The sequence below is a fragment of the Amblyomma maculatum genome, chromosome 1 (assembly GCF_055883805.1).
Source record: "Amblyomma maculatum isolate TAMU_Amacu chromosome 1, ASM5588380v1, whole genome shotgun sequence".
In the NCBI taxonomy this organism is placed as follows: Eukaryota; Metazoa; Arthropoda; class Arachnida; order Ixodida; family Ixodidae; genus Amblyomma; species Amblyomma maculatum.
Genome location: NC_139344.1, coordinates 60,109,366 through 60,170,313, shown reverse-complemented (window position 1 = coordinate 60,170,313; position 60,948 = coordinate 60,109,366). Strand labels below are relative to the sequence as shown.

Below are 60,948 nucleotides of genomic sequence, written 5' to 3'. Positions count from 1 at the left end.
AAAGACTAGGCTAACGACGACGGAGGCAGAACGATGCTATGATAAGGTGGTTAAAGATGCCGTAACATTTCAGTTAACGTTAAACTTGACAGTAGAAATCCATGTCAAGTAAAGTTGGCTGAACAGTTACGGTGTCCATTTTTCTGCCTTATCCGAGCATCGTTCTGCCTCCGTCGTTGTCGGCCTTGTTTTTCGTTCATAAGTAAAAAGACAATCAAATTCCCCGCCAAAAGTACGTTACTGTGACGTCACAAGCAACGTCACGTGTTTGTTGTGCCTCACAGTTCGCAGGGGGCACTGGGAAACTAAAGCCTCGCTCAGAGTCGACACGCAGGCTTCTATGGGAGTTACGCTACCATTTGTTCTTCTACCATGAAACTGAGTTAACAAATATTGTAGGCAAAGGCTCATGACACAATATGGGACGGGAGCGGCTAAAACTCGCCATGAATAATGCCAGTGTTGCCTGGATTTTTGCTGGACAGCCGCCCTGAATCCCTAGCAATCCCTAGGTCGGATTGTCCCTAGTTGGGGGCACGGCGTGCCGGCGGGCCACCGCTCATCGCCCGCCACCCACCCTGCTTGGGGATGCCGCCGGTGCCGCGGCGGCGGTTTGGTGCCGTGGCTTTTGTTGTAGTAAACGAGACTGTGCCTGTTGCACGGACGGGTGCGATCGAACTGACTGGCGTGCGCGCCATGAACAACCCTGGCACATCTGCTGCGGCTTCGGTACAGAAAGGTTAGTGCCCGGTCTGTGAAAAGATTTTAGTTGTGGACAAAGCATGCCAATGAAGGTGCCGCCATGTTCAAATTTTAGCTGCCCGTTTTGCGTGCAATGTTCGTGGTTATATGCTGTCCGCTTACCGTTCTTATTTGTCACATACTGCAGGGATTTGTGCCAAGGTATGCACTTGCAGCACGCGCCAATTTAGCACTGTTGAAGGCGAGCACTGCACTGTCTTATGATGCTGCTAACTGGCGCTTGATGCTTTGTCTTCTATCAACCAGATACTCACGGCACTCGTCAGTGATTAGCTGCTTAGGGCGACGAAGCTCATTTTATGCTTTTTACGTTCTTGGCCCCGATTCTCCATACGCTGTTCGTTTTGATCACATCCTGGTAAAGTACTTGCCCATGATATCGCTCGAGCATCACTAGCTTGAAACTAGTGATACATATTGAGCACCAAAAGCTCGAAACTAGCACTGAACCTTTCACAGCTAAAAGCGGCAGCTATATGGATGATATTCTGTGTACCCTTGATGAAATTTTGCCTAGTTTGCGTCGGGTACGACAAAAGGATAAGCTCTGTTGAGACAACAGAAATGGTAACGTAAATACCGTTTAGACAACTCCATTGTAGCACGGAGACCACGTAGCGGTGCTTCGAAGTAATGAACTCGCTACTGAGCTCCCCTTTTGTGTGTGTGATTTTTTTTTTCCTGTACCTTTAGTTTCTTACACTCCTCACTAGAGCCCTGCACGGGTTGGATTTTCCAGCCCCTTCCCTGGCCCACGTTTGAAGACCATCCCGGATCCATGGTTCCAAGCCCATCGGCAATGATTACATGGCCCGGACCCGGCCTGCGCTTCCACGACAGGGCCTGTGCCAAACCTGCAAAGTAAGTCTGAACAGACGCCTTAAAAATGTATTGCTTAACTAGCACATAACAGTAAATCAAGATGAGAGACAAACCTTGCAAAATATTCTTGGTAGAGAAGGGCACAGCTAAAGCACCGACAGAAGCAAAGGCATGGTGAAGAATATTTTGACAAGACATTTTATGTAAAGCTATCTAGCACAATGTACATTTAAAAGGTATGGATTACGGGCATTTTAACTATGACTCCTTATAAGCAATTGGCTCTTGGTGCAAGTTCTTTGCTTAATCACCTACAAAAAGACTGCCCCTGGCAACTTTGCCCCAGGAACATGAGTGGGCAAGGGCAGAAAAAACCAAAATTTACATATTCATTGAAGAAATCACAGCCACATTGTCACATCTCTGTGGAGACGAAAAGCGGTAGTGTCTGTTCATCTGTTCATTGTGCATGTATATGTTATTGGATATGTAAAGATTCCTAAAGCAATAAGCTGTTATCCTACAGCATTTATTATAGCGTAGAGACATTCTTTGGGGGGGGGGGGGGGGGGGCAAAGCAGACAGTCAGAATTTTTATGAACAGATGGCTGCCTGCCGAGCAGTCAATTGAAGGTCCTTGTCCAGGGGCTGTTATGAGGCTTCAAATGTCCAGCCGTTAGCGGTAACACAAAGGTTAGAAGCTACCCTCTTGCTCACTGATTGCTGAGAAATCCTAAGCTGATGGTGTTGAGTACTTCAGTAGGCACGTGCTTATGCAAACGGGCTGTGTCATGCATGAAGCGGGAAACGCATGTGAGCGAAAAAGTGAGCGAAGCGACAAGGCGGCGCAGCGTAAGCGATCATGGTTCGCTCCGTCGCCTACTGGGGAAGACACATGCACGCGACAGCGCGAACCGAGCGAAACGGCGACAACGCTCTGTGTAGGTTGTGTGGCTGGCATTTGGCTGGCATAGTGGCTTAGTGCACCATCAAAACTATTGCCAAATCCAACAACGGTCATAACGATTGCAAGAATTAACGTTATTTTGCGACAACATGGCAAAGTAAAATGTATTTACAGCAAACAGTATCGAATGTGTGTAACTTGCACTGCTTGCACTGTAATCGGCACGAATAGTCACGTGACCCCTTGTTTCTATTGTTGTTTCGGTTGCGATTAGACGTTCTTTGAATCCTTGGCTATCCACCATTGTTCGTACAAAGCGAAATGTTTACGCGGTAATGCACAGTCACAATGCAACACAGCAAAATAAAGAAAGCATGCGAAATGAACGGCAGTGACGTACGCTCACTTCCGGGCGAACGAGCGAAATTTTTATTTCGGCAGATCCGAGCGACGAGCCAAGCGACACATGCATTTCTGTTCGCGCGAAGGCTTCGCGCGACGCGTGCCGCCGTCGCGTTCGCGTGAGTTTTCGCGTGCATGCGATTCAGCCTTGACAGGTTACAGCACTTCATAACACCTCCATTGTAGTACAGTTCGCTATCGAGTTTTGAGCCTTTCCTTTTTAACTTTTTTCACTTGTGTCATTGAATGCAGCCCGGCATGTTCGTACTAAATTACTTGGACAAAACACCGAGTGTCACTGATTAAACTCTGTTTACAAATGAGCTTTCTCTCATTCTCTGTCAACATATGTACTAGTAGTGGTTTATTCATAAACCACCGGAATGATTTTAGTGCTGGAATTCCATCTCCAAAAGAAGCCATACACAGCTTTACCCAGCCTGGCCTCGTTCCGCCACTGCTAGCTGCAAGCCCAGGCCTGCATGTCAAGGCCGAGCCAGGTCCTGACCCATAAAAACGGCAATTTTCCAGCCCGGCCCAAGTTTTCGGGCTGCCCGAATTCATGCTCTGCTCCATACACTGTTGAAATTATTTGCCGAGAATAAGTTCTCAGCAGGCAGTACTTTGGTAATCTTTGTTAGGAAGAAATTACATGCCATAATTTTTTTGCCCTGGAAACTTGCTTACACGACTACCTCAAAAATATCACCCAGACGTGTCCCTTGCCTGCAGTCGCTTGCTGTACAAACAGCATTGCAATTTATTTGCTGACACTATGGCGCATGTAGTATGAAACAAAAGGAGGTCATTATTTGCTAGAAGATGATTGTGAAAGTATGAAAAATTTCAGTCACTGCTATTTTCATGGGAAAATGTCGCATGGCCTTGTATAGCCAATTAGGGCCAATTGATGAGAAATTTTTGCTCAAGATTTCTGCCAGCAGAGTAGGCACTGCTGTCATTTCTAATAGCTATTTCGTTGTTCATTCATTTGCAGCGGCACCAACATGTTCTGTTGTCTGTGTTTTGTGTGCCCATATTCTGTTCGTTGCTTTAAAACATTTCTGGGTAAGTGCAGTCGAGACCGCGAGCATAGTGTTGGGTGAATTCACCAGGCGGCATGACAAAAGGAGGCAGTGTGGTGTAGAGGAATCCACTTGCGCCAAAGACAGAGACTGCAACCATGCCAGACAGGTTGCCAAGACATCGAACGAGAAGCCAGACTAGCCTATTGCCGAGAAGCTTACCAAAAGCGGAATCAAGCCAAGACTGAAGCGGCAGCTACAAATGCGGCACCGGCCGATGGCTAATGCTTTTGACTTGGTTCAAAGAGAGCTGAACCTCTGCAATATTTAATATTTCATAACAAAGGCTTCAAGGATTTGCCTCAAGTGATTCCAGGTAGCCCTGCATGCACAAACCTTTGTCACGGATACACCTGCAAGAAACAAATAGTGGTGCGTAATTGCTCCAAGCGATGTTCTCTTTGTTTTCCTTTTTAACTTGATACCATAAAAAGCACCCTGTGTGGCAGCACCTGCTGACTTGGTCATGTCATGTGGCCTTGTGATGTCACACAACCTGGCGGACAGTCATTGCAGTGCTGCGTCACCTTCCTGCCACTTGCCAGATACATGCCCATAATTTTTCATGGATGCCAGATTTTCTGCAGTATGGGACCCATCACAATATTTTTTGTTGCCAGATTTCAGTAGTGCAGTGTTTCGTGACTTTTTTGTCACTTGTCCGGCAGCAAGACACATTTATTGCCGAGATATTTCGATTTGAAGTTGAAGAGGTCTGTTTTCCTTCCAAGGGATTTAGACTTGGGAAAATGATGCAAACGATGGTGTAAACATAGACTCCGTGATTCTTGATGCATAGCGAGCAGTGCAATCTAGCAGCAGCTGAAATTAAAGCTACAGTTCGCCAAAGCCGTCTATTTGTTTGCACCAGATCCTGAGCTTGACTGCAAAGTTCTCGCAGTGAATCTTGACCTTTGCACCCACAGAGCATGCGGTGCTTTTTAGAGTTGAGGTCACTTGACTAACAGGATAGAATGTACGAATGCCGGCGTGGCGGCAAAGTTTGTAGCTAGCGAAGCTATGGATGCGGCCACTAACATTGCCGAGCTACCATCACGAGTGACGAGTAAAGACTGCTACAGATGGTCTTTTTTGAATAGCAGCAAGGCGTGAACAATGCATTGTGGCAGAAAGTTAAAAGAAAGAAGGGGTACACAGGGCCTGTTTTGCTCAATTTATTTCGTTTCCTTCACTATTGTATTTCTTAATATGAACCAACTTAGCTCCCTTTCGTTCAATGCTTCCTTGGGTGTCTGCACCTTATGTGGTGTACTCTAACGTCGCTGCCCTGCAGATGGCAAACTGATGTGCCAGTAAGGTCTGTGCATGCACGCTGGGACAGCAGAAAATAGAGAAACAGAAATATTACGAGATAGTTTGGCAAACTCCTATGCTTATCATAGATATGAGACATCGGTGACACTATTAACAGCCAGCAAAAGCATTCAGCACACTTGGGATGCAATTGCACTACACAAGTAATGTAATGCGAGAGGTCTCAGCTGTTCGTGTGGCGCAATGGCTAAGACATTCAGTTAAAACTCCAAAGGACTTAGGATTAAATCCTGTTCGAGGTCGTTTTTTTTTTTTTTTTTTTTTTCATTTTTTTTCGCTTTTTTTTTTTTTTCCCCTTAAGCACCCATGCAATTTAAATCTTACTTTTTCTAGCCTTTCTTTTCTTTCCCAGCTCCACTCGGGTCTGTGCAGGTTTATTCTGCCCAGTAAGTTGTAACTTAATCCTTTGTGCATTTCATACCAGATTTTTCAATAGAGAAGCGCTTACTGAGGCATGAACTTCATCAGAGGAAAACTCTGATGCTCCGCACTTGTAAACCAAAGCATGTATATCAAAAATGAAACCATGTGGTGATGCCAAATGCATAGCTGTGACTTCAAAGAACCAAAACACCAAAACGAAACTGACTGCCTGTGGCACTGCCAAGCGCAAATTTATTTTTGGCTCCCATTATTTAGCCTGTCTTTTTGCCATTTTTGAAACAAAAGTTAACAATTCAAACATGCAACCATAATACATGTTAGGCAGCCTCCGGGATCCCTTACATGTCATTGTGCATGCATTTGTGATTTCTGTATTTCTGCAATGCCTGCATTTCTGTTCTCTTTTTTCTACCTTATAAGAGTTTTGTTTTCAGTGAAAGTGGTGTTTTTGTGATTAGGAGCCAGTATACCATCGCTGCAAGCCTACTTTTTCTTTCAGTGTTCCTTTAGCACTACTTGCAGGTCTACTGCAGGTCTTTCGTATTGCACTCTGAACAATTTTTTACCCATGCTTTTCATTAAGATTTTCGAAGCATGATGGGTTGTAGCGAATGGATTTGATTGCACCTGAAAACTTCAAACACAAATTGAGAGCGTGTAATTTCTCTCTCTTTTTTTTTTTTTGCTCACTGCGTGTTCTTTGCGAATGATGAATTTGACCACTTGCTTCACGAGGGAGGGCTCGAGGACGTTGAAGCTACTTTGATTGCCCGTCACTAGGCACAGTTATAGCAGTCTCGTAGCTCACTGGGTGCATGAGGTATTTGAGGTTACTACTCCTTATCGCCATAGACACCAGCAGGCTCAGCATATGTATCTAGGCATGCGGCTTCTTGTTGGTTGACCCCTATCATTTATACTGCGCAGTTTGTTGAAAAATGGAAGCGTACAAGTTGACACAGGAAATGAAACGCCATGCAGTCCTCATCGCACTGGCCGTGCGCCACAGCGACTTGGAAATTGCCAACTTTCTAAATGTTGCGAAGCCTTTCGTTAACAAAGTGCGGACAGAACTAGTGTGCTGTGACGGTGACGTGGCATCTGTGGCGAAAAGGAAAAAGCACAGTCAGCGGTCAGACGTCGTCAGAACACCTGATTTTCTTCAGAGGCTGCAAGTCATCGTGAGTGACAACCCAGAGAAGTCAATGTGGGACATTGCAAAGGAGCTCGATGTCGTAGAGTCAGCTGCCAGGCTTGCTGTGCACGAGGACGTGAGGTACCATTTCTGTGTCATGAGGAGGCCGCAATTCTTTTCTGGTAAAGCTCGGGAGAATCGTCTGCTCTGGTCCAAGCGCTTGCTAGGCAAGCTGAAGAGCCTGGAATGCTTTTTTTTTTCTTTCAGATGAAAAGAACTTCGATCAAGACCAAAAAGCTAATTGCCATAATGAAAGATGGCTTTACGGAAGCGCTAATGAGGTGCCGACAGCATTGCAGACAAAATTTCTGTCTGTGATGGTGTCAGCAGCCGTCGGCAACAAGGGTGATGTCATGCTGCCACACTGTTTTGCAGAAGGACTCCGCGTTAATGCTGCCGAGTACGCAGAGGTGCTTGCCACCGTTGTGAAGCCCTGGACTGATACTGTTTCGAAAGGAAAACCTTGTGTCTTTCAGCAACATTCGGCTCTCGCCCACACCGTCTGAGTCACCCACGAGTGGCTGGCCAACAACTTCCAATAACCACATCACTCCCAACTTGTGGCCTCCTAGTTGTCCAGATTTGAATACACTCGGCGTCGTTGAGAGAGAAGCCGACAAAAGGCCACATAACACAAAAAACTCTTAAGGTCGCCACTGCGAACTCAATGGGCAGTACCTCTAAGAACCACCTGATCCGTGCATGCAGCCATTTCCGAAGCCGAATTGAATTGGTTATTGCTGCAAGTGGCGAATTCATTGAGTAATGTGAAAATAAACAGTAAGAGAAATATCTCCTAAAGTTTGGTGAAAATATATATTGTAAAGAAGACAAGGAACGGAAAACGCTGCGGCATCGCCATCACCATCGCTTGGCTCCGGCGCCCATCTCTCGTGCTTGAAGCTGTGCCCTGCTGCTGACAATTCGACCCTGCTGTGTCCGAATTACTGGCAGCGCTAGACGTTCAAACGAACTATTAAATCCACATTTCAATATATATTTGCTGGAGATATTCTCTGCCTGAAGCCAACATTGCATCCTCAAATGCCTCGTGCACCCGGTATATTGCAAGATATGTGGCTCGAAAGTTCAGGCACAAATCAAAATGTAGTACTTATTCTGTATCTAATTTTGAGCAAATTATGTGTGCAAAAAAAAAAAAAAATTCATCTCAAATTTTGACCACCGAGGTCTTCTTTATACGTCTGCAGAGCTTGCAAAGCTCGTAAACACGCTGGAAAATTCGATTTCTTTAAATTATTTATTTCATTTCAATAATTGAGATTAAGACAAGCAGCATTCATAATTTTGCGATGTTTTTGAAAAGCCCAGAGGTTCCCGAGCCTGGACAGAAAAATTGAAAATGACAGAAAAATTACTCTTCGCATAGAGAAGTTCTACGTCCAGATGAGGTTCTGTTTTTATGTGAAGTCACTAAACTAAGAGCAGAGCTCTAAACCAGAGCAGATAATGCACCTGAAGGTGAGGAGATGGAAAAAATTATATTCTAGGGCTCTGTTTAATGACTCTGCCCGCGTCTTGTGTATTTTCAAATTTAGCAGCTTAATTCATTCACGTGCTCGTAGTTCAGTGACATTTTCATATAATTCTGTAGTGTTTCTTATGTTGGTACCATATGCTTGAACTATTTATATTCACTTAAAGGGGTCATGACAGCTAAAATTTGAGCATAAACTGATTATTGCATTTCACTCCATTCACGTTAATTATAAATCCTCCAAATTTGAGATTTCAGTGCAGTAGATAGTTTATAATGATTTTTTATTATTAATAGCGAAAGCAGCTTTATGGTTTGGCAACCTTGGGCGCTGACGTCACACGATATCATCCCCATGTTTTCTGCTATTCATGGTGACTGCGGCACTCTTGCATGCATGCCGTGGATTGTGGTCACTGAGAGCCTTTTTCTTTCTTCAGCAAAAATATTTCATTCGCATATTTTTTTTTACTTTGGCAAGCCTTCACTATAGTGCGCAACCTTAGCGATCCTTGGACTTGTTTTGGGCTTCGTCTAGAGATTGTCGAGAAGGCCAAAATAGATGTGCTCATGCTGTATTATTTAAGCATACAATCTGAAGCACATTATTCTTACGTTTTGAGAGTTAGCTTGTTTAGCAACAAGCGCTCCCATATATAAAAAGGTACATGTCCAACGTTTCCTTCCTGGTCTTAAATCTGTAACCAATCAGCAACACAGTTGATATGAATCGAAGTTCGGTTTACATCCGGCTTCTGTTTTGGTGAGCAGTCAAGGTCGACAAGTCTCGTTCTGAATGAGGCCAATTTGGGAAAGCGACCCACGGTTTGCCTTTGCAAGTGTGAACATCGGTCAGTCTGAGCGGTTCCTTAATCGCACACCCTTTGCAATCCTCAATCGTGAATGGGCCTTTAAACTGCACGCTGGTCACATGTTGGTTACAGTCAGTCTGCAGTAAAACATCTTCAGAACACAGCGGGCCTGTTTGTAAGCAGCACAATTTCTGCTGCCAAGAAGGGTAGAAAGGCCTTTATGGCTTATTGGAGATTTAATTGACCACATGCTCTGAAGTTTCTTCAAAAAGCCGATATTTCTGCTATAAAACATTAACATTTCTGCCTCCATAGCTGTTTCAGAACGTCTGTCCTGCTTTCTGCTCCATTTAGCTGCTCCAAAAAGCATATTTGCTTGCTCCAAGAGCTGCTCTAAACACCTATTTTGGCCACGCACACATGGTACTGCTTTTCACGAGCCCCTGTCCAAAAGTGCTGGAAGAAGACAATAACGATGCTATTTTGGGGCGTACTTCACGCAACTTCAGCACTCAGACTTCGACTACCTTGAAGGAAAGTCATCCTTGCCACTTAAGAGTGTTCAAACGTGGACTAGCCTCCCTTGCGCTTTATAATGGCGTTCGCACCCTGACCGCCTACTTACTTGTCCCTGTGGGCCTTCTCGATGAAATCCTACAGGCACTTCATGATGAGCCCACAGCTGGGCGTCTAAACTTTATTTTACTCTGAGTCGCATTCAGGTTAAATAATATTGGCCCATATTGGCCTCGTCTATCTGCTAATGTCACGCACTATGTCAGGAGTTACTGCGACTGCTAACGCCACCGAACACTGCTAACAAGACTGCAGGATATACAACCAAACCAATCACTTGTGAGGCCATTTCAACAGATCGGCATGGACTTATTAGGTCATTTCCCGACATTGACATCTAGCAATAAGTGGATAATAGTAGCAACTGACTACCTGACTCGCAACGCCGAAGCAAAGGGCCAAAGGCTTCTTCAGACTAATTATCGTTGTAGAAAGCGAGAAGCACAGCATAATATCTGTCGTGTAAAAAACCCACTTCTCGTTGTCCGTGGCATTGTCCTCCTTGCATGCATTAACAGTCAGTCGGCCTGAAAGTTAAGCCGATGTAACTAGTTTCTCGCTTTAATGTCAGCACAGTAGCCTGCCGCGCTGTTGCTGCCGGCTAGGAGCGGAGAAGCAGGTCAACTCTATTCCACCTTGTGTATGGCAGGGAGCCCGAAAATTCCAAAAGCACTGTGGAATCTACACTGCAGAAGTGCGAAAGGCTGAGCGTTGCTGGTGCACACGGTGCATCCGTTTGCTCTCATTATCATTATCAACTAAATGCACCATTATCATTGCTAATGCCGTCATTGTCATTACCACTAATTGCAGCGTCATTGTCAGCGCTACTATCGTCGCATGTGAGACAACCTCAAGCTTGCCTTGCAGCGCCGGCTGAGCACTTCGCCATAGATGGTCCAGCGAGGTATACAAGTACATCGTACTCAAGTGCTCCAACACCAGATGGATGCTTTGAACGCGAAGGTTGGCATAGGAGTACGGAATTCCACAAGCCGGCCTGTTGGAGATATTCCAGCTTGCGTGGAGAGAGCAGATCCATAACCAGGTTTGAGAAGCAGAAATGAAGAGATGGCACAGCGAAGCACGGGCGAAGTCATCCCTGGCGGTGGACTCCAGCACAAAACACACGATCGCTAATGAGAACATCTATGACAACACACGAAACAGCGGACGGCAACGGGTTACTCTGCGAGGCACGGAGTGGTTTTCTGCGCACAAGTGCTCCGAGTGCGACGCAGCCGATAAAACCATACAGCATGTTGTGATCGAGTGCCCGAAACTGTGGCCCTCCTCCCTACAACTGCGACATCAGCACTGATGGAGACTCTTTCGACAGCACTTGGTCTGCAGTCGATGTCACCACCCAAAGAGCACACCCTGGGTAGGGCAGTAGAGATGACAAAGCACCGCCTTGACTGGTGGCGTAAACGAAAAGTTGAAGGACTCCCCCCTTTTCCTTCCTCATTTCTTTTTTCTGGACTTTTGACCAATGCACAGCAGTTGGTATAGTTTTTGTTCTTTTTCTACTCCTTTATTTATTGGCCCAATGAAGAACTCTGTGATCCCTCGCTACAAAGGGGAGTGGCCGCATTAGCATCACGCAGACAAGGAGAATTATGATGTGTGTTTTAACTCATCCTCATGATAGACAAGGGCCCGCCGGGGTGGTGCAGTGGTTACGGTGCTCGACTACTGTTCCGAAGAATGCGGGATCGAATCCGGGCTTCGGCGGCCGCTTTTCAATGGAGACGAAAGCAAGGCCGCCTGTGTTCTATGCAATGTCAGTGCACGTTAAAGAACCCCAGGTGGTCGAAATTTCCGGAATCCTGCACTACGGCATCTATCATAGCCTGAGTCGTTTGGGATGTTAAACCCCGCAAACCAAACCAAATCACTGTAGACAAGATATATGTGCAGTTCACGATCCCGGGCGTGGCGCAGTTGGTTAAAGCTTAGGCTGGCGATGCGAGGGATGCAGGTTCGATTCCCGGTGGATGCAGGATTTTTACCTTTCCGATGACATTAGTTTCGGTTTCAGGTGATGTAATTTGATTGAAAGCTATATTGTGACCGAACGAACGCCGACAGCATGAGCCATTAAAGCGCAGCTGCATCACTTTTCGAGAATTCTGCGACATTCAAGAATTTGACTCTCCATAAGCTGTCGGTAATGCTTGCAAAGTGTTTGTGTGCTATCTTTAAAACTGATGAAGTAATCAACGATTACAATTCGAGCTTCTCCTCACAGCACTGAAGGACTGCGTAGAAGCTCGATGATGACATCACGGACGGTAATAATTTTTCTTTACGTTACCTTCGCCCACATCATGCGGTGCCTTTTTTGACGCCATCAAACAATGTTTCTGGGCCTTCAATTTTGGTAGCCTTGTTTTTACTTCTCCCAACCAAGCCATTCTATGCGGGAAACATACTGGTGCTGTCAATGACGTCATTATGTGCCCCCCAAGCGTCGCTGTGTGGTGAGGAGAAGCTCGATAGCTGAAGCGGTTTAAATCGCTATTTGCGCCATTGTTTGAAACGCTAGCGCGAAGATATCTTGCATGCTTAACCTGGAACCTGTAATCGTTTGATTCCTTGAAACTCATCAAAATCTACAACTACAAAATCTAGCAGTTTCCCTTTAAAGGCTTTCGCCTTAATACAGTGCTCAATGTCATGCTGATGCCACATGTAACGGAAAAGGAAAGCCTCAGTGTCACTGCCTACCTTCAGCGTGCAGAAGTAGCCCGACGACTCGCCCAGCTGCGCATAAAAAGCCAGCAAGGCACCAATGCCTAACGTAACCTACAATGACAATGAAGATTACAAGCCAGCAGACCGATTTTAGGTTTGGATGCTGAATCACCATCGTGGATTTAATGAAAACCATAAATTTTATGCTGCTGTTTCCGCAAATCAAGTTCACTCATCTAGATGAAATGGGCTATGGAATTGTCCCCAGATGCTGCTGACAGCACCCCAGGGATGATACATGTCCAGAAATTGTATGTTGTGTGCCTAAAGCCCTATTATAACTGATGGGCACTGTGTTTATATTTTGCTTGATGTTTATTTTTGCCTACCTTTCTATTCAATGTAGAGCATTGGGCCGATGCTTCTTTGAGAGGGAAGTCATACCGTAAAGCTTTTCTTTTTTTTTTTCACGCTTTACGCCACCTGGACGCAGCTTTTACTCTTTTTGTTGTACAATGATGATGCACAGATTTACCTCGAATAATTGCCACAACACAACACTGCTTCTACATTGTTCTTGATCATTGTACTTGGCAGGTTTACCTCTGTTTCCTTGCTGCCTTTAAACTGAGCACTGAGCATTCTGTTGTTCAATGACCAGTGCCTTTGTCGTGATTGGCACCTTGTTGCAACGAAATAAACTCTGAAAGTGAATCCAGTGTGCAGATAATGCTGTCAAACAAAGTACTGAGTTCTTTTTGGCTGATAGTAAATGATGGAATAAGAACACAAGGTTGCAAAGAGCATATGTAGGCTCTTGAAGAAGTTACCTGTGCTCCTTCTGCCATTAGCTTGTTAATCGGTGTGATGAACCACTAGTTAAACACTATCACCAACCAAATTATTCATTAGAACCCAACATTTCGCGACCAACTCGGTCCCTTCCTCAGGGGCGACGAAAGTTCGAGGCCCGCAGTAGCAGGCAGCGGCCTATGCTTGGCCAATCTGAAGAAGAATGTCTATACACGCGCCTTTATTCCAATGTGCTTCCCGCCGTCGAGCTAGCAGGACAAGAGGGTCGGTCAGCACGGAAACGACGAAGCGCCCTCGCATTGTGCTCCCATACGTGGCGGGCATCAGTGATGCGCTTGCACGCATCCTGCGCAAACACGTCTGTGTGTCGCACAAACCTACCTCAACAGTCTGCCGTTTTCTGCCGCTACCACAAGACCGTATTCCCAAAGAAAAATAACCAGGCGTTATTTATAAAATCTCGTGCTCCGAGTGCTCTGCCTCGTATATCGGCGAAACAAAAAATCTGTCGGCGCATATTGCAGCACAAAAATGACGCCCGGCAATTGAACTCGAAAAGCAACCCCCCTCGCCGAGCACTGCGAATGTGCCGACCACAAAATCACCTTTGACGAGGTGAACATACTTGATGTGGAGACCAATCCTTTCAAAAGACGTCGCGTCTTTTTTCGGTTCATCCGGCTGACAGCTGCAGAGTGAACAGGAATCCGGGGACGCTACCCTGGCTCTGCTACACAATTGGACTTCGCCACGTGTGCCTGCTACTGCGGGCCTCAAACTTCAGTCGCCCCTGAGGAAGGGACCAAGTTGGTCCCGAAACGTCGGGTTCTAATAAAAAATTTGGTTGGTGATGGTGTTTCTTAAACTTTTGTTTCAAGTACCCAACCAGGCAGAGTTCCATCGAAGACGTTGTCGTTCAAATCAATGAATCACTAGGAAAAGCTTTAGGCCTTTCCAGTGGCGGCATCGTAAAGAACCGATGAGTGTGGAGGACAAGTCTATTTGCCAAGTCTGAACCTAGTCAGAGCCTCTATAAAGGCACACAAAGGACAACTTCATAAGAAGTTATCTAGCTCATTTTGGATATGTTGACATTCATCCAGCAGTAGTTATGGCTGACTGCATGGCAGTGTAGCCTAGCCTCTGAAATCTGCTTCCAAAAATTGATGTCAACATACGCAGTTTACTTGTGCAATCTGCTGGTGTTGGCAATACCTGTACTTTTTTTTTGTATTTTGTATTTTCCAGTCTACAAGAGTTCTGTTTCTAGCTGTCTTTTTTTGAGACTCACTTTTGACAACTTGGAAAATCTTTCTTTTTGCAGAGTTCAAAACCTGGAAGGACCATATGGAAATCTGTGAAGTGGCTCATTTTGTTAGTGGCAGGAATGGCTCATCTGCATACCATGCAGGTTTTTGCAAATGCACATCTGTTTGTTAGCCGACTCTGAAAAATATGAGGGCTAAGGAACCTGTTCCACGTCATGTTCAAAATAGGCTGTGCTTATATGCCTAAGCTGCTTCTGACATTGCCATGGTGCTTTTGATTTTGTATACAAATGCTATCTGAATAAAAGGTGCCTACGTATTTTGTATGTTTAATGAACTCAAGCATGTGATGGCTCACATGCATGACATTGTTAATGATGGTCCCCAAGATACACAGCATTTAATTGATGCTAATTATATGGAGTTAGCTGCACGTTAACCCTGTAACTGCCAAATTAACTCCCGAAAAACATACTAACATCGCCAGGTTTAGTTGTAATGTTTTTCATACCATTCTAATTCAAAAAAGTTTCCTTCATTAGTAAAGCATGCTGTCACTTCGCCATCTTTGTTTTTTTTTTTTTACCAGTGTATGCACATCGCAAACGGGGTCAGAGTAACTGTCAGTTACAATACTAGATTGTCAGCAAAGCTGCTGTCTGAACTACTTTACGAAAGAGCTCTTTTATTTTTTTTGAGGCATCACTGCCACCGGCACTCTTTGTGTGTGGCACTATCATAAAGTGACTTTTGTCATGCCAAAAATGTGTGCTAAAGACTGAAATGCGCATTTTTTTTCCATGGATAACTATGGCTCTGTAGAGTTGAAAATGCAATCAATGTATTTACCAAATCTATTCCTTTTTCATTGGCAGTGCAAGCAATGTAAGAGCAGGTTGGACAAGTGCCACTTGTCACTGGCAATACTGGCACAATTGCCAATGACAAATGAAGCTCCAAGATAAAGGACTAAGCCAGCATATGGTTTTGTGGATGCGGAAAGTTATGTGTAGTTAGTCAAGTTTGTACACAGTCGTCTGAAAGATTCTCAACATTTTTACAATGATTATTGCAGACCTGCAATGAGACACTAGAATATTCACTTTTACATAGAAAAGTGATGCTGCTTCAATAGAGGCAATATGCGAAAATGGCCGTATGATATGCAGCAGTATTAGTAGTGCACAATAAAGGTTCCCAAGAGGCTAAAATTGTGGCCCTCCTACAGCCTGGAAATAAAACCCCATATACTTTGCTGATATGCACAGAAATACTGCCTGTTGATAACTAGACATACGCTGCACCTACCTCCACCATCTGTGCTTGCCTTGGATTGCAATGCCTTATGTAACATGCACAAAGGGATTGTACTTTATTTTGCAATTAATTTTGCATGTACATTTTGGTGAACTGTCTGCAGCCACAGGGCCTGCTTTTGAGCTGCATAGATTGTTTTCTCCTCATGGAAGTTTACAGTTGACAAGTGTTCTGTTCGGTTTATAGGGTTTAATGTCTACAGGCTATGAGGGATGCTGTAGTGGACAGCTCCAGAAAATTCTGACCACCTGGGTTTTTTATGTGCACTGACATCGCAAAGTACAAAGCCGCCTTGCATTTCGCCTCCATCAGCTGCCACTGCAGCTGAGAGTAAACGTGTATCCTTGGGATCAGCAATCAAACTCTCTTATCACTGAGCCACCGCAGCAGGGTACAAGTGAACATGGCTGAAAACAGATCCACGACATGAAAAGTTTTCCCAGCTGGTGTACCTGTAGGCATAAGTTCAGGTGCAGAAACATTTTCTACAAGATTCTGCCTTGCAAACAAGCAACATTTGTGCACAACCTGCAAGGAGGCTGCAGTGACAAAGCTAAGGTAAAGCTTGGCCACAAAGCTGCACATGCAAAAAATGAAATGATGCATTTTGAAAAGCCCAATGCTCAGCTTCATTCAAAGATGTGTACACAGCCAAAATTCCTTTCGCCAAACATGAAATCCATGTTTCCTGCACAGCTGTTGTGCATAAGATGCCCATCTGAAAACCGATAATCAAAAGTTTCGCACCTTGCTTAACTGTGAGGAATCCATTTTTATTGCATGCTTCATGCTTACTCAAGCTGTTGGGCTGTTCCTAATTCGTTAGCATTGTGCAAATTATTGCAGTGCAAGTTTGCCAGCTGGCTAATGTGCATCATTTAAAATGATGCACTCTAGCCCGCAACCAAGCTTGAACAAAACTAGCCAGGGTTCTTCAATAAATTTGCATTTCGGAAACACCCTGGAGCCTGAAAGTTGCAAGGAATGGCGATTGCTAAATGGCTTTTTTCAGCTGCACAGTGCCTTCAATAAGCTCAAGCTTATGACACTATTTGGCAGTAAAGTCTTCTACTGGCCTGATTGGTGCACTATCCACAAAAAAGCATTGGCACACGTGCTGAGCAAGTCTAGATTAGGAAATGTTAAATGGTTCACAGGGCAAAGCACAAGCTGCTTTATTCTAGGTGTAGGAAATTACCAACATTACAAAATAGTTAGAGGGTACGTACACAGGACAGGAAAGGAAATGGCTGACTAAATATTCTCAGCCTGTGGAGTCATCTGCCCGACTGTTGGGTCAAACGCTATGCAACCACTAGATAATTCCATTCTTAAAAGCTTGGGCTCGCCTCATGACAAAGGCATTAATATTTCTCTATTTTGCTGCATTAAATAGCCGTATTGCTGACACAAGTTGCAAGTCTGCGAAGTGTTCACTAGACAAACTGCTTTCAAGCAATGTAAACCGTGAACGCCACTACTTCTACCGTTCCACTAGCACAAGCAGCAAGCATCGGTGCCGGAGAGCTTCTAGCAAAGAACACTCAGAAGCATAAAAGTCGCACAAAAAAGTGCCTCGGTAGTAGTTAAACCGCTTGCGTTTTTCATTCCATAAGGTAAATAAACATGCGGTGCCGTTTCGAATGTCATCAGCAGAGCGAGGGGTGCAGACAAGAGTAGTAGCCAAAGGAGAAATCTTCCCTACCGTGGTGGCATTCTATGCCATCAAGAGCAGCTCCCTCGAATACCGCGCGATGGGCCCTACGTAGCCGCAGTGCTCATCAATGTGCTGGGCGAGGAAAAAAGGTTAATAAATTATATTAAAAGCGATGGAATTCGGGCAAAAACGGCGGTAAGCAGATCGGAATAGAGTTTGGACAGCCAGAGAAAAGCCTACATTTTTTGTCCTGATTCAACCTCCTTAGTCCCGGCGTCAGAAGTGTGCACTTAGGTGCACACTTCTGAACCTAAGCACAAAGATATAACTTTCATAAAGCACAAAACAACCGGCGCAACAAAACGCAACATCTCGTATAGCGGGAACAATCGCGCCGTCGCGAGGACGTGCGGCGGCCCTTTGACGTCTTATGTCCTTACCTGCAAGAAAAAGCAGCACCTTGGATGCGGGACGTGTTATTTATTAGCGAGGACCGTGAAACTTTGTAATGGGTAAACATTCAGGACGAGAAATCTTCAAAAAAGACGGTCACTTATGCGTCTCAGCGCAAAACATGGAGGCAGCCATCTTGAATGTTTTGGTTTTTTTCTCTTTTTGGTGTACATACACAACAGATGGCGCGAGACGCTACAAAAACGATAATGATGATAATGGCCGCGAATTTTGAAAATTTAATTTGCGCAGAAGGATGGCGTTTTTCGCTTAAATTAGGCGCAAATTCGACGAGTTTATAGGCAGACGCCAGGCATGAAAGGGAGATTCAGTTTGGCCACGAAAAAAAATTTACGCCATACATAGCATAAAAACAAATCCCACTAATAGTCATTTTCGACTTGAATTACACTCGGAGACAACTTATGGCAGTGTGGCCAAGGCTAGGCAGAAAATGCAAGATAGGCCAATGTTCCCTAGCCTTGGAAAAGGAGCCAACTCACCCCTAGTGACTTTACACTTTCTCTTCAATTTATCCCTTTCACCCGTCCCCTCGCCTTCCACAAGGCAAGAGGACCATGGCCTGTCCTCTTTCCTTTCCTGTCTGGCCTTGGCCACAGTGAGAGAAAAAAAAAAAAAAAATGGGGGGGGGGGGGGGGGGGGGGTATCCCTTAGTATATACATAAACTATACTGACAATGAAACATGAACTGATCGGGCAGCGCCTAGCTTGTCTGTGCGACCCTCCATAGCAGTTGCAGATCCTGTATGGCCCGAGAACTTGTGTTCCGTCCAAAAAGCAAGGAAAGGCACAAGCTTTCTAAACTGGTTTATTTTATTTCATACATACTGCTAGCCTCCTTTTGGAGGCTGTTGCAGGTTTGGGGCATAATATAGAAACAGCAAATGACAGGAATACTGACAATCCACACTTGTCTAATTTTTATATAGTTCTATATGGCAGTGTGGAACAAGAAATGGAAAAGAAGGATATGATACAATACAATCACGCTGAAGACACATGTTTCACTATATTTGTACAGAGGTCAGGCTACACATATATAGGGTACTCAAGGAACAATTGCCAGCCGTGAACTGAACCCATCTAGTGATGAGCAATTAACCACTTCATCGGCTAAACCATTCCATTCGCGGACCGCCAGGGGAAAGAAGGAGAACATGAACATATCACAGCGTGCTCGATACTCGACTAGATGCTTGGAATGACGCATTCTTTTGTTTCTCTGTGGTGACAGTTTAATAAATTTGGAAGCTGTATGCAATCAAGAACATCCACACCGTGCGTGCTGCATAGCAAACAGCCTTCGGATACTTGCCGTTGAATCAAACTATAATTGGAGTCTCTATAAAAGTCCTGACCATGAACTACAGTACTTTATGTTGCTTTTCACCTCATCTTGGTTTGCAACTTCAGGTTTAGGTTCATTGCACTGGCAAGTTCTGAGTGTAACTATAGGCAGGGGTGTTGGAAGAGGAGGAAAGGCAGGGAGGTTAACCGAAGAAGAAACCGATTTGCTACTCTGCACTGGGGGAAGGGGGTAAGTGGATATAAAAGTGATGTGTAAAAGAAAGTTACAGAAATATGAAGTCAGTACTGTCACATCACAGCCATATCACGTCGCATCGCAGCAAAATCACAGTCTACCGATCAGGCCCGTGGTTTTCATGAAGCAGAGCAGTGCCTGGGAGGTCTTCACCGCAGACGATCGCCGCAGCCAATGGCATATAATCTTGATTTCTGTCAGCGGGTGTCCATATAGACACTCTAGTGCAGGGCAGAGAAATTGTTTTTCCGCATTGTATGTGGTCCACTCGCAAAGAATGTGGCCTATAGTCTTGTCAGACCCACAGGTTGCACATGCAGGGCTATTAGCCATATCTATCACAAACGAATGAGAATTTGTGAACGCTACACCAACCCACAGGCAGCACAGCAAAGTTGCTTCACGTCGGGGTAGGCCGTGTAGAATCCGGAGCTTCAGGTCAGGAGCAGGGGTGCCGAGAGGCCTGTTCTGCTTATGATATAATGACAGCACCACATTTAAGCTGCAGTGAATATGTTTTGTTAAGAATGTTGCAATAAGTGGGTACCGCACGGTTGCTGATTTATCTATACATAGGAGAGTGTCCCCCTTATATGATACAGGGAAAGAAATAACCACATAGCAATCAAAAGGATGGAGGAAGGAGAGACTGATGACAGCATGCTTTCTTGCCACTGAAAAACTGTGGAATAATAGAAATCAGGCTAGTGCCAAGAGACGGTTGGTTGGTATCTGGTTTATGGGGTTTAATGCCCCAAGCATCTCGAGTCGTATGACATCAAGAGAAGTTGTTATGGAAAAACCAAGCACATATAACAGTAGGACAAAAAAAAAAGACATAACAGAACTTGCCCAGACATAACAGATAAACAAATAAACAGACAAGTGTAGCAGTATAACACCAAAGCATTGTGCCTTACAACATATTTACAAATTTGCTTCCATGTGAATGAAGGAACTTGTTATAGCCTTTTCAAGATCATGGAATCAAGCATGTTGCATGCAAGGGCAAAAGTGGCTGTAAGCGTGGGAAGGTAACACAAGCCGCTGACAAGGAGAAAGCTTTGAAACAGTTCACAGGAATAGGGAACGTAAGGCACAATGAGCAGGTACAGGTCTGGACAGTATCAAGGAAGTGACAGTGGCTGCGCACGATTGCATCGCATGAATGTGAAATGTGTAGCCTCTCAAATGACGTCAATGTATCCATATGCATTTGCATTTTAGCGTGCTGTTGCTGTTTGTTTGCTTTTCTTTTTTTAGCGAAGTGGGGGCTTGACTATGGCAGGCCTGAACTGTTTGAGATCAAGTTAAATATTTATCTAAAGCTTTCCCGAGGCCTAAAACTCCATTTGTGTTGTATCTGTGGAAATCCGATTTCCCATCATCATTCTGTTGTTCTGTAAACTGATGTCCATTTAAAGCAAGAATAACATCAGGAGAATGTGGCTGCTAATATTTAATTTCGCATCAGATGCTTAAGCTAGGGCAGCGCAAAATGCTGAAGCCAGTCTAGTGCTCAATAATACTGGGTGAGAGAGAGAGAGAGAGAGATATATTTTAATGGCAACAGGAGATGTCTGCCTGGTGGTAAGCCTAGCATGCTACTCCTGATGAGGGTTGAGGGATGAAGGTGACAGTGTGTGGGAGGGGAAGGGGAAATAAATGAGAAAAAAAGAGAATCGGTGCTGGATGAGGTTAGAGCATTGAAGGATACTGGTTTATATCTACGGCACTCACACGCCATGCACGACTATCCTACGAGGGTGTGAAGGAGCAAGCAGTCGGAGGTTGTAAGCCCAAGCCATGGATGACAATAAGGACAAGTGAGCGGATGTCTATACTATGAGGTAATGCTAATTTAAGCATCTAGATCGTCATCATCATCCTCAGCCTGACTATACCCACTGCAGGGCGAAAACCTCTCCCATATTCCTCCAATTAACCCGGTCCTGTGCGAGCTGCATCCACTTGACCCCTGCAAACTTCTTAATCTCATCCACCCACCTAATTTTCTGCCGCCCCCTGCTACGCTTTCCTCCCCTTGGAATCCAGTTTGTTGCCCTAAGCGACCATCACTTATCCTTTCCTCGCGCTACATGTCCTGCCCATGCCCATTTCTTCTTCTTGATTTCCATTAGAATGTCAGTGACTTGAGTTATTTCTCTGACCCACTCTGCACGCTTCCTATCTCTTAACGTTATCCCTACCATTTTTCTTTCCATAGCCCTCTGCGTTGTCCTCAACTTTAGTAGAACCCTCTTTGTTAGCTTCCATGTTTCAGTCCCATAGGTAAGTACAGGTAAGATGCAACTGTTGTATGCTTTCCTCTTGAGCGATACCGATAAACTGCTAGTCATAATCTGGGAGTACTTGCCAAATGTGCTTCATCCCAGTCTTATTCTCCTTGTTATTTCCCTTTCATGGTCCGGATCTGCTGTTACTACCTGTCCTAAATAGATATATTCGCCTACCACTTCCAGTGCTTCGCTACCTAATGTAAACTGTTTTTCCTTCCCTAGGCTATTAAACATTAGCTTAGTCTTCTGCATATTGATTTTCAAGCCTACTTTTTCACTTTTTCTGTCTAGGTCATCATTCTTTGCAATTCATCCCCTGAGTTACTTAGCAAGGCAATGTCATCAGCAAATCGCAGATTACTGAGGTATTCTCCATCTACTCTTATCTCTAACTGCTCCCATTCTAGATGTCTTCTTTCTTAGATTCTAGCATCTAGATGTCACTGCATAAATTGTTCATGGTTTTTTGTGCACCTATTTCTGCTTACAGCTTTTTCTTTGCTTGCAATGTAAATTATTTGTGTTTATTTGGTGAATCCCCCCTGATGCAATGCCCGCAAAGGCCCTTAGGGTATTTGAAATAAATAAATAAATAAAAAAAATATATGGGTGTGTAGTGCTAACAGTGAGTGCTGGAGTAGCTCGGTGCAGTAAGCAGCCAACAAGTGTGGCAGTTACGAGACGTAGTGTTGGGTTGAGTGCTAGGGTATTATAGCGTGCGTATAAGTGTGTATTGCAACCCAGATTCAATTTCAGTTTGGTGGAATGACTATATTCATTGGGTATAGGGTGTGGCATGTCCAGACGATACCAACGACAATGGCAACAATGTGGCCTCACAGATTGACACTCATATGTTTTAATTGTTGCTATAAATGTTTTTCAGTCACTTAACAAATTGCTATCCATAGCAGAAACGATACTCATGCACTGAAAAATAAAATGAAAATACTGAATATAATGCACATATATATACCTTGGTACATGTACTGTACATGTAGGGAGCCAAGGATGCGAAAGTTGTCCAGAATAAACGAGCGGCTGCGTCTCCAAGACTGCTGAAAGTAAAAACAAAAAATGGCATAGACACATGTAAACACTGAAATGAAGTGAGTGCTCTACCAAGCAGCATTGCATATGAGATATCAGCCCAAGTTTATAGTCTACTAACATGTATACAGCAACAAGGCAGCTGCAAGTGACCTGAAGGAAGTTAAGCAAGCTACCTTCCTGGCCGCATTTTGGCAGCTCGCTGCATTCGTTACTCTGGGCCTCAAGCGAACTACTGTATATTGTGTCATAGTGTATATATATATTTTTTTATTTTTACCTACCCTATCCTTTCTCCCTATCGTTCACCTCTTTGATTTCCTCTACCCCTTCCTCGCTATCCACCGCCCCTGTTCAGGTGCTTCAGATATCAGATACCGGGGTTGGCAAACATCTTTTCTTTCCTTTTGTATATGTAATAAAATAACCACTAAAACAACAAATGCTGCTAATACTAATCATCTTAAATTAGAATCAGATAAGCAGCAAGCTGACACAGTATAGTGCCTACGTTGTCGTGTTGCGCTGTCGCAAGCTCCTGATAGAAAAAAAAAAAATGTATTTGCGCAAAGCTTTGTTGGAAACAATTTCATTCCTTCCAAAGTCATTTTTGCTATACTGCTTATATATCGATACATGTTCTGATAAAACACACGAGTTTTGCACCGTCTTCAGATTGCTTTCCGAAGCTAGAAGGTGGCATCCATGCCACAGAGATATAAGTAATTGACAAATTGCACGCTAATTTCGATCTGTCATATCTGCAAGCTCAAAAACAATTAAGTACCGGGTTGCAGTTTACCTTAATTCACTGCTGAATGACACCTCTCGCATTGATTTCGCGGACAAAAATGGACACGACACCCACCTACCGCTGCACTCAGCGCACAATGTCAAAAAACAACAGCAATGACAATGGCTTACGTGAGAAGCGACGGCCGATGTCGTCAATCCAAAAGCTCTGGCGCCGTCGGCGACAACGAGGAAAGGGCCGAAAAGCCCGCCAGCCCGCCAAGAATCTGGGGACAAATTCAGACTCAACTAGGCACATAATAGTCAGCATTTAGGTACTTTGTAAAAACATGGCGTTCAATGCGTTTGGGGAAATCTAGGGACAAAGTTTTAGCCGAAAAAACCCTATTCATGGCGGGTTTTAGTCTCGCCCATATGGGACACGTACCTGGCACCAAATACTGCCACGCACAAAATACGTCACGTTACGTCATCATAAACTAAGCAAAATAAAACAAATGTGCGCAACAGCAAGTGAAAGATTTATAATACTAATTTATAACTTAAAATGTTAGCTAAAAAAAGGTTCCTGATCATTTTATTAATAATTTTAACTTATGTAGGTATCGGCGGCGTCGGCGTTTGGCGTTTGGCGCGTTGGTCGCGCTGGCCTTTTTATTTTTTATGGCCTATTTCGAAGCGTTTCATGGGCGCAACTTTGAAACGAGCGGGAGATATGCATGCGTCGCCGGACTTATGTACGCGGTAGAAAATGTGCGCTGCACATTTCGTTGCAGAAGCTGACTCTTGGAATTTTGCAGAGTGTGCCATGCAAGTGATTGTTGCTACTACCACGCATCCATGTTCCCACGGCTGGACGTATCAATGATCGAAGAGAGGGCAGATTTTCACAATATTGGGCGCGAAATCGATAGCTACCAGTGCTCAGTATTAGAGAAATTCTGCCTTGATCATGCACAATTCAGTGTTTTAGGTGAGGTCAGTAGCTATAAGTTTGAACAGTTCGCCTTTCAAGTCAGCGGCGCCAGCGATGGACCGGCGGAGCGATTTTCCACGCTACACCGCTGTCTTGCTAGAAAGCCTACCTAGGCGGCGTTTGACATTCAGCTGCTTTTTGTGGGCCCCGTAATTGAAAGCAACGCTTTCAGAAACGCGTTAAATGTTCAAAAATGTATTCTCTTCAACAGTTTCACTCCAGGCTGTCAAAGCAGGCGGACGTTGATAAAACAGTTGAGCACTCCAGTCTTTAGAGACCTGTAGAATTGCCTTCAGTTTTTAAAATTATTGGAATAGGTCACTTTCTGATCGCTGGGACATAGACCCTCATGACAGCGCTGTCACGTGAATAAGGACCACACCAGACCGAAAGCTTGTCTCATATAACATAGCTAATCAAGGTATACCTTACAGCATTGTGTTGGTTTTTATGGTGCATAAGCGACTAATGCTGCCATGCACCAAGAACATCGTTTAATGTATATATTTTGTGTGTAATGACTAAAATGTTCTTTAGGATGTAGCTTGTTTAGGAACATTTTAGGAAACCAAAAATGCAGGAAATTGCACGTCTCTCCTAGGATCATGCTGGGATGGAAACGGATCTGTTGCAAAATCGTGCAAAATGTTTTTCTCTTATTTTCTCAACTCTGGCGCACACGTAAGATATGGTTTATTGTTAGTTAATCTCCACACTCCTTGCATATTGAATTGTCCTCTTTTGTAAGTATGAAGCTGTGTATGAGTTGTAGGTATGTGTTTTGTGAAGATGACCTAAAATGTCCCCCATGTTGTGTTTTTGATTACTGCATGATTTCCATTCCTCGATGACAGGTTTGACAAGTATAGTTTGTAGTTTATTTCAATGTGTCCGACGACGTAAACACCTGATCGGGTCTGTCCGCTGTACCTCTGAAAAATATTTCTCGGATCCGTCCGACGTGTCCCAAAGAAAAGCGCACCAGGTCCGTTGGAAGTACTTTTAAGACCATTGATCGGGCCCGTCCGACGTACCTTTAGCCACAGCCTTTTTTTAAAACCAGGCCCTCAAATATTCAAGATAACCGGCCGCGCGCACTACCGCAACCCTATATAGTGTGATTCACATTTCATATAACCCAGAATTGCTTACATGGAAGCTCTACGGATAATATATAGCTACGCTTCGGCGTCGTTTGGTCGGATGTCCTGTTCACTGTAATTCTCTGAGACACTCGAAGTTGTATACTAATCTCGTGTATAGTGTTCTCGTGTCTCCCAGGCCGCGTCGTCTGCCATCTCAGCTGTAGCCATGGATGGTATAACAGAATCGGCAGGCGAAAACTAAAACACACTATCTATGTGAACCTTTGTAGAGCCTGAAATTTAATTTTTAGGTGCAATATTTTCATTTGCGGTTGCTTTCTTTTTCTATTTTTGTCAACAAATGGTACAGTGCGGCACTGCCTTGGCACTGCTGCAAGCAACTTTCACTTTCACCCATTAACTCTATGCTTTCACCACCTTGCTACGGTGGCTAACCTTGCTTTCACTGCGGGACGCATTACAAATGGCGGCGTAGAGATGTGTCGTGTCTTCAGTCGTGTCTCTTTCCAGGGATCATATTACTACATTGAGAACACTTCCCGCATTGACTGTTTTGGTAAGGCTCTGTTAGCATTACTGAAGGTTATATAAAAAGAATTCACAGTGGATTTATTGCATCAGTCATTTGTCGCAAAATTTGCGCATAGATACTTCAATCATTTGTGCTCCTGGAAACTAAGAGGTACGGTTTCTTCACGTCGTTGGGATATAAGCGGGACAGTGTGTGTACTTGTGAGGTTTGTGTACAGTGCGAGTTGCTTACAGCCCCTTCGGTCACGTCTTCTCCAAGTGTGCAGTTCTGTACTTACAGTAGTACGTAGTACATGTTAAGTTGGTGCGGTAGCTATCCGTATAGCTACTCGTTGTTGTAATATATTTTTTTTTTGTTGCTTTCCCGAGAACTGGCCCTCATATGTAAGTGCATCGTTGTTGCTTTCGGCTGTTTTCCCCTCCCCCCTCTCCACTTTTGCCCTTAGGCACAACCTGCCTGTATGCTAGCACACCGTTTGTTGTGTGTGCTTCGCCCCTCTGTACCTGTGCACTGCAAAGAAGCACCAGGGCAGATGACCATCACTGTATTTTAGTTCATGTCATGGGCCGCCGGGACTTCATGTTCTGCTTTGTTGTTCATGCTTACATTTTAGTTAGCTGTTAATTTGTAAAATATGAACAATGGTTAACTTTTCTCATATAGCTGCAAATATTTTGTCATACTGTCTAGGATGCCAAATGAGTTGATGGGATGTTAGGATGACGCTAGAAATATATTGACCCTTGTTTATCCTTTTGTGCTGTGCTACTACCACAAATTCTGAATAGAACCAGTCAATTCATTTTCTATTGCTGTCCAAAAGAACTTAAGTATACTTTCTTCATCAGTTTAAAAGCACTTCTGCTTGTGTTGCCTCATATATGTTCTGTTTTCACCCAGAACCTCTCCACCTTCCCCGGTACTTCAAGAAATAAAAGTAGTCACTGAGCCGAGCTTAATTGTCCTTTGCTACTTTCACTAGAAACACATGACCCTGCTCGTCCATGTCATGGGCACGGTTAATGCAGACTTTGCAGAGTATGCTTTGCTTGTCTGCAATATTTGGGCATTTTAAAAACATATTCATCACTGCTCGTAGCGGGCATGCCCATGTGGACGAAAATACTGACTCTTCTAAAAATGAACCCCGCCTCGGCTTAAGTGTCATGACATCAACTGTAGTTGATGTTGGGACTTGAGTCACATGTGCTGTCTCTAACTACAAAAGACCTCGAATTCAACTGGGAAGGGCATTCTTACACATCTCTTGACTGTGGACCAGTGCACTTGTGCTATTTCGAAAACATGAAATAATACAGATCAAAAACAGGATTGCTGTGCTGGGTGTTGTAAATGTTTGGTTACTGGACAGTAGGTACAGCAATTTCGCTAGAGTCCATGTGCCTGGTACCTTGTCACAAGAATGCACGCAACGAGACATATATATTACTTTGGTTGTTTTTATTCTAAAAGTCTTGTGAGCTTGAAAAATTCCTTCATGCTGACAAAAGTATGTTCTCTGTGCGAGTTCAAAGTGTTGTGGTGGTGCCTGCTGGCCACAAGGTCAAAAGACATGCACAGAGAGAAAGATCCTTTGATGAAGAACAGAGATTTTAGCCGGCGTTTAAATTTCGCTGACATGCTACTTTGTGTAGGAAGGGGAATTTGGGAGGTAAAGATGGAAAAAGAATCCTGAGGAGATTAAAAGAAATGAAGGGGGAGATAAAATGCAGCCATTAAGTGTGTTCTAAGGTGCAGGCCGTGGAGTAATGGAATAAAATGAAATGATGAAATGCATAGTTCGATAAAGGTGCTTATAGAGTTCGCAGCGTGAAAAATGCCAAAGGGTAACATTCAAGATGAACTTGAAGTTTGTCTAAAAGTCCAATGTCATTAAAATACATAAATAAAAAGTTCATTGCGAGTCTCTGTTGCCTAGGGCAGGCTAAGGGATCTAAAACAATGCCCATTGTTAAAGGCACTGGGGAGAGCTTTTCCATGCCATGTTCATAGTATGCACGCTTGTCAGCGTACGCAGGACACTCAAAGGACATGCACATGTTTATTCAAAGCTTTAGGCACTAAAAAAAATTATTACTGCTTGGAAGTGTGCTTCCTGTCGTAGCAGTATGTGCACACATGCATGTCCTTTTAAGAACCAGCTGGCAGTAAATTTACTGCCAGTAGATTATTATACCTACAGCTGTATGCACTCACATTTTCTGTGATTCAGTTAACTTTCTTTTCAGCCGTATAATGTGCTACTCGTGTGTGGGTAAAGAAAGATCACTTGGGGTTTACTTCTTTAGTTAATGGGTTTAACGACTCAAAGCAATTCAGGCTATGAGAGGCAGCATAGTAAAATGGTCCAGAAATTTCAATTTTCTGGGTTTTATAACGTGCACTGACATCGCACAACCCAAGGGCACCTTTTACCCATCACAAAAGGGGTCGCCGCAGCGTGGAACTTAGGGTCTACCTCAGTCTTTTTGTGAGCCCAAGTATTCAGTGTAAGTGTAGTTAATGAAAAAATGGTCATACTTAGATCTGTACTTTAGCAAAGAGATGCTGCTGTTTTGCTGTGTTATACATCTGAAAAAAATTAAAGGTTTAATGTGGGAAATTTAATAAAGCAAGCAAGAACACTAGTTTGGTATAGTTTGTTTTGATATACGTGATATATGGTGTATGTAGATGACTTTGTCTATATCTTCTTGCCTGCTGTTCCTTGCATCGCTTAGCGCATGTTTCTCGGCATTTGACAACTGCCACAAAGGACCAGGCCTGCTATCTTGAAGCAGATTGAAGATCAGGACAGTTTACATGGTTAAACCACATAAGAACATATGTCTCTGCCGACGTCACACGCACATTTAATGCAAGGAAACACAAAGGCAGGTAATTTTAAGACAAATGATGTCACAGAAACAGCCGAAAAGTGGCCAGCCATGCCACCTGCCAGAGGCATGCTTGAGGTGGGCTGTAATGTGTGCTGCTCAAGCTGCCAGGAGTGACATAGATATAAAGCCAAACTTTAACCAAGCCATATGAATGTGCTTGTGTGGCCTAGGGTAGCATGTCTAGCCTGGGACCCAAGAGTCCTGAAGGCGATTCTGATCTCACCCTCCCATCTCAATGGCGAAGCTAAAGTTATCAGCACTTGCCGATTCAACCGAGACACGCGGTCTTGTGACAACGGGAGTCACCTGTTCATGTCACCTGCCAACTGCAAGAGGCATCCTCAAATATTTGAAGACAAAGGCCACGGCATCAGACATACCTCACATCTTTTTTATTTACCCCATGCTGTATAGCTTTTGCAGTAAATTTGAATTTGGCAATTTTTTTGCTTTTTCTTGGTTATTGAAAAGTCCTACCTTTGTTAAGAAACGAAGGTGCCATTTAAGAGCACTTTATGAAGCAGAATGTATATAATAGGTCACAATCTTTTGACTCTTTTATGAGGCACAAACAGCCTAAAGCTCAAGATGTATGCAAGGTGAGGATGGGTCTTGTCTGCTTCCCTGAGAAACTTTGGCAGCTCCACAAGTTCCCCATTGTGCAGCTTGACTGCACACCCCAAGGCATGGGGTCTTTTGACCAACTATGCAGGTAACCTGCATGCAACAAGTGTGCTACGAAAGCTTTAGTGAAAGTTCAGGAGGAATCTGTGCTTGGCTTACTGACTACTGCTGTCAAGCCTTATGGGCCACAATGTAATGCAAAAAGGTGCTGTCACAAATATCAAAGCCAAGGGAGTTAGTAGACTGGGCATTGCGACAAAAGCAAGCATTTTTGAAGAGTAATTTTTGAAGAGTAACAAAATCATAGGAAGTGCCAGGCAACTCTACTCTCTGCTCTTGCAGAGAATCAGGGATGCCATTATGGTACTCTCGGAGGGGTGGCACAAAGAAAAAATGGGGGAGAGTACTGCTCTTCATAAACATAATTAAAAAAAACAAAAAAACAATTGTAACAATGAGAGCTTCACATGCTTACCAGGAAAGAGGCATTATATGAAAGTGTTCTTTCTGTCGGGGCCCGAAAGGGGCTATCGGATAGCTTTGTAGATGGTGCCCGCCTACCACCGTCTCTCGCCTTCCTTTGCCATAGTCATTGCATACAGTGCATTAAGAATGCGCAATAACTGTTTATGCTTTGCAACCTGTCACCAAAGTTGCAAGATCACTTGACTGGGTGGCAGCAGTGCCCTGAGCACTGCATGGGCTAGAGATGGCCTTAGAGCTTGGGTTTAAAGTTGCGGCCCCATACGCAGAGTTTTAATATCTATTTATATGGGGTTTTATGGCGCATAAGCAACTGTGGCTATCATGCACCAAACACAAATGTCTGGGCTTTTGATTCATTATTGTCAAGTGAAGTACACTTAGGGTGTTACAGCAGGGACATGGATGAAATAAAACTAGTGTGTGCCGAGAAAAAAGTCAAGGTTTATATACTTATTTTTTTACTTTTACCCCGCCGCAGTGGCTCGGTGGTTAAGATGCTCAACCACTGAACCAGGGTACCATGGTTTGATCATTGCCGTGGCAGCCATGTTTGATGCAGAAAGCATAGCACCCGTGTACTGTGCACAGTCAGTACCTGTTAAAGAAGTTAAAGGTGATGGAAATGATCCAGAGCCCTCCCCTACAGTGTCGCTCATAGCCCAAGTTGGTCTGGAATGTATACAGCTGTTGTGCTTTTCGTCCGGTTCGATCATGAATTCAACCCATAAAACTATTGATTAAAAAATGTAATTCCACTGGCTGCGAGGATGTTTTAATATTTAGATATAGTAGGTAAAAAAATATGACTGAATAAACATGTTTAGTAAATGCTAAGTAATTTAACTGCATGTGTATGCAACATTCTCCATTTAGGCCGTTGGAACGTCCGATCACTGTTAAAAAGGGTGCTGATCAGTGTCACACCTTAACAAAGGAGCACTATTTAATTATTTGTTTCATGGAAACCTGAAGTAAAAGCAGATAACCCTGTTGGTGGAAAGTCGTCATAATAAATGGCGTCGCTGGTCAGCTCCAGCCCAGAATGGGGAGACTCTACTATTCCTCCAGTAGGTGCGCCTCTGCAACTTCAGCCAAGGAACAGGCCTACTGGTAGAGTCTACCAGATATGGTTCCCTCACCACCTTAAATACACAATGCAGTGCCTGCCTATAACGGTCGTTTGTGTGTAGCAACCGAGTGGTCTGGCTTACATTAGATGTGTACTTGTTCTGGTCTCACAGGAGAATGGCGAAGAAAGCGATTTACGCCAAAGGCTTGCTCTCGACAATGCCGTAAGCTAACCGGTCAAGTGAGTTGGTAAACGAGAATATGGATGTCATTTGCCCTGTGCAAACATCTTTAGCTATTTCTGTCTGCTCGTACAAAATCATTACTGCGACATGATAAAAAATATTGGTCAACGTAATTCACTGTCCTAGTCACCATGCAGCCCCCACACGACACACTATTTGAAGGTGAGCAAAAGTAAGGAACATCCCTTTAAACTGAACCGCTCAGAAATGTTCACATCACTAAAGCCAGACTCTTGCGCGCGACGATATGCACAAAAGGCCAGAAGGGCTATGTAATATATGCAAAAGACTGCCTCATTCCTACCAAATGCCTATACCTGAATTGAGCAATACTTTACATAACCAACTGCTGTTCTGGAGCACCCGGGTTCGAACCAAAGAAACATAAGGCAACTTGTAGCGTAGACAAGACAGCAATGCAGCAATTGACTACTCTCCAGCTGTTCTGTATTTCACTTCCTCGTTTTCTTGCGTGCACATGTGCAACAACACTTTGTTTTTATCACCATTTCCACCGCACCAAAAAAGAAATCTTGCTGGCAAATGGCTAAATATCCTCTAATACATCACAGTCTTTTAAACCTTGCGGGAAGCTTCTTTTCACATATAATTCTGCGGGGAGAAGGAAGAGGAGTAGTAAGTGCTGCTGTTGAGGCACACTTGGGTTGAGGGGGGTCTGTCGATTCTGTGTCGGGCAAAGCCAGGAATGAGAAAGTTCCCGGGCTAACATCTGCGTTATTGGGGTTATGCGAGGTCGGACTCTGGTACGTAGACTGGTCGACACTCGGGTGCAGTCAGTGGGCAACAAAATGTTAGCGGGGAGAGCCATCGGAGCCGAGGGCGGAGTTTGGCGCTGACCAACTGCTTTCCTAACAGCTCATAATTTGGACGAGTGCCACACTCGCCCATCATCCAGCAGGGGAGGTCCAATTCGCTCCACAACTCCTCGAGGCTCTGAAACCGAGCAGCCAGCTTGCCTCGCACAATCGGCTTGCGAACTCATACATAGTCGCCAATCTGAAAGTCACAGTGCTTGGTTCCACTCCGCTGGTCTGCATAAAGCTTATATTTGGCTTGCTTCTGCTCTAGCCACTGGCATTAGAGCTTCAGCGCTCTTGTACGATCAGTTGAGAAGCACTGATCCGGGCAGGCACACAACATTGTCTTATGCGAGGCATCTGGCCATGAACTAGGATGGCTGGTGCGATTCCTGTCGTGGAATGTGGCGCACAGTGGTAGACGCAGAGATCAATAATAGCTGTACGTAGGTCACGTTGCTCGCAAAGAGCCATCTGAACATATGCCCTGAAAACTCTATTACACTTCAAGTCCATTGGCTTAAGGGTCATAAACTGAGTAGTAGCAGTTACGTATTCCCCGAGGATGAGAATTGTGGTCCGTGATCCGACACAATTTCTTCGGGGTAACCCTTGTGAACAAATGTACCTAGAAGCAATTCTTGAACTGTGGCAGTTGTGAAAGAAGCCTCCGGCCATTTACTGTAATAGTCAATGAGTGTTATTGCAAAGCGACAGTTACAAGGAGCTTGGTCGAAACGCCCCACGATGTCAATAGCGGGCTTATCCCAAAGCTTGTCTGGCAAAGCAACAGGTTGCAGAGGAATAGTAGAGACCTGTACAATAGCAGCACTGCTGGAGGAGTCATCTTCGACTTTCTGCGCTTACTGGAACGATCAGACGACTTGCAGACAGATTCCAAATGGCCCACTTTGCCGCACCGACGACATTTTCGTTTGCGAGCTTGCCATGTGGAGTCGTTCGCCAGGCGGGCAGGAGAACCGCAGCGATAGCATGAGCGCTCCGGAAGTGCAGATGAAGATTTACACACGTGGCAACTGCATTTGATGCAAGGGACCTGAGGGACCCGTTCTGATGTGCGCTCGCATCCCACGCGCTGTACTGGAGCGACCTCATCTGACAGCTCCTTTGCTTCACGGGAAGCTTGCCGGCACTGTCTAGCAAAGGCCAGGGCGCGCGACAGAGTCAAGAAGGAGATGGCGTTCACTGAAATGATGACTAATGGTCCTCTTCACCAGCTGGTCCCTGATGATGCAGTCCGCGAAGCTCCCAAAACCGCAGTCGCCGACAAGGCTGCGAAGGGCAGCGATGTACTCATATGCTATCTCTCCGGCAGTGTGTACTCAACGGTGAAAACAGTGGCGTGCGGCGATCACATTTACGGAAGATTTGTAGTGCGTCGACAGTATAAAGATAGCATCGTCACCGGAGTGCGAGGCAGCAGCGGTAGGCGCTGAAGGGGACGACGGCGACAATGTGTAGAAAATTCGCTGGCAGGATAGCTCTCTCCGGTTAGCAGGAGGTGTGGAGGTATCTAGTGGAGGCACCAGACGCCAGCATGTAGTTGTGGAACGCCAGCTCCCATTACTAAGGGCGGAGGCGGCTGAAGACCCGAAAAGCTCATGATGGACGGTCATCAGTCCACGCCGAGGTCCTGGTTTAAGCTTACATCCTCGTCGCCAAAATATGTAGTACCTTACACAAGACAGGAACGCAGCAATTGACTGTTTTTCTCGCTGCGCGCGTGCAACACTTCGTCTTTACCGCACAACTCGCAACACAATATAACTCATGCGTACCAACAGCAATAATTAACACTGCCGCAACAAAATTAACGGCTTTAAAGCTATGACAACGAGCAAATTTCACACAGATGAAACGCCACTCGGCTACGGTCTTCACCTCTTTTTCTTCCACCGTGGTACAGAGCACGGTGGTACTAGGCACTATAGTGGTACAGAGCACTTGCAGCGCGCCATTTTAAACGAAAGCGCGCAACCACTGACGTCATCGTGCACGGGTCACTTGAGTGTGACGTTCAACGTGCGTGGAACGGATACTGCCATTGGTATACCATTGGAATGGTGTGACTCCAGCCCCGGCCAAGGCAGCCAAGGTCTATCCCGGCCTATAGTGCCTAGATACCCGGCCGTTATAGTGCTCTAGAAGATTGGGCAGTGTGTCGACCACGCCGCGATATGCATGGGAGCGGGGGGCCGCTTTTGCGATGACGGAGGCGCCGCAGCGCAGAGGGCGCCACTAGCAACTGGTGTGTCAGCCGTCCGGGCGCCCGCGTATGCGCACTGTGCGGCGGGGCGGATACCGCGCGGACTGTACGTTTTTGTTCGCTTGTGCGTCGTCTCGAGCTGTTCGCGATAAGATTTTATAAATATGCCGGTTAATGGGGCTCAGTACTGTTAGCAATCACCTAATTTATTTTCCCTTTTGGCCGTCAGCAACACCTCGCGGAAGCAACATATATGACAAAACAGCTCGAGAGGGCGTACAAATTCAGACTCGCACACCACGCTTCACTCGCCGCACAGCTTGCTTTAGCATTCCTGAAGCACCTAATTGACGTCCAGAAATGCGCTCGTTTTGAAAAGAGGGCAGTGTGGAGACAGGATGTATGAAGAAGTCAAACATGCAACATGTGCGTTCGAGCGCTGACTAAAGCTGGCCACAGTAACCCCATTATCAAAACAGTCAAAAATGGTGTATTCCGTTGTTTAACGCGCAGACTATGCCGACTACAGTAAGTCACCTGAAGCCACAAGAAAAGTCGGCATTCAGTTCGAATGAATTAAATATGGACTACCCCGCATAGAGGTAGAGACATGAAAAACGAACGACACTACACCAGGTAAACGGCTACTAAATAACTAAACACAGTGGGTCAGGAAAAGTGGAAGAAGTGGGAAGTAAAGGATGCACAGAAAAAAAGAAAAGAAACGTGTCGCCTACAAGGGAGGGAGAAAGGAGGCACGCAGCGCCGTGAAAAGAGCGACCGCGAATATGAACAAAGGTTTGGAATTGTGCGGCGCGGCAAACGCACGACGGAGAAGAAAGCAGGCAGTTAAAGACGAATAAAAATGGAGAAATATGACAGGCAATAAAAAAAAATGGGGGAAACAATCGAGCTTAAGAACCAAATGGAGGCCTGGGAATTAAGAAGAAAGCAGTGCGCAAAAAGGCTGCAATCAAACACGTAGATATAAGCGTCGAAATTCAAGTCAACAACTTTGTAAAACTGTACAATAATATAAAAACAAACCATTTTATTTTCTTTCCATAAGTTGGAACATTGTTGTAACGGGTAGCTTTAAGTACCCAGAGATGCGCTCTATACTTAAGACATTTAATCTCAGTGCATTATAGTTTGACCATGACTCAATTGTTCCAGAAAATGTTTTCCTTCTAGGTAGTTTTTATTCTGCGTGCTCAAGCAACCGGTAATATGTAAGTCGCTGACCCCAGAAGATCGTCTAGTCCTGTTTTGGTGCACATATAAAATAATAAAAAAAAAAAGAATAGCTCTGAAAAAAAAAAAAAAAAAACGATGGAAAATAGAGGACGCACAGGCTATACTGTACGCCTAATTCGCTTCCGCTACATAATCCTTCAGCGAAAGAGAGGGTGTGAGGCCGGCACGGTTTTTCGTCACGAACAAAAACTGCGCCATAAGCTCCAAGCAATAGTCGCAATTTACCCAAAAATTTGGCTCGGGTGTACGATCCTTTTGGACGCCTTTGCACTTCAGATTTTGCAACCTTCATTTAAAATGTGAAGGTTCAAAAATTTTACCTACTTAGAGCACCAGAAAGCTCACACTTGAAGTAATGAAATTTCATGTGTTTTTGCGGCTTCGCTCTTTGCGAAGTAAGCGAACTACGACAAGAGTTCTCAAAGGGAATAACTTAATTCCCTTGGAAGCATTCCACGTGTAATATCAACCTTGCTAACAATTACAGCCTCGTTAGTTCTGCAAAGAGTACCCGCGGCAAGTAGCCCGATTATAGTCCGGCAAGCAGTAGTTGGCGAGCGTAACCAGTCGATTACTCACATTTCCCATACCACCCTTTCGAAGAATAAGCACGCATTAGTGCCCGCATCTGAATTCGGCCTTATATTAATCGCATGTGCATTTGGTACCCGTCACCGTTTTCGCGTTTTTCATTTTCTTGCGGTGCGAGCCAAGAACTGCATCATATCTGCCAATACGATGCGCAATTATAAGTGTTTCTAAATAAGTGTTACAAAAAAAATGAAGTGTTTTTTTTTTTGTTTGTATTTTTTTTTTTTTTTTTTTTTTGCTCTGTACCATTTGATGGCAGTAAAGCGTCCGCTCTCAAGTGCCCACTATGAACGTATTCCCTCGAATACGTATGTGACAGGTTTAATTTTTCATATTTTATCTGAAGTATTGCCCTAGCTGTACTTGACATTTTTTAAATCTAAACAGCTGGTTCACCCTTTGGCCAGCGGCACGTAAACAAATGTCCGCGATATATGTATTTGTTAATTGCGAACAGACAATAAATGCTTGAGTCGCGTATATTTTCCTTTTTTTCTTTTTGCCGCTAAATACCGCAGTGCTTTATATTAGAACGGTAATAAATAAATGTGTTTTTCTCGCACACTGTATTTTTAATTTCTATAAGCGGTGATCATAGGCACAAAAAGAACACCTATTAAAGAGATATATTACAAATTACTGACGATTTAAGATAAACGTTGTTATGTATTAATAAGCACAAGCTGCAAAATGTTAGCAGGTGTTCGTAAATAAGGTTCGTAAAAAATAAGCTGTTCCTAAGAGACCTTACGAAGCACAAGCTTTGATTCGCATGTATACTGTTTTTCTCCGCGTGTTAATAGCGCTCCTCGGCAGTAGCCTTTATTAACTTACTAGAAAAACGAATACAAAACACCACGCTTCGTTGAAAACATTAAGTACAAGCTCATCTGGACGATTTATGGCTGTCCGCAGGAAGCAATGTTGAAATAGTTTGAAATAGCGATTCAAACATTGCGCGCAGCTCCTTAGGACTGCCCAAGCGAGCACGGCGTCTCCAGATTAACGTAATGGAATGGCAGGGATGAGTTTAAGCACTTGTAATAAGTAGCCCCTTTATTAAATATAGCACCATTTGCGTAGCGTGTCAAAATAGCTCCAAAGAGAACCGCACCCCTCCTCTCTACCCCTGCTATCCCCGCGGCCGCTACGCGCCGAGCGGCAAACGTGGCACCCCTGTTGCACGTCGCGCCCTCTGGCGGTATTCGGTTCCTGTCATCGCAAAAGCGGCCCGCTCTCCGGCGCCGGTCGTCACACTGCCCAATATTCCAGAGCACTATACGGCCGTACGCGAAACGCTTCGACTGAAATAGGCCATGAGTAAAAGTGTGCGACCAACGCGCCAAACGCCAACGATACCTATAAGGTAAAATTATTAAAAAAATAACCTTTTTTCAGCCATAATTTTAAGTTGTAAATTAGTATTATAAATGTTTCACTTGCTGTTGCACACATTTTGTTCTTTTGCTTAGTTTATGATGACGTAGCGTGACGTATTTTTGTGCGTGGCAGCATCATTATTTTAATAGTGCCACGGTGCGTGTCACGAGTCGCCAATATTGTACTGCATCTGATGCTTAAATTTTTTTAATTTGTTAACTGAGCCAATTTTATTTCAAGCATTACAACGTCATATTGGCGTTCTCTACTCATTCATTCATTCATAAACCTTTATTCATGAGGATGGCCTGAGCGTGCTCTACATTTAAAAACTTGTTTAGCTTTTTGTTCCATAGATGGCGACACAAGTACCTGCTCTCTTCATTTACGATGCCTGTTGAAAGCGATTCGTTCGTTCCATCTATCGCAAGGCTGATGAAGAAACGGAAGAAACGTTGCGAGGGTGGAAGGTGATGTTGGAGCACACAGGAGACAGACGCCATGACGTCATGGCCTTTGGCAACGAGGCTAGGAAAGGAGAGGAGGCGGTCAGAACAGTCGGCCGCGATGGGCGAGAGGACGCGTTCTCGCAAAACGCATTCGATTAGGGCCGCCTTCGCTGAGCTCTTATTGATCCCGCTGCTGCAAAGAACAGGATTTGGATAATTAACTGGATGATTGCTCCCTCCTCCTCGCGCGAAACTCTTTCCTCATGTGCGCCGCGCGCCTAAAGTGCAAAAGAAATTTATCTCACCCTCTCTTTTCCTCTCTCTGCAACTCTTTCGTCGCCATTCAATCCCCTTTCTCTCCCGACAAACCTCTAGTTCTTTCTCAGGGTGGCTGTTTCTTTAATAAAGGGGAAATCTATTCGCCTTTCGCGGAGCCCTTTATTCTATTTTAATGGCTGTATTTCTGATAAGCGTTTTCTCTGTGGCGTGCGCTTTTTCCTCACGGTCTGCATTCATGTGGGTTGTTTTCTAATTTCCTCGCCCTCCTTCTACCTCCTCTCTTCCCTTCTGCTTCTCGGTTCATTTCTCATATCTCATCATATACTCGTTCACTATAAACACATACCCCGCATATCGCGATTCTTGCTCCCCTCCTCTTCTCTCGCACGTTCTCCAATTATAACCCACCGCCATCCAGTCACGTTTCTGCGTGAGTCTTTGCCGGTTTTGCTCTTTGGAAGGTCGGCTCGTACGGCCAGCGCTTCGAGGACGAGGAGGGGGTCCTCCTCCTTTTCTTCCGTGGAGTTTCTTGTCGCGAGAAGAGCTCTCGGCTTTGCTTCGCTCCCTCATTGTGTTAGCCGCGGGGAGTCACGTTTATTTTTCGGATTGCGGTCGTTAAAGGCGAGTGCCGCTGATGAGGTTATTACAAAAAAGAAACCCGATCGGGTGTAATCACCGGAGAAGGCCGTCCCGGAGCTGTTGCGGCGGTACGCCTCTCGGCGCAGCGGCATGAGCGACGTCGTTCGGGATCCGGCGCCCAGACCGCAGATACTTGTTGAACTTGGTCGCTCGGGGCGTCGCGGTTCGCTCACGCCGCTGCTCGCCTGAAACACGATGCCGTCAGGTGCGGCAGCGCGTTGTGTGCGCCGATGTACAGTAGGCCCAGCTCTGAGCGCGCGTGACTCTAAACGCGCTCAGGGCGGCACTGGTTTCTTTACTTTTTCCGTGCCGGAACTAGAGAAGGGTGAAGTTAATTCGCTTGCCAGGAGTGCCGTGCTCGGTGATTCGTGACGCGCAGAGCCGACACCAGTGCTACTGACCGCCGTAGGAGCGACTTAACGAGCCTGTCCAGCGTCTGAAATGAATATGCCTTGTTAGAAATAAGCCTTGCGAATAGTAAGCGCTAGTAAAGGCGGTATTGTTACTGGCAGTCGCCTAGATGAAGCTTGGTGTCAAAGCAGGCTATATACCACCCTTAGACCTAGCTGTTTGTTGCAATGTATGGTGTTTTTCCTGCCATGCGTTCACCTCGACCGTGCACTCGTGCTTTCGGCATACCGCATACCCCCAGTCCAACCCTAGCCGCACAACCCTAGTCCAACCCTAGCTGCACGTAATGCGCATAATGAGTGCCGCATGCCTGCTAGGCTGAGTTGGTCAACGCCATCGCTGTTTTGCTCCTCGCAGCTGATGCAGTATCCTATATATGTCGTTCGTTTTTGTCGGATGGCTACTGCGTCCACTTCGGACGCTTTACGACATCAACACAGAGGTATCACATTGCCCACCGCGTCTCCTTCAGTTTGCCCCGCTCCTGATGACTTCTGCACTTTTCTCAAAATGATGCATTCCATTAACGTTTATTGAAAAACCTCTAGGTGCAGCACCCATCAATCTAGAGCGAGCAAATTTCTTGTTTCCTTTCTGTTTTGGGATGTCCGAAGCGAGTTAAGCTTTTGCTCGAGTTCTCAGAAGCTGGTGAACTAAAAGTGACAGGCAATAATTACCCGCGAAGTTTACGCCTGCTTCTTAAGGACTCATGCTGCCGATGCTAGCTTAAGGTGGATTCACACGACGGACCGAATAGCGAATCGCTCTCACGATTCGCTGTGACGTGGCCCTACGTCAGTGATTTCCGCTGCTTCGCTTCAGTCCGCGAGCAGCAATTCGCGACAAGGTCGAGAGTCCTTTTCACAATTCGGATCCTTCACGGACAAGACATTTTTTTTATTTATTTCTCTCGCGGAACGCTTTCCAGCTATGCTCCCGGTGCCCAAGCATAGACAACGTAACATACATTGCACTAAAACGCTGGAGGAAAGCGAGAAGCGGCTTCTGACGACTGACGGCAGTCGTTTCTATTTTGGAGTCGAACTAGCCTGTTTTTGCCTTCATTCGCAGTACATGGTTTTCACAGAATTTACAGTGACAGGCTCTTGCACTGCGCGATACCGAATGCGTAAGTTTTGTGACTGCACAGAGCAGTCGCTTGAATGTATTCATCGCTTTCCTCAAGCGTTTTGGCGCGCTTACAGTTACGCTGCATAAGTTTTGGCATTTGGCACGTACCGGGAGCATAGGGGCAGCAGTCCGAATGGTCGTCTTCCAAGGGTTGAAAGCAGTATTTTCATGCAGCTCTCATAGAGTAAGCGCGATCGTTTGCACTGCAGAGAACTGCCTGCGTAGTATACCACATCGAGCGAAACAGTCACCACAATACTTTGGCAAAACGGCGCAGCAGCAGTAGCTGTAGGCCGCCGCAACCCGCGCATTCACCCACCGTCCATGCATCGTCCATGGTAGGCTACCCTCGATAACAGCGCGCCAGATTCTCTCCCACCGTGTGAATGCTCGCCGCGGACGGACGGACCTCGGATCAGAGGTCACGTGACCGATCGCTTCGCTATTCGGTCCGTCGTGTGAATCCACCATTAGTCCGCTGGCTTTGGACGTTCAAGGGAACGACGATCGTGTACCATTTCGTGCTGTTCGCGGGGAGCCTGCGTTGCCCGGATGGCAGTTGTTACACAGGAATACTCAAATAAAACATGTGCAGACTCTGGCCTCTGAAAAAAAAAATATTTAGTAAGATGCTTAAGATTCGCCTTGAGAGTAGATACGACAGCGCCTTTACACCGCCGTCTCAGTCCGCATTTCTTTTCTTTTAAATTCATGCACAGCTAGAGTTTGGAATGTGCTAAAAGTATTAATATATTTTGTTTTTGGGAAAGGGAAGGCGCAGTATGTGTCTCCCTTCTCGACGGACATCTACCTACACTTGCATTGAACGGGATACAATTGAAGGTCATGAACAAATGTGGTTTGCGTTACGGAGGTTCGAGGAAAAATAATTATTTCTGCATGGTCGGGCGACGCAGATCAATAAAATGTACTAAATCTCGAAGTGACATGCGTGCTCCATTCGCAGACGAAACATCAGCATTTTTTTCCCGTGCATCCGCATCCCGCAATTTTTTTCTCATCACTGTACATTTGTCGTCGGTTGGAATCCCTACCGCAAACCAGCTTCCAACTTGATTAGCAGATGGAAGCTAAATGGGAAGCGAAAAATGCTATGACACCATTCACCTGAATGCTGCGCAAAGAAAGGTAATTGCGTCAAATTTTTTTATAGGAAATCACCTGCTTATTTGTCCGACATGTTTTTCTCAATTCCAGTTTACGGCAACGGCGTCTGTTCGACCGCATGAGCTGTGTACGCTATCGCGTAATATAGGGTCCGATGGAAATAACATCTTCATGGGCTTCCACCCCCCCCCCCCCCCCCCCTTGAATCTGTAATCTTTTATGCACTGGCATAAAAAAAATAAACAAAGAACAACAACAAAAACTACGCAGCTTGATTAGCAAACTCAGGTCCTACATATCTGTAGAAAGATCTCTGACCACCTCTCATAAACGCGGCTGTTTTCCCGCGTTCTCGGTCGAGGAGCACTTCAGCCCCCGCCGATTTCAATTAGAGGTCCGCAACGCTTTTACAATGGGCAAGAACGCGCGATGCGCGGGCGCTGTTCCGAAAGAGAGGTCCCGTCGGCGACGCCCCTATAGTGCTATAGTGCTCTAGAAGCCGGTTCGGTTTTTTTAGTTTATGGCGCCCGCGGCCGTCTGCAAGTGTGATTTGTTCTGTTAGCTCTGTTTCCAACTACTTGGGGCGAGTCGTCGAAGAATACCTTACAAGGCTAATGAAAAACATCTCCTGTCTACAGCGTCGTTTTTTGAGCCCTCCGGTGTCTTGCAGGGTACCCAGACGGTGCTGAGACAATAATCGGAGGGGACAACGAAAGACAGTGCGCTAGATACCAAACCTATCCGTGCATTTGGTGTTAGAAAAGCTGGCACGCGAGCAGCTCCGGATTAAAAAAAATGAGGGCCCTGGGCTAATGCACATGTTGCACCCCTACTCCTCCTGGCTGTCCCTTCCCACAATTTACTGCACTATTTGAACGTATAAACAGTTGCATTTTAATGTATTAAATTAAAGAAAAAAAAAACGAACATAGATCGACGATTACGATAATTGGTAATGCTAAATGTGAGCGAAACTCTCCAGATATATTTTAGTTCTGCAGTGAGCTGAGGTAAAGAGTTTGGGAGACATGTTTTTGTATATATGCAGTTTGGGCGATTAGTACTATTGTCCCCAATAACCATAATTCAACTGGCCCTCAATCCTTTCCCAGTTCTTGATTGTCATAAGGAAGAAGTTTTCATGACAGCTGCCGGCGCCGCTGCCGTTCGTCTCGAGTGGGGCATGGGTGACGTGGGCACTGCACATGTCGCCCATGCGCAAATGTATTTCATCGCAAATAGTTTGCGCATTCCTTAATCTCCGCCTTTAAGGGCATGATGCCACCGGGTTAACGACTCCCGTCTGCGGCTCTCCTTTCTTATTTAAGTTACCCTTCGTGGACATCGCAACCCGCGGAATCATTACACTCTCCTAATTTGTGCCCCTTTTATATCACACATCACCTCAAACATACAGAGCATACGGTCGTAAGCTGCCACATTATTTGAAAGACCATCCTACATGGATATAAAGTTGTGATATAGCCAAGCTGTTCGGACGCTCCTGCGTGGTGTTTGCATGTTTGCCACAGGATCTAAGTGCCCTGGTTCCGATTGTCATGTTACCTTCCCATCTGACAGATGCCGAGTTTGCACCATGGACACTTAGGTCGCAGTATATACCCGCCTCCATGGCTGCGATCCGTCTAATCTTCCACCTCCCGCTTGTCTGAAGCATGTTCGTGATTCTTCACTCACTGCGCACACTGCCACCGCCCTCATCTACCACTTTCTACCTTGTGTTTTCACTCCCTCCCCCCCCCCCCCCCCCCCTTTTCCGCCGCTGCTGGGAGAAGCAGCGGCTCGATTGTACTTACCAACTCGCAGAGTACCGGCAGAACTGTACCTAGTAGCTTCAATGTATAATAAACTCAGTCATTCAATTATACTGCCTATATCGGGAAGACTGAAAATGATTAACACCGACTTTGTTTTATTCGAATAAGTGCGAAGTGCCCTGGGTACCCGCGCTTGACTGTGGGAATATAAATGAATGAATCGCGTAAACTGTTGGTGTCGACACCATCTCAAGAAGCAACGGGGGCAACATAATACCGCTACAGGTTTGGCAATAAAAGACACGCGCACCTCAATCGCTGGCTAGCGCAAGGAATGAGAACTTCCTCTGCCACTTTGATACACCTACTTGCTCCGGCCGAAGCATGGGTGTTCCAAACGCATACTCGGGATGCATGATGTGCGCCTAATTAAGGTGCTCTGTCGCGAAGCGTGCGAACCGCTCCGATCGTGCGGTTGGAACTCATCATGAGTGCTGGATGCCCCTCATGGTGCCGACGCTACCAGGCTGTCTAATACATATGTCTTCCGGATGGTCATGGCGGGTTGCGGGAAGCCGAACAGAATCTTGATCCCCATGCAGGTTGCCCAATGCCAACCGTGGCCAGCGCCTCGGGCCACCCTTTAGCTGCACAACGACTATATATGCCGAAGGCGACGCCGCTCAAGCCTGGAACTGGTGCCTAAGAGCTGGGCTTCCTCAACGATACGGTTCAAGTTCCCACAGAACAAATGTGACAGACGCTGCCCTTCCTTTCCTGTGAACCAATTATTTTTTAGCGAGAGCTACATTGACCGCAAAGGCGCATTTTCGCTGTGGCTGTGGCTGCGCCGTGGTCGCACCGCATTGCGCCGTTGCCTAGCAACCGCTGTTTTCTGTGGGCGCCTAAACCGCATAACTGCAAAGTCTAAAAATGACTCTTTTTTTTACCAAACAAAGTCTCACCCCACCTTAAGGCGAAATCATTTATAGGCTTATGAGCGTCCGTCCGTGCATGCGTCCGCGAGAAGTGTCACTTCTCCCCGAGATTCCGTGGGGTACCACGAGGTTCGGTTGTCAAAGGAAAGACGCAATATCTGTCACACTTCTCCGAATTCACCAGGTAATTCGCACATATATTTACTATCAAGTTTAGCAGGCAGCAGTTGTGCTAACCCTGTATTGCGGAGCCACCATATTGTTGGGCGGTTTAACACTGAAAGCATGAAAAAAATTGCGACGCGTCGGCGCCGATCTACCAGCCGCTGTGAGACGAGTAATTCGGCTCCTCCCTGGTGAGCGCCGCTCGTTGGTCCGTCAAATTAAACGCTTTACAACGCCGTCCAGCTGTGAAATAAATATATTGGTTTACCGGAAAGTAAAGGCGCTTTATCTATCAAACTTTTCGGTGGACACCTGAACCGTAATGGAAGGGAGAAAGATGCGAGGGAAAGTGGAAAGCGAAGAAAAAAGACTCGTAATGGAGGGATGGGGAGTTATTTCAACAACATAGGGACCTTTAACATGCACTGACATCGCGCAGCACTCGGACGACTTACCGTTTTGCCACCATTCAGACGCAGCTGCCAGCGGTCGCGTTCGTAGTCGGGCCTACTGCTCCAGGACGGTAGGACGTACGAGTAGTGCAATCTGAGCTCGTACTTCACCGCGGCATCATGTCAACAAATACCGTAGGCTCTCTCTCTTTCTTTCTCTGTTTCTGATGCTGCGTCGTGCGTGCCATCGTTGCCAATAGTGCTGCGATGACATCACGTGAATAAGCTCTACAAGAAGCTGACCCCGCCGGCGTCCGATCCAGGCGTCCGTGTTGCGCTTTTCATTTGGCTCTACCTCGAACGCCGCACCACACAACAAACAGAAGCAAACTTAGTAAAGCAGGAATCAGCGGCGTTTCAAACAAAGGCTTTCGCCTCATCGCACTTTAGTGGGCCAAAATGTCCCCTAGTTCGAATGAGCTTGTCTTTTAGCGCTGCAGCACTACTACCCGCATTCTTGCAGAAACGCGATGTCTGAAGCCGATTTAACCTTTGACCTTGTGGGGCCCACAGCCCCTTTTAGTGTTTCAAACCGCGCGCGTTTTTTCCTGTTTGTGTTGCTGTCCGCCCGGGCAGCGCGAGTACGCATGAGCGAGCTGCCTGGAGCGGGGGCGGCATGTTATCGGCGCGAGACCGAGGGTAGATAAGCGCGTCGGAAGCATGACTCGGGGCTTTTTCGCCGGGCGGCCGGCCAGCGAAGGACGGCCAGGCAGCGTCCCAAGCCGGCGGGATGTACTACACAGATGACGGAGCGGGGTCCTGCCAGACGAAGACGGAAGCTGTACCTACAAGAATGCCTTAAGAGTATTAGCGTGAGTGCTGCCATGCGAGAAGCAATGCTTTTGTACCGTCGTCAACGCTTTGGCCCTATTACTCGCCCTATCCGCACCGCAGTGTGTTTTGTGTTGCCGCGGTGAAGCCCTGACCCATGTTCCGTTTTATTCTGCATAGTCCATTGCCGCGCACTTCGACGGCATGTTTGCAGCGCAGTTTTGACCAATGCTGTTTCTTTTTTATTTATTACTTTTCTGTTGATCCGGAATAAACCGGTGTTTTTTAAGAAAGACTTGGTTTTCCACTCGTCGAGCGAGACTATCGCTCGCGGACCCGTATTCTAGAAGGCGGAGCCTTCCCTTGGCGCCTAACGTGATTTCTGCTCGAGCTTTAGCTTGCCCAGCGAGTGTCGCAATTTGAGGTTCATGCAGTCTTGTGCGTAGCGATGTCGGACTTACCGGGTGCAAGCGCCCAGTTGACAGAGACACTTCGGCCTCCCACACAAGCGGGTTCCGGGCATGAGCAATCAGAAGACAGGAAAAGCGAACCGTCGGACTTTGTTTGCGGAATTTTTGGCCTGCTGTTCGAGCTACTTGAACCAAAGGCACATTTCAGAGAAATGGTAGGAAGCGAGGCAGTTTCGTTAACGCCTACTCCCTTGTATCGCGATAATCAGCTGCAGCTGAATTTGGCCGTGCCAAGGTTTGAAGGATACGCCGACAAGAAATCTGTTTGCGATTTTTTTATGAAATCGACGATTATCAGATGGCAATGGTGATTTCGGACAGCGCTCTGCTTTGGTAGGTTCCGCAGCAACCTGGAGGCGTAGACAGCAGCCGTTCACAACAAAGCAGTATTTTATAGACCGTTTTCCAGAAGAGTTTTTGCCACCTGACTAATACATCCGTATGGAGGAAGAGCTTTGCATCAGGACGCAAGGCGAAAACGAGGGTTTGCTGGAGTTTTTGCGCAGTTTTCAAGAGCTGCATGAGTGGGCAGATCCTGCAGTTCCGGAACCAGAGAAGGTGGCTCAGGCCATACATCGGTGCCATCCAAGATACCAGCCATATCTCCGGCGTCGCCAGTTCGTGGACTTCGATGACATGGCTAGACAAGCATCCCGCATCGAGGCATCGTTCCTGGCGAAGCTCCAGTACAAACCACCTGCCCCGGCGGAGACCTGCCTTGCGCCGTACTGTGCGTGGCCGGGATCATCGTCAGCACGCAGCCTGGAGACGCCAGGCTGCCGTACGGGGCTGGCGACTTACACAGGGTCACAAGCCCTAATGCGCCTCCTCAGGTGACGAGCCGATTGCATGGGGTGGCAGGTCAGACGGGGCCCCGTGTCTTCTTGCCATACGCAGGCGCTGGGACCCCTTGTGTGGCAGCAGTTGGGCCATCGAAAGTAAGAATGCGCAAATCACGGACACCACCTGCAGGAACTGCCGTCTACCATGCACCGTCGGGTACAACGGTGTTACCTTCGGGCGCAGCGTGGATGTCACCTTCGAGTGCAGCGTGGATGTCACCTACGGGTGCAGCGTGGATGTCACTTACGGGTGCAGCGTGGATGTCACCTTCGGGTGCAGCGTGGATTTCACCTTCGGGTGCAGCAATGTCACCTTCGGGTGCAACGTGGGTGTCGCCACCGGGTGCCATAATGTCGCCTTCGGGTGCAGCGTGGGTCTCGCCACCGGGTGCAATGTGGGATTCGCCTTCGGGTTTAATAATGCCGCCTTCGGGTGCAATAATGTCACCTTCGGGTGCAACGGTGGCGCCATCAGGTGAGACGTGGGTGTCGCTCCCGGGCACAACTTGTCCTCCAATTCGCAGATTCAGGACAACGCGGGGAGGGTGTTTTGGTCATCGCACCGTCCAGCTGCCAGGCCGCACAGACGTGGCCAACCGCCGGGAGAGCTGACCCAGTCGCTACCGGCTCTGCCTGAATCGACCCAGGTGCCATCGATGCTGGTACCATCGTCACCACCTGCTATGCAGGAGGCACACTCCGAGAAACCCTACAAACACTCGGTGAGTGCAGTCCCGTCAACTTCTTTTGAGGAAAGCTAACCAGACAAGACCCCACTAGTCTTGGTCAAAATGGCCGAACTGGAACTTACAGCCCTTTTAGACACAGGGTCTACAGTGTCAGTTTTCGGCGATCAGGTAAAGAATTCCCGTGAGACAAAACATGTCCCGTTGCGGAGTGTAAACACTAACCTTCGTTTGGCGTCGACTCACATAGTACCCGCAACCTCAGCAGCCCGCCTAACAGTTACTATAAATAGTCGAAAGATTACACAGCGTTTCTTACACCTCCCCGGGCTATCCTGGCCGGTCATACTAGGCCGTAACTTCATAGTGAAGGCAGGAATCGTGATGGATCTCAGTAAGGGCACCTACCGGCACGACACCGGTACAGAAGCATTTCAGTTCAAGGCCAAGGCCGCTGAGCCACAGTCACAGTTGCATGCCACGAATGGCCATTCGGCCAATATCACAGGAAGTGGTATTCTGTTTTGAATTCTTTCACGGGGTCACCAGCGGAAAAATGCAGAATCGAGACAGTGCTCAGGCCCTTTGCAGCAATGTTCACAGAGGGTCCGGGGAAGGCCAACATACTAACAGGATCGACACCGGCTATGCTCGTTCTACCCGATTCAATCCAAGGCCTTTGAGTGTCCACAAGCGAGCGCTGCTGGATGGGGCTCTCGACGAAATGGTGGCTACCGGTGTGGTGAGACCATCAAAAAGTCCCCGGGCGTTCCCTGTTATTCTCGCGCCTAAGAAAGATGGCACAGCATGGTTGTGTGTCGATTATCGACGTCTGAACGCTGTGACAGTGCGAGACTCTTACCCTTTCCCGTCAGTTGACTCTGTCATGTACTCACTTGGGTCAGCAAGCTTTTTACAACTCTTGACTGCAGTAGGGGTTTTCTGCAAATCCCGATTGACCGCTGTGACAATGAGAAAACGGCTGTCACTTGCCACCGGCGACTGTTCGAATTTGTGCGATTGCCTTTCGGTTTGTGCAATTCACCTGCTACTTTTCAACGTGTAATGGATATTGTGCTCGGAGACGCTAAATTTAACTATGCCATGGCCTACATTGGTGACGTAGTAGTGTTCTCAGAAAGTTTAGAAGAGCATCCCCTTCATCTAACCAATGTCCTTCAACGAATGCAGAATGCAGGCATCACCATTAACCCCGGCAAGGTTTAGTTAGTAACAAGCACAATCAACCTTCTTGGTTTCATTGTGGAACAGGGCACAGTTCGATCGGATGAAGAGAAGCTTAACTCCATTCTGCAGCTCCCACCACCAACCAACATAGTCTCCAGCGTTTCTTGGGCATGGTGGGATTCTACCGCCACTTCATTCCGAACTGCGCTGACCTGGCGCGACCCCTCCATCAGCTCCACCGAAAGGGTGCCCGCTGGTCATGGACAGAAGCAGAGCAGGGATCATTCCGTTCACTGTCTGCAGCCATAGCGGATACTGCATGCCTGTGGCTTCCAGACCTTAACCGGCCATTCACAGTACAAACAGATGCAAGTGAGTACGGAATTGGTGCGGTATTGCTTCAAGAACATCAAGGAAAGCTTTGCCCGTTGGCGTTTGCTAGTCATACACTGACAGGTTCCACCACATAATTAACCGGAGAGGTGCGCTCCAGAACTCTGTATGGACCATGGTATTTAGCAAGAAATTTTGAAGACAGTCCAGGAGCTTTGGAAAGTATCCACAGCCACACAAGAGCGCCAGACGAGAAGTCCGGTGTCTAGTGTTGGCGGTCATGGTTGGATTTATGGCGGTACTGGGTGTTAGCCGTGAATGCGCGGGCAATTTGTCGACAGTCTTCCGCATACTGGGCTGCTTGAGACGCAGGGGTATACTCTGATATGTCTGGCTGATACGGGAGTATGGTGTCGATTGTAGCAGAGGGGTGACGGCCGTAGAGGAGAAAAAAAGGAGAGAAGCCAGTAGTAGACTGCGTTGCGGTATTGTATGCGTACGTGACAACGGAAGGACGAGGCCCCAGTTTGAGTGGTTGGAGGAGACGTACATAAAGTGCATGTCGCCAACAGTACGATTGAAACGCTCAGTGAGGCCATTAGTCTCAGGATGATAGGCGGCGGTGGTTCTATGAATAATGTTGCACTTGGTGAGCAAGGCTTTCACAACGTTGCTCAAGAAAACGCGTCCTCTGTCGCTGAGCAGCTCTCCAAGTGCGCCATAGCGAAGAACAAATCGCTGCAAAATGAAGGAAGCTACTTCTGACGCTGTGGCAGATGGAAGTGCGGCGGTTTCTGCATACCTCGTCAGATGATCAACGGCTACAATAGCCCAGCGGTTGCCGGCCGCATTGTAGGGAAGCGGACCGTACAAATCAATGCCGACGTGGTCGAACGGGCGTGGTGGGCTTGTTAACGGCAGCAACTCTCCACCAGAACGTTGAGGAGATGGCTTGCGACGTTGACAGGTGAGGCATGAGCGAACGTACTTGAGTACGAAGGTGTACATGCCCCGCCAGTAGTAACGCAGCCGGAGACGAGTGTATGTCTTGAAGACGCCCGCGTGACCGGATTGCGGGTCAGCGTGGAAATAGTCACTGATTTGCGAACGTAGCTGTCGGGGAATAACTAGCAACCACTTGCGGCCATCTGCGCAGTAGTTGCGGCGGTAGGGGAGGTTATCACGAATGGCGAAGTGGGATGCATGGCGGCGGAGAGCATGCGATGGAGAAGCAGCTGTAGGATTGGAGATAAAATCGAGGATATAATTTATCCAAGAATTTTGCCGCTGCGCTGACGGCATGTCATTGATGTGAAGCGATGGAAAGGCTCGCAACCTCAGCTGTAAGGGGGCAGCGGGAAAGTGCATCGGCGTCGTGATGCTCGCGGCCGGAGCGGTAAACAACGCGGACATCATATTCCTGAAGGAGAAGAGCCCATCTTGCCAGTCTGCCGGACGGGTCTTTCAGTGAGGAAAGCCAGCAAAGCGCATGGTGGTCCGTCGTCAAAAGGGCGACCATAGAGGTAAGGGCGGAATTTAGTAAGAGCGCAAATAATCGCTAAGCACTCTTTTTCAGTGACAGAGTAATTGGATTCAGCCTTCGTGAGTGTACGGCTAGCATAGGCGACCACGTATTCAGTATAACCTGATTTGCGCTGAGCGAGCACAGCGCCGAGACCAATACCACTGGCTTCTGTGTGGACCTCAGTAGGCGCTGTGGGGTCGAAGTGACGTAGAGCAGGCGGTGCGGTGAGGACGTGGCGTTAAGCATTGAAGGCATCGTCGCACGCTGGTGACCACGACGAAAGGTCGGAACTGCCGGACAGAACTTCTGTCAAGGGAGCTGCAATGGAGGGAAAATTCCTAATAAACCCAGTCGGAAAAAACTTCAGAAAATTTTCTGATGTTACGACCGAATTTTTGTGCGGTTTTGACAGAAACCTGTTGTGACAACAGAACATTCTGCAGTCACATCAAAAATTTCTGTGGTTACAACAGAAAAGTGCTACAGAACTACAGACAACAGAAATATACCACAGAAAAACTACACAACTACAGAAAATTACTACAGAATTACAGAAAAATCTGATGGTTACGACAGAACTACAGGATATTTTGTCGTATTTTTGACACAGTTCTGTAGTTTTTTTGACTGGGAAGCGGCGAAAGTAAGAGCACAGCCCGAGGAAGCTACGTAGATCTTTGATGGAAGTCGGTTTGGGAAAGGCTGCTACGGCACGAAGTTTGGCAGGGTCTGGAGATACACCTTCTTTGGAAACAACGTGGCCGAGAATGGTGAGCTGGTGGGCGGCAAAACGACATTTTTTTTTAAATTCAGCTGCAGTCCGGCATCAGACAGGCAGGTCAAAACGTGCTTGAGGCGGTAGAGCTGTGTGTCAAAGTCAGGAGAAAAGACGACAATGTCGTCGAGGTAGCAGAGGCACGTCTTCCACTTTAGGCCACGCAAAATGGTGTCCATCATCCGCTCAAATGTTGCCGGAGCATTACAAAGGCCAAACGGCATAACCAAATTCGTACAAGCCGTCGGGAGTTACAAAGGCAGTTTTGGGGCGATCAGCCGCTTCCAAGGGAACTTGCCAGTACCCGGAACGTAAATATAGGGAAGAAAAGAGCTCGGCGCCTTGCAAACAATCGAGAGCGTCGTCGATGCGTGGGAGAGGATAGCCGTCCTTTCGCGTAATCGTATTAAGGCGGCGATAATCGACGCAGAAGCGGATAGAACCATCTTTTTTTTTTTTTTACGAGGACAACAGGTGACGCCCAAGGGCTGCTTGAGGGCTGAATCACGCCATTCTGGATCATTAGGTCGACTTGCTCTTCAATAGCCTGGCGTTCGGTTGCAGACACACGATAGGGGCGCTGTCGCAGTGGTGCGTGGGTGCCGGTGTCGATGCGATGAGTGACTGTAGAAGTTTAACCCAAAGAACTTTCATGAGAGTCGAAGGAGGAGCGAACGTGATGTAGTAGGTTCAAAAGCTGAGTGCGCTGCTCTGGAGGAAGATCGGCGTCGATGGAACGGAGGAACAAGTCTGTAGAGGGGGAGCGGGCGCAGGTGAAGGGGGGCTGAGCGCAGTCACGGCAGAGTGCGGCGCGTCGTCAGGTTCCTCAGAGATCAGAAGAGATGCGATTGGCTGGATACTTCCGAGGCATTCACTATGACGCAAAGCAGTAGGGAAGTTAAATGGGTTAGAAACCCATAACATGGAAAGGCCAGCGGAACTAGCGAGCACTGCGTAGGGCAATGGAAGGCACTTACGGCGCAGGAAAGTATGGGCTGGTGTGAAGAGAACGGTGTCATCGCTAACAGAGGCAGAAGCGACACGAACAAGCACTGAAGAGCAGGGAGGAAGGTCGATATCCTTGGCGACGAGGACTTTAGCTCATGAATTTGATTGATCAGCGTCTGGTAAGGGCATTGGGCACAGTCGAGAACCACACTTCAGCTCGAGCACAATCGATAATAGCAGCGTGACGCGACAGGAAATCCCAGCCTAAAATTACAGCGTGTGAGCAACTTGGCAGCATGACGAACTCAATCGTATAAAGGCAATTCTGGATAACTACTCGAGCGGTGCACGCTGCTAAAGGCTCGATATGCTGAGCGCTGGCCGTTCGCAACGAAAGTCTCGCAATTGGCGTCTTCAGCTTCTTTAAAGTGCTACATAGTTTTGCGTCTATTACCGAAATCGCAGCACCAGTGTCAATTAGAGCCATGACAGCAACACCCTCGACGAAAACTTCAATTAGGTTTGCCGGCGACAGATGAGGACTTGGGAAGTTCGACGGGGTCGCAGTTCTCGCATCAGGAACTGCGGCCTCTAGTTATCCTCATGTGAAGCGTTCTGTCGACGTCGCATCGGAGAGATAGAGCGGCGACGGTGAACGGCGGTCGGACATGGCTGAGCGGTCTGGGAAGAAATGACGGCGGGCTGGAGGTTCCGTAGGCGCGGAATACTAAGGCGTCGGAGACCAGTACTCAGAACCATGAGTAAGTGGTGCCGACACTGGGAGACGGTTGCGGCAATAACGAGAAACGTGTCCAGAAAGCCCGCAAATGTAACAAATTGGCCGGTTATCCGTCATGCGCCAGGGATTACGTGGTCTTGGAGCCGGTCGAATAAACTGCGCAAGTTCTCGCGCAGGCACAGGAGGCAGCTGAACGTAGGCAGGTGGCGGCGGAGCATATGTAGGTGGTGGTCGGGCAGCAACAGCCGCATATGTTAACGGCGCTGCGACTGTGGATTGAGGGGCTGGAGGAAGAGATTCAGCTACCTGTTCTTGAATAATTTGGCGCAAACTTGGAGCTAGGTGTGTGGAAGGTTCTTGATGGCAGGACATAAGGGAGAGCTGTCGAGCAACTTCTTCCCGAATGAAGATCTTAATTTGTTGCAGGAGCGCAGAATGTTCGCCTGCATCTGTCAGGCCAGCAAGGGACTCAGAGTGCATGGTGTTCGCGCGAGTTATGGCCCTTTGTTTCCGCAGTTCATCATAACTTTGACACAGTGTGACCACTTCCGCGACGGTGCGGATATCTCGAGCCGACAGCATCTGAAAGGCGTCGTCATCGATGCCTTGCAGAATGTGCTTGATCTTGTCGGCCTCTGACATCTGTGCGTTAACGCGCTTGCACAAGTCGACGACGTCCTCGATATAACTCGTGAAATTCTCGCCAACCTGCTGAGACCGCGCACGCAAGCGCTGTTCAGCGCGGAGTTTCCTCACAGCCGGACGGCCGAAAACTTCAGAGAAGCTGGCTTTAAACGCGGACCATGATGGAATGTCCGCTTCATGGTTTCGAAACCATAGATTTGCTACGCCGATGAGATAGAAAATCACGTTGCTTAACTTGGTTTCAGTGTCCCATTTGTTGTAAGCGCTCACTCACTCATAGGATGTGGGCCAGTCCTCGACGTTGTGGTCGTCAGTGCCGCTGAAGATGGCGGGGTCTCGCTGGCGGAGGGAGCCGGGACAGATGATGGCCGAGCCAACTTGTACGGCTTGGTGGTTAACGTCCTCAGGCATCGCAGGAGGTGGTAATGTGCGGCTGCGGAGTTCCAGGGCGAGAGGATAGATCTTACCCCGCACCTCCACCAAATGTAAAATGGGGGGTTTATTGAGCAGATCAGCAGGACTCGATCAGCAGGACTGAGCAGATCAGTGGCGAACACAGCGACCGCGAACACAGTCAGGTCCAGCACGCGCAGCGATCAGGATGCCACTGACTGGAATGTTCCTCGTGCACTTCTTCCTCTTCACAATACATATATTTCAAATTAGGTATGTGAGAGTATTTATTTTTAAGAGAATAGTAGTCATGTGCATCTTAGGGAACACGCTTAAATGCTTTTACTAGCTAAGCTACTTGACGTAAAGAACGCTATTACTCTGCTGCAATGTTTCTCCTGTTTTGGGCATTTTGGGGCGTTCTTTAGAAAGACCATCGAGAACTCCACAAGTTGAAGCTGTTTCATTCCGCATTTTTGGTTCATGTTTTTAGTATCTTGATGCTTTGGCCATTAAATATCTGCCACAAAATGTGCGAAATGCAAAAGAAGAGCATAACCTGCGTGAAGTTTAGACCAATGCTGCTCGCGACACGCTTGATAGAGAGCATGTACGCATGGCTTGGCAAAAGCCCTTCATTCTAAAATTAGCGAACCTCTACTCCGTGCGGTGTTTCCTTCTCGATTCTTTTCTCATGCGCTGCTCGAGATATGCATTTTCTCCTATACGCGCCTGAAGACAAGCCACAGGAATCGACGGAATCGCGCATTTTGGGTCAGCCCGGCCCCTCAGTGGTTGAAAAATCTTTGATAACTTGTTTATGTGATTTAATCTCCCGAAGCGAGTCAGGCTATGAGAGACGCCTATTGGAAAGCTCTTGACAGTTCAACCACAGTGTTGTTTAACGCGCGCTGACGTCGCCCAGAACACGGGCGCTTAGCTTTTCGCCTCCATCGAGACGCGACCGCGCGATTCGACCCCGGATCCTTGGGTGCAGCAGTCGAGCGCCGTAACCACTGCACCACCACGGCGGGGCTGTCATACATTCAGCGTGTCTTCTTGCAGACAATTAGTTGTGAGTGCGCCAACCGTACACGCGTTTGCCTTGCCCCTTGTAAACACAGCTTTTGCGCTCACTGGCGAGCAGATGGACACCTGATTGCTTCACTCATAGGTGAGCAAGCGGTCACGTGAAGAATCGTGGTTTTCCGTTTCGCCAACATGCTTTAAAGGTATTGTTGCTTTCGAAATAGTGGGCGGGAAGTGGTACAGGTTTATGGAATAGCCTCCATCTTGGGAGGGTTCGTAAGGCATGCAGCTTCTTCCGAGGCAGATTCTAATCGCTGGTTTTCTGGTTCTGAGGAGTTGTACCATGCCAAGCAAAGTGGTGCGAAAACAGTCACATCATGGATGGCACCGCGATAACGTTATATTCAATGCACCTGCGATGACAAATAATTAAGAGTAATCAGTATTGTACTGGGTGATTTTTTTATGTTTGCAGATTTTTGTTTTTAAAATACATGAGAGATCCCATGGTGCGGTATTTTCATATGGATTGGATAGTAAGGCGGACGTTATATATGTCACAGAGCGTAACGATCACACATTTCACTGAAAGGAATCTTTAATGTTTTTATGCTTATTTTCAAGAGGCACACAACATTACGAAACTGAAGACAATCATTAGAAAAGATGGATGCGCTTTTTAAATTTTCGCAGTTGGAAATGTGGCTCGTTGAGTTGGCTTTCACACACTGCATATTCATGCAATAGCGTCGCTGAACGTGGTATTTTCGGCAAATTCATGTGACCAATTTGTTTAAATTTTCATTTTTTCTTCGCACCATCAACGCCTGGAACTCACTACCCGAACCATCGCCGCCTTAAAAATTTGCAACCTGTGTTTTTTCTAGTCATGTTTGAAATCACTGCATTGTATTTTCACTATTAATATTGAATTGCCAAATTATGTCTGCTTAATGCTGTATGTCATTGTCGTGCATTATTGTATTGTTCACTGCTGTTGCTCTTCCTGCTTGGACCTCACCAATGGTCTGCAGTATGTACATAAACAAAATAAGTAAATAAAAATAAATTAAACATTTCGCCTGTATATGATGTGTAATAAATTTATATATGTGCAATGCGTGAGAGCCAAATCAGAGATTTCTGAGGCGTTTTGTGGCTTGATATTCGGGGCAAGATTGCCGAATAAGAATGTGGGTCCACATTTCGTTTTGACGGCATTTATTTTAGCAATATAATATTACCCCTTAAAATCAATAATTAAAAAAAGTTGGTTTGTTAGTTTTGGTTACAAAGCGTGTGATGATTCGGCTCTATAATGTAGTACATCGGGAGCAAAAGTGGTGTACCGCTCGCCATTGCTTGGCTCACTGCTGTTGCGGCTTCCTTTGGATATAGTTAGACGTCTTTTACGTTCAGTACTCCAGCCTACGGTAGTGTACCAAGCTCAGTTCCATAGACTGAAGAAAAGCCAGTTGGCAGAGCTAGAAACAATAAATAGAAACGCCATAAGCATCATAACGTGTTTGACGAGACAGCTTAAAGGGCTTCATTCTGCGGCTTCTCTCGCGGATTCGCGCTCGCGTACGTCTACCTTTCCACTTGATTACTCACTAATCCCTTAATCTGTCCTCTCCGACTTTTGGGCAGAGTACGCCATAAATTTTCAATTCGTTCAGTTGAAAGCAACTGAACACATTTCAAACTTAAAATGCATGAACTAATAAAGAGGCACATACCCACTATCACTATCACCGGAAAAAGATCATCTCCGTGGTTTAATAAGGAGTTGAAGCGCCTCAACAACAAAAAGAAAAGACTGTTTCGATCGGCGAAACGCTTGAACACCGCTTTCGCGTGGAGTAAATATAATTGTGCCGAAAAAGCATTCTTATCTCTATCCAGCCAAACCAAACGTTCCTTTTTTTCAACAGTATTGCCGTCCATGCTGCGTGCCAACCCCAATAAGTTTTGGAACACTATTAACCCTACACGCTTCATGCCGCTAACGTTACTCGACGAAGACAATAACCCCATTCCAGAACACGATGTTAGCTGCACTCTTAACACCTTTTTTGCTTAGTTTTTACTGAAGAACCCGACATCATACTGCCAAACTTCCCTGTATTAGATCACCCAGCCATGCAAGACATTTTGTTCGATGTTAACGGAATAATGAAATTAATTGAATCATTGAAAGTCACATCTTCATCTGGTATTGATGGCCTAAACTCAAAAGTCTTTAAAAAATACTAAAAATGTTGTTAGTGTCTTTTTATGCCACCTTTTCGAACAGTCCTTGTCATCAGGTGTACTTCCGCAAGACTGGAAAATCGGTAAGATCGTCCCAGTCCCCAAAAAAGGTCCATCTTCTTAATGTAAAAACTACCGCCCCATTTCTCTCACAAGTGTCTGCTCGAAGTTAATGGAACATGTCATTTATTCACACATAGTCAAATTTCTTGTTTCGGTCAATTTTTTTCACCCTAACCAGCATGGCTTCATAAAAGGACTTTCCTGTGATTCCCAACTAGCCCTTTTTATTAACGACCTTAGTTCTAACCTTGACCTAAATATTTCTGTTGACGCGCTCTTACTCGACTTTGAAAAGGCTTTTGATAAAGTTCCGCATAAACGATTACTACTAAAACTCTCGCGCCTAAACCTTAACCATTTGGTGATGGAATGGCTTCGAAACTTCTTGACTAACAGAGAACAATTTTGTCTATGCTAATAAATACTATTCCCCTCGTTCTCCAGTCATCTCGGGTGTCCCCCAAGGTACCGTGCTTGGACCCTTGCTCTTCCTCATTTACATTAACGATCTTCCGTCTAACATCACCTCTACCATTCGTTTATTCGGCGACGATTGTGTAATTTACCGCCCGATTTCTAACCGCGCTGACGCCGAAATCCTTCAAAAAGATCTTGTAGAAATTGAAACTTGGTGTAACGATTGGTTAATGTCTCTTAATATTACTAAAACATGCTTGATCTCTTTTCATCGCAGGCATTCCTAGATTCCTCACAAATATGTTCTTTTCCATTCTGAAGTGTCTCCCGTTTCCACCTGTAAGTATTTAGGCATTACCCTAACACATAGCCTAAATTGGTCCTTACATATAAGTAATATCGCTAATAACGCTACTCGCACTCTTGGGTGTTTGCGTCGTAATCTTCGTTTTGCTACCCCTTCTATTAAATCGTTAGCATACCTAACTTTCGTCCGGCCTAAATTAGAATTCGCTTCATCAGTATGGGACCCTCATCAAGCTAACCTGTCGTTAACACTAGAAAAAAATCAAAATCGCGCTATCCGCTTCGTATATTCAGATTACTCATACCATACTAGCGTGTCTGCTTTAAAAGCACGAGCCTCACTACCTAATCTTGAATCACGGCGAAAAATGTTTAGATTGTGCCTTTTTCACAAGTTTTATCATTCATCTCTAGGAGCATCAGTCATATCACCAGCTCATCGTCTCTCCAGTCGAATTGACCCCCACAAGACCGTCTACCCTCCCCCTGCCAAAGCGTCTGCTCATCTCCGATCATTTTTTTGTGAAATCATCTAGGGACTGGAACGATCTGTCGCCGGAAGCCGTGCACCTTATCAACCCCATCCATTTCAAGAAAAAGATTGAAAGCATAATTTTTTAACTGTCATGCCCATCCCTCATGTAATGCCCCATAACAGGGGCCTTTGAGGTACAATAAATAAATAAATAAATAAATAAATAAATAAATAAATAAATAAATAAATAAATAAATAAATAAATAAATAAATAAATAAATAAATAAATAAATAAATAAATAAATAAATAAATAAATAAATAAATAAATAAATAAATAAATCTGTGCCTCTCTTACCTCACGTATACTCTTCTGCAGGCAGTCGCAAGTACCACGTTGTGTGAAAGATCACCCGATATATATATAACGTCTCGCCCAACCAAGCTCGATAAGAAAGTGCCTATACGTTGCCTGATGTAGCATGTCTGAGTGGGAAGGCACGGGTCCTGAAAGCTGAGTCCCCTTACCATGCCACCTGAGATGAATTCTGCAAATCTTCAATGTCACGTGTTCGCGCGGCGTTGCACGAACCATCTAGCAATCAATGCCCAGTGATATGTCAGCTGCTAGCTTCCATCTTCCAGGACCACGCTCGTGATCTTTCGCTCACAACGCCGATGTCGGATTTTCTGGAGAGCGCAGCCTTTGATGACATCGCGTTAAAACTTGATCACTCACTCTTTTGTTTATTAATCGTATACTCATTACACTTTTCCACGTGCAAGATGTCCGCCTTGCTGTAGAATCTTCCCGTGGAGCGAACTGACGTACCTTTCGCAGGTTACGAAAGAAAAGTCTGTGAACGGCAGAAACACAAATTGAGAACGAGGATTAAACTGCTCGGTAAAGCGAAATTTAAGCACAGTTCTTTACGTGGCAGATAACCTGTTGTCTTCGTAGCCAGCGACGTGAGCGAGCAGCATGCATCCGTTCTGTCAACTGCAAACTCCCATACTTCACAGTGAATGGATGGTTGCATGGATGAATGCAAGAGCGCCCCCTTTGAAACCGGGTGGTGACATGTGCCACCATGCTCGGCATTTGTTTTTCTTATATAATTTTTTTTAATGCCGTAATAAATCGGTCAGTATTCCGTCATTTTTTATTTCTGCACTTCTAACCTTAAGCAACCTTTCTGCTTTTTAGCAGCCAGCCTTCCAATCGCTTTTTGCTAACTTCCAACGCAGAATATTCACTATTATACTCTAAACCATGGGGCCTCAGACAGAGTGATTTTGCCTGCGTCCATATCCTCAGGATACTATCATATTCCAGTATAAGTTATTCAATTGTTTCTACTAACGTACCGCATACTGCGCATGCGTCATCTTCGTGGTTTAATTAATTTTTTTACAGCTGCGTGTCCTGAGGCACCCTTCATCATCATCATCAGTCTGACTATACCCGCTGCAGGGCGAAGGCCTCTCCCATATTTCTCCACTTAACCCGGTTCTGCTCTATCCACTTGACCCCTGCGAACTTCTTAACCTCATCCGCCCACCTAACTTTCTGCAGCCCCCTGCTACGCTTTCCTTCCCTTGGAATCCAGTTTGTTACCCATAAGCGACCATCGGTTATCCTCTCTTCGCCCTACATGTCCTGCCCATGACCATTTCTTCTTCTCAATTTCCACTAGAATGTCGGTAACGAGTAATTTCTCTGACCCACTCTGCACGCTTCCTATCTCTTAATGTTACCCCTACCATTTTTCGTTCCATAGCCCTCTGGGTTGTCCTCAACCTAAGTAGAACTCTCTTGGTTAGCCTCCACGTTTCAGCCCCATAGGTGAGTACAGGTAAG

General features: G+C 46.2%; 1 protein-coding gene and 2 long non-coding RNA genes across 7 annotated transcripts; 1 reads left to right on the top strand and 2 right to left on the bottom strand.

The window, feature by feature from the left end:
* Positions 1 to 460: 460 nt before the first annotated feature.
* LOC146202537 (uncharacterized) lies at positions 461 to 14,875 on the top strand. 3 transcript variants are annotated; one of them, XM_084588202.1, is made up of 3 exons: positions 461 to 739; positions 1,476 to 1,623; positions 14,613 to 14,875. In XM_084588202.1, the coding sequence occupies exons 1-3, from the start codon at positions 589 to 591 to the stop codon at positions 14,647 to 14,649; spliced, it is 336 nt and encodes a 111-aa protein (XP_084444328.1). In that variant the 5' UTR covers positions 461 to 588; the 3' UTR covers positions 14,650 to 14,875. The 3 variants fall into 3 exon arrangements, 1 of the variants encoding a protein (XP_084444328.1); XR_014703717.1 differs by having other exon boundaries at positions 471 to 739; positions 1,456 to 1,623; XR_014703716.1 differs by having other exon boundaries at positions 517 to 739; positions 1,502 to 1,623.
* Positions 14,876 to 15,287: 412 nt separating this feature from the next.
* Positions 15,288 to 18,592, bottom strand: LOC146202536 (uncharacterized). The gene is made up of 2 exons (XR_014703718.1): positions 17,971 to 18,592; positions 15,288 to 17,662 (listed from the first exon to the last, which is right to left on the bottom strand). It is a non-coding gene; the product is annotated as an uncharacterized LOC146202536 (long non-coding RNA).
* A 203-nt stretch (positions 18,593 to 18,795) lies between these two features.
* Positions 18,796 to 24,043, bottom strand: LOC146202535 (uncharacterized). 3 transcript variants are annotated; one of them, XR_014703715.1, is made up of 2 exons: positions 23,823 to 24,043; positions 18,796 to 22,906 (listed from the first exon to the last, which is right to left on the bottom strand). It is a non-coding gene; the product is annotated as an uncharacterized LOC146202535 (long non-coding RNA). The 3 variants fall into 3 exon arrangements; XR_014703713.1 differs by having other exon boundaries at positions 18,796 to 22,903; XR_014703714.1 differs by lacking the exon at positions 23,823 to 24,043 and adding an exon at positions 23,701 to 23,803 and having other exon boundaries at positions 18,796 to 22,903.
* Positions 24,044 to 60,948: the final 36,905 nt, after the last annotated feature.

Coding starts and splice junctions, on each gene's coding strand:
- LOC146202537 (XM_084588202.1), top strand. CDS start 589: ATGCCGCCGGTGCCGCGGCGGCGGTTTGGTGCCGTGGCTTTTGTTGTA. Junction 740..1,475: donor TGCGGCTTCGGTACAGAAAG/GTTAGTGCCCGG, acceptor ACTCCTCACTAG/AGCCCTGCACGGGTTGGATT. Junction 1,624..14,612: donor GCCTGTGCCAAACCTGCAAA/GTAAGTCTGAAC, acceptor TTCTTTTTGCAG/AGTTCAAAACCTGGAAGGAC.